Below are 72089 nucleotides of genomic sequence, written 5' to 3' on the forward strand. Positions count from 1 at the left end.
CCCCTCTCCCCGTGATGATGATTATACTCATCCTTCTAAAGTTGATGCTTACAATCTTGGTTGTGATCCTTCTCCCCTTGTTAACCCTCAATTTTCTTCATCCTGTGAGTGTCCGATTGATTATTTAGAATCCCTTATTAGGTGTGTTGAGCTTGATTCTACTTTTGGGCCAAGTAAGGAGTTGTTTTTAAATTCTATGAGAAGTCAATTGGAGATGATGAATAGGAGTGAAGAGCGTATTGAGGAGGTAATAAGGAGAAAGGAAGAGCTAGAAAGCCAATTGTCATCTTTGTTGCATGATCTTGAATCTTTCAAATCCCATGTGTGTATTGAAGATGATGATGATGATGTTTTTGTGCAATCAAAAGATTGTGAGGAAGACAACAATGAGCTTTTGAGTGAAGGAAAGAGAGTTGAGAGTGAATTAAATGATGATTTTATGAATCAAAACCCTCTTTCTTATTTTGACCAAGTGCATGTTTGTGATTCCTCTATTCATGAGTATTTGGACTCATTTGAGATTATGTCCCATTTATTTTGTGAGGTTCAAATGAAAAATAATGACATTTTGAGTGAGTTCATTGAGAATGCTTCATGGGAAAGAGATGAATTTGCATCCATTCATGCATGGTTTTGAGATCTTAGGCTTTCAGATTTCTAAGGGAAATGTTGTTTATCGTCGTGATAGGGAATTGGAAGATGAGGTTGTTTCTCTTGGAGATTGGTTGTTTGAGGGAGATGTAGATCACGAGTGTTCTTCTTTTGAGAATTCAATGATTAATTTTCATTCCCTTATTAGTGATGAGAGGTAAGGTGGTGAAAATGAGATCATTTGTGAGACCATTTCTCCTATCCCCCCACGTCATCATATTCCATTTTCAAGAAAATTTGATCATGTTCCCTCCTATCCCATGTCACTCCCTTCTTTTCCCAAAGAGCCTATTGGGGACCCTCTTTCTATTTGTGATCTTCAAGCTCCCCACTCATCGATTATTGAGGAAAAGGGTGATTTTGCCACCAAAAAACATTTTAAGGAGAGTTTGCCTTCCTTTTCTTTTTCTTCTTCTTCTTCTTCTTTTGTTGAATTTTCTTTTGATTCTTCTTCTTCTTTTTCTTGGCATCTCTCTCCTCATTTGCGTGCACTATCCTTGTTGCACGTTATCTTCCCGTCATTTTCCTACCTTCTTTCTTATGAAATGTGTAGTAGTGCATTTGATAAGCTCTTACGATCCTTGCAATATTATTTACTAGAGCGGTCAAGCTTGGACCTTAAGCAAGCCTTTCTCGGGAAGTAACTCGTGTTTATTGCTTTCATTTTTTTTTTTAGAATAGTTTTTGGCCTCATGGAAATGTTTGTGTGCTTGGTGCTAGGTACATAACTTAATATACTCTTATGCATTGGTTTGGATCAAGAATCAAGGAAGTTTGACTCCACTTTTGCTAGCACATGGAAAACAAGATTCAATTTTAGAGGTAGTCGGCTTCAAGAAGGTTTAATTGGGTCATTTGCGGGTACTATACCCACCTAATATCCGGTAATATCCTTCCTTGCTCTTCCTCTAATGATTTGTGACTTGTTGGACATATGTTGGTTGGTTGGATGACTTTCTTTCTTTTCTCCTCCCATGGATTCTTTGGTTTAAATTTTGAGCATGTTGCCTCATTCAAGCTTGGGGGAGGGTATTCTATCATGTTTGGTGGAATTTTGATTCATATATGCCATGCACATTTGTATATGCATTTCCATTTTCTTTATTTTGAAAATTCCAAAAAGATTTTGTTTCTATCAAGGCAAATTTGCAATGTGTTTTGTTTTGCTCTTACTTTTGACATAATACGCTTGGACTTGTATTCTTGAATGTCTTTATTCCTAAATTATAAAGGTATGCACGGTTTGAGAATGTGTTAGGTTGACTCTAGGATATGATATGCTAAGGTAGTTGTTAAGAACTTTGAGACCATGAAGCCCTAGTTCACTTGCTTGTGGTAAGATGGAGTTGCTCTCTATGGTGGATATGAAATCAAGAGTTAGTTATTACTATCCCTAGTGAGGTAAATTGTTCAAGCCTTCATCATACTTTGTTGAGCGGCATATTTGGATCCTTGGCTATTGCATTCTCGTATCTAGAACTTGACTTTTAGCTCCCAAGATCGCGACCGTGCCACTTTAGGGGATGACAAAGGAATTTCTCTTTTTATAGGATAGATTTTCTATTTTTGAGTTTAGTTTATATTTGCCCCTCTTGCTAGCCCTTTTGAGCCATATACCTTCTTTTCTCTAGCCACAATACAAGCCTTGAAGCCTTGGTTTCACTTTCTACCTTTAGTTTTGCGAAGCAATTTAGTTTTCGAGCTTGTTTTATTGTTTATGGTGCAAGTTTAGAATTATGAGTTTATTTGCAAAGCAAGTATGTGTTGTATATAAGTTTGTGCATAAAAGCAAATGCATTTTGAGAAAAAGTCGTCCAAAGTTAAAGAGGCAAGGACTTTTAAATGAAAAAAAAATGTCAAAAAAAAAAGGTAAAAGAAGAATGAAAAGCACAAAATGATTTTGTTATAGTTGTTTTTTTTTCCCTAGTTTTGTTAGTTTGTTTTAAATAAGCTTGGGGGAAATTTATTTTATGAGCATAGTTGGTACTTTTGTTTTGGATTCGTTTGGATCTTGTGGAAAAAGTTCCACCCGAGCTTCACATGTAGGTTTACCACCAATTTCAAAAGTTTTCCACACCTTTACTCTCCTAGCCTGTGTATTACAACCTTGAAAGTCCTTTTGATCCTAGAGGGTTAAGTCATTTAGTGGTGGCAGGAAATAGGAATCAAGCCTATAGAGCGAGTTTGCATAGCCAAGATGTTGGGTAACCTTCTCATGTTTTGAATTTCTTACTTATTTTCCGGTTCCTTCGTGGAATCATGAGAAGCTAACTTGAAAGTGGATTTGAAACTTGTAGAGAGGTTGTGGTTTGATTAGTTGGAACAAAAGGTGGAATATGTTTCCGTTAGTTCTCTATGCTTAGCATATGCTATGTTTCAATCAACCTTGGACATCTTAGAACGTGCATACCTTTATTTTTTTTAGAAAGATTGACATTCTTTAGTGCTTGTTCCATTGTAAAAATCCACTTAAGAACTCTTGTAACCTCTCTTTTACTTCAATTTATTTTATCTATTTGTTTATTGCTTTGCCTTGACTTTTGTCAAGAGTTATGGGTTAAACTCTTAGGATACCCTTACGAGAGCATACTCGTCCTCTAGAGCGATCTATGGGGTTTAAAGTGCTTGATGCATGCGCTAAATGCATTCGTGATTCCTACGAAAGTGAGTTAGTGTATATTCTTTCTCTTCTAGTTTTATTTTATTTTATTGTTTTTTTTTAAAAAAAAAATACATCGTTTTCCGTTGTGTTTGTTTTGTTTTGCTCGAGGATGAGCAAAAGTTAAGCTTGGGGGTGTTTGATGAGTGACATTTATGTTACCCTTAGGGGTAGTGTATTGGTCTCTTTTCTCCTGTTTTTCTTAGGTTTTTCTACCTCTTTTCTCCTCTTATGGCTTCCTTTTTTTTATGGATGAAAAGTATGCTTATTTGCGCTTGTTTTGATAATATTTATGCATAATTTTATCATCCCCATGCTCTCGTGATCTTTGCTATCTTTTGCAGGTTCCATGGCGGTCCTAAGCACGGTAGGAGGCCCCTTGGCCAAGTATGGAGGCATGGACAAAGACAAGAGGAGAAAATGGGAAGGAGAGGAAGCAAGAAGAGGAAGTTCAAGAGGAGGTGTGGCCGAACCTCTAAGAGGTTCGGTCGAACCAAGGTGTGGTCAAACTTTTGAAAAGTTCGACCGAACCTCCAAGGCAGTTTCAACCAAGTTTTCAGCATGTTTACAGGAGGGGTCGAACCAGGAAAGTTCGACCAAACAAGGATCAGGGAGGTTCGACCGAACCTACCCTGAGTTCGGCCGAACCTACCCTGAGTTCGGCCGAACCTACCCTGAGTCCGACCGAACCTACCCAGAGTTCGGTCGGACCTTTTCCCGTTTCAGTTAACTTTTTGCGGAGCTTCCTAAGCAATTTTGTAAGGGGTATAAATAGATTTTTTTTGCTCATTAAAGAAAAAGATTTTTTTTTCAGTTTAGAATAGATTTTAGGTAGTTTTAGGTTTTAGAGAGAGAAACTCTCAAAATTTTAGAGAGAGAAAGTGAGGAGCGCAATGGTTTTCATGGATTTTGGATAATCAAATGAGGAATTTGAAGATCTCCACCTTATATCAATGAGCATTTATTACTTTCTCTTCTCTTATTGCTTTATTTAGTTGCTTTCATTATGCTTGAGTAGTTTCCCTTCTACTAGGTGTTGAGTGAGGCTTTGTAATGATTATTTGAGTTATCTGAGATAAATTTGATGATAATTGTGTGATTAAATTGATTGAATTGATGTTGACATGTTGTTTGTTTTAGATTGGATTGATCTCCCATGATAGCACACTTAATTGCATATTGGTTTTAGTTTGACAAGGGATTGTGAATTAGAATTGATATATTTGATTGCATTTTGGGTAATTTTCTTCTATGCACCTAATCAATGAGGGATCTAGGCTAGGAATTTGAGAGATTACTTTTGAGTGTAGTTAATTCTCATTATAATTCTTTCTTTGCATGATTGATTATCACATGGATTCTCATTAGCTTATTAATTGTTCTAAGTGGATCTTTTCCCCTAGTAGACTTTATCATACCTTGTTCTTTATATGTGTTTTAGTGTAGTTGTAGTGTCCTTTATCCGTAAATCGAATTCGGCATAGCTTAGGCATTAGATTAAGAACAATCTAGCATTACCGTTCCTTGTGGTTCGACTCCGAACTTACCACTAGACTTGTTTAGGGGTTAGTTTTAGGATTTATAAATTTATTTGATTGAGTGTGGAATGTGCGACCGTTCTAACGCCCATCACTTAGCTTGACGTCAATGGTTTGAGGTCACTTTCAAAGTGGAACACTCAAGCAGTATCTAATACTTGTGAAGATAACGAATTGCTAAGTTAAACACAATAACATGAACTCATGGGTAGAAAAGGAATCTTATTCCTTTCCTTTGTTCCTTGTTTCCTATATTTCTTATCATACACCATCTCATAACTTTAAGAACTATTTCTTTAAGTGCCTTGATTTTTACACTTTGTAAGGCATAATTAAGCATATAATGCGCCGTGAAATAAAGTTCCATCTTTTCCTTCAATTCGTACTTGAATTACTACATCAATGAGTCCTCCTCATTAGTGTATGAAGCAAAAAGATATGTTGGTTGTCAACTATTGACAATTTGAGTTTTTCAACTCAATATTTCATGCTCATAAAAACAACCTAGTATTTTGAATACATGATATCCAACCGTCTTTTTGGACTTTAGTTATAAAAGTTAATTATGAGAAGTTGTATTTTAGAAATGCATTTTCTTTCCTTGAGAACCATTCTCAAAATATTTCCTTCACAAATCATTGAAAACAATATAATTTGATTTACAATTCTACAAATTTAAGTGCAAAGTATAACCATTTATCAAGTTCATAACATAATAAGTTTGAAATTCAAAGCATACATGCAAACTTTCAATCTTATTACGCGTCTTATCCACGCATTATAATTTGTCCCCTTTAGGCGAGAATAAAACGATTCCAAGATCCCAAAAATCAGAAAGTGATTAAGCATGTTTTGGCTTGTCTTAACACTTAATATTTTGAGGTAAGCAATCCAAATGCTAATATCTCTAAGCTACTCTTGGTTCGATAAAACGTCGCATCTAATGCTTCCATGACATTTTATCTCCATTGCCACTACATCTAAGGTCTCCTTACTAATATAGTTGAGCTTAACCACGACCAACTTACCTAGTATACCTTACGTTCCTAGGGAAGTAGTGATGCCTCGCTTTGGCGTAACCCATCACTACGCGCATTAGTTCGGTAAGTGTTGTTCTTGGAATGGCAAATTTGGCTCAATATTATAGGGACCTAGGGTTTCTATGTTGGTTGATTTAAATGAACTTAATTAATCATCGCAACATTTGAAATCCTAAACATGCATATATCATACCATTCAATCATATATAAACACAATTATATATATAGAACATAATTATAAGATGCATTTGGCAACTAGCATGACCCCTTGAGTCTTCAAATCTCCATGGGTCTATGATGTAACTTCTTAGCTTGTCTTCTTAGAAACGCCGTCTTCGAGACATCTCCACCAAATATGTAACTACTAGTTACTATAACTAGGATCAATCTAAATATTAAGGTACAAAAATACGCAACGGTACGCAGACCGTATTTAAATTTACAAAAATACATGATGGATCGCAGTTCGTATTTACTATCCTCGTCGGGCCCCACTAGTTGCCAATTTCACAAAACCTGTGATACAATATTCATTGCATTCATCCATTCACTATGTGTGAATGACCCATGCATTTTACAACGAAAAACAAGTAACAATGCATAGCACGCGCAAACTAGTAACTAATTTAGGTGGTTAATCCAATCAACACGCCTAATTAAAACTAGTCAAAGTTGTTTATCGATTATGTGATTAAAACACAATAAATTAGCTCGAGTAATTAACGAAGCTCCCACTAAATTCCGCATCCAACTTAATTAATCCAATTAATTAAGCCGGTTCACCCAAATTTTGCCAAAATATTTTTCAAATACCGGAAAAACCGAGGCCTAGCCTTGTTAAAATTATCGAGAGATTAAAGCGGCAAAATAACAAACACATAGCCCAACGATGCATTACGATCCCTAAGTGCATAGCACTAAGGCTTGAGGTGCCTTGTGTGGCCACATCCGCACAACCGCTTGTGGCCCAAGCACGAGTATTAAGAACTTAAAGGTTGTCTCACTTTCAAAGAGATGCCTTATTGAGTTCAACTCAAGTGCTTTTTCCCAAACCCAAAACTTGGGTAGTAATAGGGAAGGGAGCCTTGATTTCCCATCTCCCTTCAATGTGGGAGAATTGCATATTGTTCAATTTATTATTAATTCAAAAACAAATTAAATTGCAAATGAATTAACAAGCTCTAAATGGCACATGGTGAGCAAGAGTAGGTGACGACCACTAAAAGGGAGGACCAAAGCATCACTTGCTCCCCAAGCAAAAGCACCAAGACCGGTCCCCTCCATTGACCATTGCTGATCTCACGCATGGCTAGCTGGCAGCCTGCCTTGGCTGCCAAGGCTGCCTAGCTGGCGCTTAGCACCAAGGCTGGGTTGCCCAGCTAGCTCGCACACGCATGCGTGCAGCAAACAGGCCACGCACGCAATGCGAGATGCTACTGCGATGCGTACTGCTGTGTGAGAGTGTTGCGATGCGTGTGGCTGGTGCTGCCATGCTAGCAAGCACGCACAGCCACAACACATGTACGCATAGCACGCTGCTTGCGATGCTCGTGCTAGCGAGGCCCAGCAAGCACTTGCGTGCTGCCGACCTTGCGATGCTGAGGCTGATGCTGCTATGTGCGAGGCACTAGCATGCTAGCACGCCTAGCGCGCCAGCAATGCTGGTCATGCCGCACCAGCTAGCTAGCCAGCGCTGCTAGCAAGCTCGGCATGGGGCGTAGACCAGCACGCTAGCACGCTAGCATGGCCAGCAAGCCTAGCACGCACATGCATGCTTGGCTTGCGGCATGCCTTGCGATGCATGCGGTGGCCTAGGCTAGCGTAGCTCTTGCATGGCTAGGCCAATGCGAGGCTACGACTTAGCTCGTACTTGTCGCTTGCTTGATTTCTCGTCTCGTCGAATTCTAAATTCGACTCGACTTATGACGCTCAGTTTCGACGCTCTAAGCTCGATATCCGACGTCTATGTTCGTAATACTCTAATGACTTATCTAATCCTTCGGATTGATTCGTCGTCTCGGATTGGTTATTCGATTGGGGTGCGACCCGAAAGGGTTCAGTCAAGATTAAGCCGTAACATTAATTATACATTAATATTACTGATCGGAAGCGGCCTCCACCTAGGCGTTCCGATCACTTGACCTCACTGAAGAATTAGCTTTCTAATAATTCCGAACCCTCTATCGTTATAATACACTTGTTGGAAGGACACCATTCCTTTCACAAAAATGTAATTTCACGCAAAAGCTTTGACAATAATTACTACGCTGTAGAAATGTACTTATATTACTTTTTTTTTTTTTTATTTCTTATTTTTAATGATGGTAGGTTTGGATATACGAATTTTGCGTGAAAATTTCACCACCTTATGGTTTTTACCCCCACTTTTTTTTTTTTTCATTTTTAGTTTTTTTAAATATTCATTTCTCCTTTTCAAATTATCAAATGATAAACTTCCTCCATTTCTTTTTAGTTGACACGTTTCTTTAGTCACGTTTGCCAATGCACAAATTTAACCACTAATATATAGATGAAAAGTTGATATTTTCAAGAAAATATATATATCGTGACGAATCTAACAAGATCTCACGTGACTATATTTTTCATTACGTATAAAGCACAAAACACGGTCAAAGGGGAGTGTGTGAATAGTGTTAAAGTCAAAATGTGACAACTAAAAAAACGGATGTAGTATAATACTATTAGGATTTTTTGACTTTTACCACAAAAAAAAAATAAAAAATAAAAATTAAAAAATTATTTTTTACCACCAAAACTTCTAAAATTTTTATTTACCACCAAAAAAAATTCAAAAAGTTGTTTTTAACCACATACTGTCAAGAAAACCGTTAAATCTAACGGTATAAATAAATCATCGATTTTCGGGCACAAAACATGTTCTTCATAGGATTAGGGGACATTTTGGTTCTATGGAGTCAAGTTGAGGTCATCATTGACAAAAAATGAACGAAAATGCCTCGTTTTGCATGTTTCACGCAAATCAAGGTATTTTTAATCACGCAAAACGAGTTGTTTTCGAACACTTTTTGTCAATTATTTAAAAATTGGCCCCATAGAACCAAAATGCCCCCCAAAACCTTTAAAGACCATGTGTTTCATACAAAAATTGAAGAACTTAAAAAATTTTGTTAGAATTTTCTCGGCAGGGATAAAACAACAATTTTTAATTTTTTATTTGGTGGTAAAATAAAAGTGTTAGAAGTTTTAGTAGAAAAAAATAATTTTTTTTTTGGTATTGTCGCTCTCGGGTAGTGGGCGAACATTTCTCTTCTTTTCCCGGCTTTTCATCCGCTCCACATCTCTATTAGCTAATTCTCCATTACTTCACTCTCTCCTCACTCAACTTTCCTCCATCTTACACCCACAAGGCCGCAACCCTTTGAGCCTGTGATGAATTTAAATCGTTTAAAGTACAATCAATTTCAATTTGGTTTTGTGAGATTTTTTGAGAATTGGCCGAATTATTTTCAAATTGGCTTGGCAAGTTGGCAGCAACTTTACAGTTTAGTTTGCCGCCATTGGTAATTGCTTTTCTCTTTCTTGAATTCTCCTCCAAATTTTTTGATCACGTGTTGGATCTGAGCTTCCTCCATTAAAGCGTACCTCTGAGTGCTCCATTGAAGCGGATTCTGATATTTGTATCTTCCATTGAAACAGCTCCTGAGGTAAAGATGTTTTCTTTGATATTCTCAACTTAAATTTGCCTGACTTTCTGCAAAATCCTTCTTTTCTTTACATTAACTTTCTTTGACAAGTCTGCATTATGTCTTGAGCATGTCAATATTCTTTGATTGCTTCTTATTTTTATATTTGGGGTGGTTTCGTATAGCAAGCCATGTAGTGATGAAAGTGAATTTTCGAGATGGGATGGTACATTTCTCTTGCAGATCGAGGCTGCTTTTATTGGCAATACTTGTGAATAGACCTGTTCAATGGGCTAGATCCAGGCTGGATCGGGCCTAAGTTAAATGGGCCGAACTAGGTTGGGCTAGGACCATAGCTCCATAGGTAAACTTAAATGAGCTGGGCTGGGTTATAGACTTTAAAGTCCAGTCCTACCCGACCCATTTAAACTTTGTAAACAAAGTTATAGTTACCGCAAATTCTTTTAACAGCCCATATAGCAAATGAATTAATGGGCCCTTGAAAGGACCTTTTATAGAGGCAATAAAACTACGGAGTATTCAATAGGAGGAGAGAGAAATCTATCAAGATCTACCCAATTTTTCTTTTATCATGGCATAATTTCAACAAGCCAGCAGTATTATACCAAGCCAGCAGTAAGATTGCAGAGTATTGATCGGAAGGTAAGTCTCATAGGAGGAGAGAGAAAGTTCGTTAGTAAGAAAGAACAAAGGAAAAATATTTTTGTTTTTGGTTAAGTTTGTTTTTATTTGTAATTTGTATGATAATATAGGTGATTAGATGGAAACTTAATTGAAATCCACACAGAAGAATGAGAGAGAGGAGAGAGAAAGGAGGAGAATAAGGAATGTGGGAAAAGAATCGGAATTACAAAAATTTGAGGAATTATTTTTTAAGGTTTATAATTTGGGGGAAATTGGAGAAATTTGTAAGAGTATAATCAGATAATCTAAGTGAAGAGAGAGAGAGTTGCAACTTGCAAGAATTAAAATGAGATTGTTGGAGATAGAGGATATTATTAGGATAAAAAAGCCTCAAAGGGTAATTCTATTTCAGCCCTTTTACGGTGTGTTTGGATTGAAGGAAATGGAGGGAAAAAAAGGAGAGGGAAATGGAGAGAGTAAGTATCTTTCATTTGGATAACAAATGAGGGAGAAAAGAAATTGGAGGGGAGAGAAACAGAGGAATTAAAGCGTAGAAAATTAATCCCTTTAATAATGGAGAAATTTGAAAGGAAAACTTACCATTCTTCCCTCCCTTTTCTTTTCCTCCCTCCTCCCTCCCCTTCTTTTCCTTCCTCTTTCTCTATCTAAACACACTGTTAAAGCCCGACCCAACCTTTTAAAAGTCCATAATTTAGTAACCCTTTAAAAACCCAATCCATTATTTATATGTTGAATTGGCAAAACCCTTTTATAAACGGGCTGGATCAGGGCTTTTAATGGCCCCTAACACAGTAAACAGGTCTACTTGTGGACTAGGTGACCCTTCATGTCTTCTCCTCACTTCTGTTTCCAACAAATTCTACTTTTTTCACCCTTTAACAGAAGTTTGTATTATCATAACCTTTTAGAAGCCGGTCTTATAATATTTACTACGAAGTAAAAGTTTTGATAGTCTTATAGTATGACATTTACATACATTTTGCTCTCTGTTTTAAGGGACTCATAGTTCTATTTAAGGGTGTGGCCAAGCTCAGCTCACAAATTGTGGATCCAAATGGCAGTAGTACTCGTGTAATGAATAGGGGTGAGCAAAAATTCAGGGTACCCTGTCGGAACCTGTTTGAAACCACAGGTTCCATAATCGGAACCTGTAGATCAGGTTCCGGTTCTGGGTAATAAAATTGGGAACCTGTTGCAACAGGTTCCGATTTCACGTAATAAAATTTTGGACCTGAAACCTGTAGGGTACCCTGTTTATATAGGTTCCCTCTAGGGTACATGAAATCAGAACCTATCATTTAACCCCAAATATAAAAGCCTATATCAAAATTATATAATTAAGTCTAAAAAAAACCCCCAAGTTCATACATCATTTCTCATTTCTTACACAAGTCGTCACCTACCTCTCTCCCTCCTCTTATTCATTTTTCATCTTACTCTTACAGGTTTAATTAATGGTATTAATATAAGTATTTGTAATTTTGTATTAAATATACTAGACAATCAGTGTTGGTTTGTTATATTTGTATAAAGTTGTAAGCTTTTATTGTGAACAATTTATCAAGTAACTATTAAGCTTACTTTGAAAAACAGGATACCCTGTTCCTGAACCGGAACGTGCAGATTCCGGTTCCGATTCCCAATTTTTAGAAACCTGATGAATAGGTTTTGGTTCTGGTTCCTATATTTAGGAACCTGTGGTAACAAGTTCCGATTCCAGGTTCTGAGATTTTTACAGGGTACCTTGCTACGCTCACCCCTAATAATGATATTGGTAATCAACAAAAGCTCAATGCGCATGGAAGTGCATCTGTGATTACTGATGTTAATGCCTCTGCTTCTGACAAGAAGGAATCGAGCCTTGTTGAGGAGAGTACATGATACACTAACCTCATTGGACTTGATCAGTTTTCCATTTTCCGTATACATGGAAGTACTCGTGGTGCATGTTTGGTACTGTACTTGATACTTGATAGTATACTCATCTATTCACTTTCTTATTCTTACTTCCACTTGCTCCTATATTTAAAATTAAGCTCTTAATAGTGACAATCATATTAGCTAAATCAGACATCGATGGTCCTCTGGTAATTTGTTTGCAGTTTTGCATGAGTCATTCATTATAACTTCCCTTTTAACCACAAAGAGCAATAAGCAATAACATATTTAGTGACGGGAATGATCAACTTTTAAAAGGCTATTAAAAATTTGCAAAATGGTAGAAGATGAATGAGTAGTTATAGAAGAAAGCTCACTAAATTAGAATACTGTATTATACAAGTATACAACACCAACTATTTTGGGGTTTTCTATGTCCCTCGGGAGAGTTACGCCACTAAGTCTGGACTCCGAGCGTCTGTAAAATAACGGAGACTCCGGTTGGGTGGAGTTCCGCCTCCGACGATCAAGTTAGAACGTGTACGGGGAATGTAAAAAGGTGCGGAAAGTAAAGTGAGATTTTCTCGAATTTCGAGATCAGGTGTTTCTCTAAGGTGAGAGAATTTAGTGGTTTCAATAATTGAATCCCCCTCCTTCCAAAGTGGGTTAAATCTCCCAACTTATAGGGTCACTGGGATTTGTGCCTCTATTCTAGGTTACAGAAACCTAGGACTAATGGGCTGCGCCGTTTTTGGGCAGTCTAGGAAATTGGGCCTTGAAGGCCGCCAATTCCATAAGGCGTATGTGCCTGCCACGTGTCTAGCCCTGGTAGGTCCACTTTGGGCTCTCCCTTGGGTGACACGTGTCACGCTCTGGTTGGTTTATATGGCGGTGTAAAAATACCCAAATCATTTGCCCCTCACAGGGGTGACGTGGCGCGCCACGTGACTCCTGTGACAAGTGTCATACATGCATGGTTGAACAAAAATTTTAGTGTTTACCTTCTAGAGTAAATGTCAGGGTTGCCCCTGAGATTTTTACCGCTCTATATATATGTTTTTATCCCCTCATTTTCGCATATTCACGAGAAATTTTCAGATAGAGAATCTTTGACTTTTGAGAGAATTTGTTTATTGCCGCTTGAGTTCGATCCGCCTGCATTACAGACGTCCTAAGAGGTTCCTTCAGTATGCTTCATCTCTTTCTTGTTCTTTAATTTTCCGTTTGTGTTTGTTATATCTTGTTTTTCAAAATGGTTTCACAAACACACATGGCACGACCTAGGGTAGCTATCAGCCGGTCACCAGGGACGGCTGAATCTAGGACTAGGAGTGTCGCCTGCCCCCATTTGGACTCCCTTCTGCAAACATTCTCGAATCCGATATGGTCAGAACTAAAAAGACGGCTCAGGGCCCCATAGATGAGGAAGATGGCGGTGCTATTAGGGTGCCAAGAGATGAGGTTTTTGACCACCCACCCGGCACCCCAAGCACGCTGGATGACTCCATCCTGAACAAGTCGGATGATGGGGATGATGATAGTGCATCCGGCTCCGAACAAGGGTCATCTTAGTCGAATGCTCTGTCAGGCGGTTCCGAAGATAAAACTGAGCCGCCTGTGTCACAAGAAGAGCTAGAAAGCTCTGAGTCGTCCTCTGACTCTGAGGAGGAGGACGTCTCTCCAGGAAGAGGACAAGGGGAAGATTCTTCCTCTACTAAAAAAGAATTCACCTCCTACTTCACCCATGTCTCTGCTAGGACTCAGAGAAATATGCTAAACAAGCTTGAGGAATTCCGGGACACCTATGTCATGGGGGCCAAATATGAGATTCATGTCCCTGACTTGGACGATACAGTCGTCTGGCCATTCAATCAAAGTTATGGGGATAAATGCTTCGGCTGTTACGAAGCTGCGATACAGGCAGGCTTGAGATTTCCCCTTGATAAAGACGTTGAGTAAATCCTAGACGGATACCGCATGGGTGTTTGGGAGCTCACCCCCAACTCTTGGGTGAACGTTATGGGGTACGTCGCCGCCTGTAAGATGTAGGGGGTGAAACCGGGTTTTGAGGCCTTTGCTTCGATGCATTATTTGAGCAAGACTCCTAAGGCAGCCGGTCCTGGGTGGTACACCCTAACTTGTCACAAGGGGTTCATGATGACCTTGGGAAGGAATAAAAATGAAGGATTGACAGAGCCGTTTTTACATCATCTCTTCGCCACACAATTCAGTTAAACTTTTTCTTGGTACAATAGAACATATGGTTGTTATTTAATTTTGGTTATACACCACTAACAAAGTAGTTCCTACGACTAACATACCTCACTCTACCAGTCAATCCTTTGTTATTGTAGGTAGACCCTAATGTCATATGTTACACTACGAATAAGTACCATTTGATACTAATGTAATAATAAACAGTATTACTAACCTAATGAAAAGTATCACTACAATACCTAAAGGTTAAACTAGCAAATGAAAAGTACCACTACAATACCTGAAGGTTAAACTAGCAAATGTTAATGTTGTTAAGGGGGTTAATTAGTATGGAGTAGGGTTATTGTTACATGTTAGATGCGCAACATCCTACAATGCAACACTATACAACTAAGTGTGAGTGTTGTTACGTTGTTTTCTCATATGGGGGTTAAATCATGCACGTGTCATTAATAATCCGATTAGGGTCTTCACAACAACAAGTTAACGAGTCCTTTCTCAGAACAATATTTTTCCTTATTCCACGTCCCTTTTGATTATCTTCGACTTCATTTGGCTTCAATTGGTGAAAATTGTATTATTAATAACGATATATTAAGAAGGGAATACCTGGGTCAAGTGTTGTCACCTAATGACATTTAAATTATTATTTTATATTACATAAGGATATATTAACATCAACTAACTACAGATCATAAAGGTGTCACTGTATATATGAAAAGGGTTGCATTCATTCTTCCTAGGATACAACTAATATGGGGAGGGTTTCTGATTTAAGGTTATTCGACTTCATTTGGCTATCAAAAGCTCCCACTTGATGCATAAATACTTTCATTGGCAATTAAAAATCTTGCACTTAACTAAGAAGATTAAAGGTATCACTATATATAAAAAGGGTTACATTCATTCTTCGGAGGGTACTACTAATATGTGAAGGGTTTCTAATTTAGGGTGACTTCATTCGGGAATTAAAAACTCCCATTTGATGCATAAAATTTCCACTGGCAATTAAAAATCATGCACTAACTAAGAAAATTAAAGGTATCACTATGTATTAAATGGGTTATATTCATACTTCCTAGGGTACTACTACTATGTGGAGGGTTTCCGATTTAGGGTTATTTACATGTTTTCACAAGTTGTTAAGGTACTTTAGATACATATGTACAAGTTTCCACATCTTGTTAAGGTACTTTAAAAACTCATAGAAGTGTACACAATGAGTAAGACTAAACTTTGCATTTGGTGTATAGTGTTGTAGTAATTTGGTACTTTACATGTTCAAGTCGAAATGTAAGAATGAACGGAGGTGTGATGCTTATGTAGTAACCACTTGATGGTATTACAGATTTCCATTAAGTCAACACAATATGGTATTAATTGGTGGTTGACCAACAATTTTGGTCGCACAATGTTGGTTTCAAACAATAGCTCCCTCCATTACCCTCTCATATGTTTTCACTATTTCATAAGGTGCCAATAGTATCACTGTTAATGAATATGGTACCGCGCAAATAAATTTTGTATTATTAACCAACCTAAGGGTACAGCATGACTATGCGATAATATATTTAAGGTTCGCTTTAACTCTTCAACTTGATATTAAGTTATACATAAAGGTATCAATTAAACGCACTCACCACATAATGATATCATCATTTCCTCCTTTCGCCATGAACTATGCTACGTATCGGTAACCAAATGTTGTTAGGACCTGTCGTATCTTTACCCAAACTGTGATAAGGGCAAGCACATTGTGCTTTTGCTTGGGTGTTGTTGTTTTTGGTTAATCGAATTGAGTTTAGAGTACTTACAAATTCCGAACAAGTACATTTAATTACAAATTCCGGATAAGTACATTAAATTAGAGTAAGCAATTTGAGCTTCGGGTAAGTACATTAAATTAGGGTAACACCATGGGCACTGGTTGTACTATACCTTTGATATTAATCACTGAAGATCAAATTATAGTCATTGATAATCATAAAATGTCACTAAGATAAAATGTAACTATAGTGGCATATTGTACACAACACAGAAAAACTTTTACCAGTCCTTTTAATTATTGTTTTAGTACGATTGTGACGACAAAATGTGTAGCTGGTGCTATTTCCTTGCATGACTGTATATGAAACTTGGAGGTTTAACATTTCATTTTTGGGCGGGAATTATTCCCGTTTTTTTTCGTTAGTCATCTATATAAGGAACCGTATATCCCTTAATTATATTAAAGCAAACTCATCGCTCCTATCATTGCTATCAACATGTCTTCAAACTCAATATCATCAGCTAGGCCAAGGTATTTTGAACAACCTAATTCTAACATTTTGAGGGTTGCTGCAAAGAATTGCAACTGCAGAGGACAATCGCTAGCGGAGTTCCGAATTTCTCTGTTTGAAGCCAATCTACATCGGCCATGCGACAAGTGTCGATCTTGCAATTTCTAGTAGTGGACGACAGAGGTTGATTTCATTCGAGGCCAAAACGAGAGTGCCATGGGTCTGCTTTTCCAAAGGATTGACAATCTGGAACGTTTTGCTTTCAAACTACTAAAGGTTTTTGTCATCGTTTCAATTATTGCGATGGTGTTCCAATTCAAGGGATAGATTATATTAGTTTTATGTTGGTCTGTCTGCTGTACTAAGTCTGGATGGCCATAGATTACTAGGTAGTAATGTAATTAGGATTTCCCCTTCCATAAATTCTATGTACTCGGATTGCAGTTGATAATTGGCTCTTTAATTTGGCCTAAATTTTCTTTCCCAAAGTATTTTGCTTTGATTAAATAAAAAAGCAATGAGAGTATCACAAAACAAACACAACAGCATAATAATATTATATAACATACGCCATCAAACCAAGGGGCAATTACCACATAAAGTTTAAACATACACAAAATCAATTAAAGTACTTGAAGCAAACGCTTAACATAAACTAACAGGATGAGTAGCATAATAACATAAGATCTAATTGGGAACAACAATAACATGATCTAAGTACTTAATAGCTGATACATCAAAAGAGGACCATAAACATAACATGATCTAAGTACTCAATAGCCTATACATCAAAAGAGGATCATAAACTTCGTCGCAGCACATCATGGAGTAAGGTGGTCATTTTAGTCATTGACGGTTGGGTCATCCCCTCCACCATTGTGATCATCAGAAGGGGCTGGTTGTGGAGAGGGTGTTAGGTGATCATTCCAGTCATGAATAGTCGGATCATCCCGATCGCCTCCAAGATGATAAAAACTCGGCGGGGAATACGGCGAGCCTGCCCTAGTTTGTGACTACATTTCCATAACAAATTAATCTTCATTTCATTACAACACATCTAACTAAATTCACATACAAGAATACCATAATTGTTTTGAACATATTTATAGGGAATGACCTTTTTAAATTTATAATGCTTTTGCTTATAGGGTAATTTAAAATATGGATATGTATTAGTAACTAAAATAAGTTTAGGGGTAACACCAAATTATACTGATACTTTTGCTTATATGCTAATTAAAAATATGGATATATTTTTGTAACTAAAGTAAGAGTTTAGGGGTAAAACCAAATTATAATAAGCTAATAACGTTGTCCCAAAGAAACTTTGACAAATTACCTCAATTTCAACACCAAGTTGATGCCCAAAATACGAATTTCCCCTCTTAGTCACCCATGGGTACAATTCCTTCAAGTCCTAGATTAGCAACACTTGACTATACCCATTCTGGACACCAAAACCTTTGATATTATACACACCCCTTAGCTCAAACTTCACAAAGTTGAGTGTTGAATGGTGAAATCGAGCCTCAGTGACCGCAACAAGAACTGGTGCATAGTAATAGAATAGCTCGTAGAATTTTTCCATAAATGAGGGTATGTGAACGTTCCGAGCATTCCACACGATCACATTAGAACCAGAAGGTAAGAAGCGAGGACATAGCTGAGAAAAATCAGTCTCAGAACCATAAATGGAAACCCGATGGTACTTCACCTTCGGCTTCTCTGTAACACAGGAGTGCACATTCACATGAAGTAATTTCACTATCTTGTGGACCTCCATAACATGGATGGCTGCGGTAGATGCACCAATGAAGACGTGTCTTTCTTATAAAGGGAGGGTGTAGATGGGGAGCTGTTCGGGGTCGACTAGTGGCTTCAAATCAAACAATGGAAAAATCTCTTTAGGGATGAACTCCCGGTCACCACAACTTGAATTTTCACACAACCACTTAGAAAAAGTCTCAACACCCTTGTGGAGATAGCCATCCAAATCTGACAGATCGGGGTAATATGTTGGCCTAATGTTACCTTTAGAGACTTCCATCAAACTTTTTGGAATGTAAGTGGTGGTCATGATGTCAAGAGAATTCGAAAGTTGGTCTCGGAGGAAGCTCGGCGGAATGCATACCCCTTTCGGGAAATGAAAATCGTTGGCAAAATAAGGAGTGGAGTTGAAATCAAGTTCGGAGGTGTTTGTGGTGGGGATTGGCTTGAAGTACATCACTGGGGAGCTTGGGTGGTCAATCGAGTACCTTCCCCAAGCACCCAGTATGTTACCTCATCCATTTCCAGAACTGGTCATTTTGTTTTAGGTTGTTGTAGTAGGTTATTTTTTTTATGATGATAGGTGTAAAGATGAAGAACTTACAAGACTAGTTGATAGAGGAAGATAAATTTATTGTGACGGACTTTAAGTTCACCATTTAATGTAAAGAAAGAAAAGAAAACTTTAAAATCCCATAAAATCCGAATATTTCATAATAAGGTCAGAGGGTTAGGAGTAGTTTTGTGTTGGAGGCTTATGGACAACTGTAAAGTGCAACTGAACAAGCAAAATCAGTCACTGATATTAGCAACTGGATAAGACAATATATCTGCAAAATTAGTACAATGTGTTGTTGGGCTCTAGGCACGCTCATCTGACATTAAAAGGGTACAACTCAGTGTAGAGTAAGGAAAAGCACATTTCCAATGTATCAAAATAATTTTACTTACTCTTGTTATTAATTACAACCAGGAGGTAGGTGAATTGATGACTAATATGTACATAAGAACCCATTACAATCCAGAACAACCTTGTATACCCTTCAAGCACTTTGGTTTTGCACTTGGAAGAATTAAGCATGGGAAACAAAGGTAAGATTATTACATTGTTCTTTTCAAGTAGTTTAATAGAAATACGATCTTATGAATTGCATTAATCTGTGTCCTTATGTATGCAAATTTGATAGAAAAATTACATGTAGGAAATTTGGTCTCGGGTTTTATGCAAATGTATACTTGTATTAAACTAGGACAGGTGTAGTACCACTAGACTTGTTTTTATGTAACTAATAGTCATCGTAGTACATTTACATATGATTTACTTGTTCATTAGAATTAGTTTGGCACAGTAAAATCATATGTCACTGAAAATTGTGTTGGTGATTATATGGATGTTTTAGATTAGTTTGTCCCTTTAACCACATAATCATAACTTTGCTTTGAATATGTACTAATAAAATCAAAGTTCGATTACTTGTAATGAAATGCGTAATTCCTTAATGTTTTTTGAACCAGCTAAGAGTTGGACAAAAAGAAAACGGAAAAGGCTGTTGAGAAAAATCCGGAAATTGAAGAATGTTGGCTAGCACGACCCTAATGGAGTCATTAGGGATTTGTACATGCTTAAGCATAGCAAGATGATGATGTTCGGTCATCAACTAGCAACTATTACACGAGGTGGATTACATGAACCAATTACTGGTATTGATTTCCACCCCGACTATCTATACTTGACAATGTTTAAAATTGGTCGGGCAAGGTACTTCCGTAAGGAAGCCTATTGTTTCATGTTTTATTTGCTAGATGTAGCAAAGATTGCAGTTAGCTTCAACTTGCGCACTTTAAGGAGATCGTTGTTGACTTCTCATGCATACCCAGCCTACCATGAGCACCTCAAACGCTTCTTTGAGCTTTTTGATCATCTTGAGGATTGGTGGTTGACCGTTGATGAAGCTATTGGTAAAGGAAATGAATGAGGCCTCTTGCTACTTGGTTTGAAGTTTACTACACCAAATGAGGGGAAAATCCAAACAACATTTACTTGGATGAAATTCTCTGAAGATAATCCACTGGAGACAATCGAGAATGGTAGCGAGCAACGGATGGTGTTTAGAAGCAAAATGCTTGCGGAAAATGGTTTCAATGAAATGGGCAACTTGTCTCTCGTTGTAGATGAGCCTTTTGAGTACAGCGACTACCCTACCAACTATATGACTCTTTTGCAGCATGCTATTCATTTATATGAGAACAACACAAACAGTGACTTAGCAAAAGGTTACAACTAGACCTCAGAATCAAGTTTCGAATTTTAGCTTTTGCAGTTGTAGTTAGAGTAGTAAGAATAAATTTTAATGCTGTGTTTAGTGCTATTTCAAACCTTCAGGTGCACTTTTATGCACATGAATTATGTAATTGCAACTCTGTTTCAAATGAATCTGTATTTTTAATTAACTAAGGAAGCACTTCATTATAATTGGCAAAATACCGTTGATTAGAAATATGATTAGCATACACTAGTCTGCAACAAAATATTTAGGATATACTGGTTCGAAACAAAATAAGTTACTGGTTTGCAGCAAAATAAGCAATACCCTTACGACTTTTTCAACAACAGGTATTTTTGCACATCAGACACATTTTCCTACAACTAGCAACTGATTTGAGATTGACAAGGGTTAAATCGGTCGCTACAATCTAACTCTCAATCAAACAATACTTATACGAACACCCTATAACCAAGTACAATGGCAAATAAAAGGTTCGGTCCACGAGGAACGAGAGTAATTGCAAATCAATCTTAAACCTAAGCTAGTTCGAAATCAATGGAAAATGGTGTTCTAAAATACTACTAAAAAGATGGAATAAATCAATAAACGAAGACACTAGGGAGAACGGGAATTCACCAAACCATCGGTAACTACGCAACAAGGAATCATAGAGACAAACGGGATATGCAAAGACTATATGTCTGATCAATATCGTGCGATAGGAAGACAACGGGCAATACTAACCTTGGATTTCTCATGCACTCAACATTACTCGATACATAATCAAACCACATTCAATAATGAAATACTCAATTCACAATCTCTTGTTCAAACCAAGAATAACATGCAATCAAATTCAAGATTCTAGGTTAGCTACTCCTATTATAGTGAATTAACATGCAATCGCATATAATCAATTTAATCACAATCCGTTTAACAAAATCAAACCTTAATTACGTAGATTACCTAGGCCGGGTTTCATCCCGAAACCCTAGCTAGGAAACTACTCACACATATTCATAATCACAACAATAATAGATTCCATAAACATCATAGATCTAAACATAAATTCTGATTAAGGAATAATAAAGCTAGATTAATAAACAAGAATGAATAATACCAATTGTATTGATGCGAATCAATGGAAAAGTTTAGAATTTTAATATCCGTCGTCAATGGATAATACAAAGAATCTTCACAAATCTTGCTTCAAATCAATCCAAGAAAACTAAAATCACTAGAATAATCTTTAAGAAAACTAATGAATCTCTAATACTAAGAACGTTCTCCAATAGCTCTCTCCAAAGGCTCTCAAAAACTATCTCTAAAACTCTCTTAACCCTTACAATCGGGCTATATATATGTGTTTTAAATCGGAAAGTAAATCGCAGGCTGCCCTTCGTAAATCAGCACGGCCGTGCTAGAAGTGGCACGGCCGTGCAAGCATGGCAGAAGCTAATCCGCAATATCTTCAATTTTGACACGGTCGTGCTAAATTTGGCACGGTCGTGCTAATGCCTGGCACGGCCGTGCTGAATCTGGCACTGGCACGGGCATGGAAATTGGCTCGGCACGGCTGTGCTAATGCCTGGCACGGCCGTGCAGCATAGGTAGGAAGGTTGCAGGCACTTTGGTCTTCTTAAAACAGTCACAACTTCTTATCCAGAGCTCCGTTTGAGGCATGCAATATATCTTGGGAAAGCTCTTCAAGTCTACTTTCCAATGCAATTAAAATCACTCCATTATCATTTGTATATAGAAAGTTATGAGAAAAATAGTGAACAGGTGTCATATTTGTGAACTGTTCTGCCTTGCCTGCTACTTAACTTGCCTTTCAAGGCCTTGAAAACCGCAGCAAAGCCTTAGCTTAGTGGACTAGGATCGATAATAGCCTGATTACGCACCAATGGTTTGGGACTCGACATAACTTGGTCAACTATACCTGTTAACACACCAAAAACAGACCGAAACCCGTGAAGCACGTAATATGAAGGAAACGAGTGTAACAAGGCAATAAACGACCAAAACGGGCCTAAATACATCCAAAATCACCCATTTATATGCCTTAAAGCGCGCCCTAGTGTGCGCTTGTCAGAGATCCAGTCCTTTTGGTGCCTCGACGTTCTTTTAGCAAGATATCAGTCTCCAAGGTTGCCTTCACCTCATTGAAATCGTTGTTAACATCTTGGAGAAACAAATTTGTCCTCAACGTGGATATCTTGTCCTGCCAAAAATCATAACATGAATGGGTAACTATGTTTGAGAAAAAAAAAGTTCAAATCAAACACACCAATTCCAGTTCAGCAAACCAAGCAAAAATTGAAGACTCACCATGTGAAAGGCTGCCTCAAAGCTGCGGGCGCAATGTTTCACACTTGCTAGCATAATGGCACCGCAAGAACACCTAATAAGAATTACCATCAGCATTAACAAAGTCAGTCCCTTCTTTTCACCTAAATTTAAACAGTGACTATAATTCCATATATAGTAGAATTTATTACTCACGTGTCGGACTGTTTTGTTTGGTTTCGCGGTGTCCAACACCGCGCGGAAGGAAACCCGCCCAATGATCCATGCATAAATTAAAGCAACTAAACATGCATGCAAATAATTAAACACATAATTAATAACAAGAAGAGAGAGAAAATGCTCACCCTAGAAGCGTGCTTTGCTCAATTGTTGAGCTCTTACTTGAAAGCTTCAAGTTCCGCAGTGCGAGAACCTCCGACGGCTCACACCCTCGCTACCGAACCGTGACCGCCCCCTACCCCAAAACTTAGTCGGGCTAGACCAAAATAACTTAGAGTTCACAAACAAAGATTTTCTCGCTTTTGGAGATCCCTTAGAGTTCACCAACTCAAGTGAATTTCCCAATATCCAATGATTGGTATTTATAGGGAAATGTTCCCAAGAATTTCCATCATCTTTCAATGTGGGATAGTTGGTAAAAAGGAAAAAAAAAAAGGATTTAATTTAATTCTAAATTAAATTAAAAGCCATGAAACAATAATTAAATGACAAGTGTCATCACACAAAGAGGGAGTAGGTGGGAGGACCACCTTGACCTTGAAGAACAAGGCAAGGGCTGCCCCCACCCACTTTGGTTAACTCGGGCAGCTACCCGACCTTGTGGTGCTAGGCTGGCCTGCTGGACTTTGCCGGAAGCCCACGCACATGGTAGCAGGCTCATGCGCCTACCGCAAGCAAGCAGCAGCAACAGCACAGGCCCAGCAGCAGCGTTGCAAGCTCCGACTGCTTGCTGGCCTTGTTGGGCAAGCTCGACTAAGGTTGCCATAGTGCGCAAGCCCATCAGGCCACCCCAGCCAGCCCGCACGCAACGGTCAGCCTAGATGAGCCTTGCGATGGGTGTGGTGGCTTGGTGCTTTGGTGCTTGCGGCCCCTAGTCACTTGCCCTCAACTCGAGGCGTGGCTAGGGCTCGTGCTATCCTTGTAATTTTAGCACGATACGTCATTTGATTAGTTTTCTCGTCTTCGTCGATTTCTAAAATGGACTCGATGCATGACGCTCGGTTTCGACGCTCTAAGCTCGGAATCCGACGTCTTTGTTCGTAAAATCTCTATCGACATATTTAATCTTTTGGATTAATCCGTCGCTTCGGTTCGGTTACACGATTGGGTGTGACTCGAAGTGTTCAGTCAAGATTAAGCTGTAATATTAATTATAAATAAATATTATTGATCAGAAGTGGCCTCCGACAAGGCATTCCGATCACTTGACCTCACTGAATGATTAGTTTTCTAATTAATTTCGAACCCTCTATTGAAATAATACACTTGTTCGAAGGACACAAATCCTTTCATGTTTCACCTGAAACACCCTCCTTAACCAATTGTTAATTGTTCCCACCACCCAGTTAGGATCACTTACCTGTAGCAACTCCTCCAACACCTTCAACTACATCACCATGCACATTACCAATTTTCATAAATAAATAAATCTAGGAACACCAACTTTAATAAAGAATATATAAAGAGGTCCCTGAACAAAACAGAGAGATTACCAGCTTATCAACAATGGACTCATGTTTCGAGAACGGATCATTGTACATAGAGTCAATCATCCAAATCATATGAGATTTTAAATCCAAAGCAAGGCAAACCCAGTGTTCTGCATTTTTCTCAGGAAGTAGTATAGGGACAAAACGTATGCCATGAAATGCATAAATAATTACCCCACTATTTTCATATTAAACAGTAATTGACAACAAATAAACCAGTACTGCACACATACACTTTGAATTTGATCGAGAGGATGGCTAAGCAAAGTCTTGCAGTATTTGTTCCCCAGCACTTTGTACTCGTCTTTCCCAACCATTACGAAATGATAACAAAAAAAATAACTGAGATTGCAAAAGCTTACAACATTTACAAACAAATAAAAGTCAATGGCGACCGTATAAGACGGATCAAAAAGAATCCTTTTCCTAGAATGTTGTGATGACCAAATTTTGGTATACAATACCGAAGCCATCCTAACATATTGATCTCCAACACAAGCCCTCGGGGAAACAAGAAGATAACAATCTCGTTGTGATGCATCAATCCCATCACATTCAATAAGGGATGGGCCAAGCCTGCGCAGTTAACTGGGATATCAACTTTTTAAATAAAAAAAGGAATTAATTTCTCAATCGGTGTCCCAACTTCAGTATAGGCTTACTCATTGTCGTTTTTCAATTCCTTCCACCCTTTAGCAAATGTGACAAGCCTCTTCTCATAAGCACCGAGCTTAAAAGTCCTAGGTTCTTCCTCCCTTATGGGTGACTTCACATTATCCCCCGAACATTCTTCATCCATTTTTTTGGAAGGTTTGGATTCCACCTTCGCATTGTGTGGTTTCTCCCTCGCTCCGGTACTCCCAGTGTTCAGTCGATGGCTTCCAGTTGTAAAAAAAAAAATCATCATCAGGTTGGTCATGGCCTATGCCAGTCATCTTTGCAACAAAACCACTGAATGCTTTTCCAACTATACCCTCGATAACGGTCTCCAGCTTTGGGGTCAGCTGTGCAATCACCTACAATGTTCAGAATTTTTTATCGAATTCAGTACCCTTTCACACAGTATAAAAGTTAGATTCAGACAACAAACAAACAATATTTGACGTTGTCCATCACATATGTCACCATAACATTCATTTTCTGGGTATCAGTCACTAGAGATACATTCCTTCCCACACAATCGGCATCCTTTGTTACAAGGGGATGCTCCTCACTGTACGCTATATCCAATGCCTACAAACAAATATTTCAAGTGAGCATGGAAACATATGAAAACACACCTATAGGGATTAGCAAATTAAAAACAACAACTGCACTTACCAATAACTTCCCATACTCGTCACGGGTCAGCTTGTCTTCCATAAGAGTCGCCCTTATTTCCAGTGAATTCCATATCTTCACCCTTGGGAACACTCCCCATTTCACAGGTTTCCGGTGCAGGTGATCTAGATAAAATATCTGGGACACCAATGTACAGATCATTTATTACAGAAGAATAAGTTAAAGCTATAAATGACAATTTTCAAAAAACAACGGCATAAACTTCTCATCACTGCCCAATGGACACAATACTATAGAAATAAATTTCAAAGATATTGTCTCATTCTTCTATCCCCTTCCATATGCACCGTACAGGATTTCACCAACATAATCTTTTGTTCATCATCTCCAACATCCATCGGAACTGGTTTCGAACCCATTGCAATGCCTAACACACACCTCACCTGGTTAGCACACATCAACAGATCGAATTTCACCTTCTCCAAAAACCATAGTCGCATCTTCACGTACCCTGGCCATTAGCCAATAACAAAACTGCCTAGGGATTTTATTCATATCCAACTCCAGCAAACCGCCAAAACCCATCCTCCTTACTAATCTTTCCTCTTTGGATCAAACGCGGAAACTGAAACACAAAATGACTCCACACGGCACATAATATTCGGACACTGCCATAATGTAAACAAAAAAATTAATCACTGCTCTTTTTAATATCACCTAACAACAACAACACAATTCAAATTCAAACCATTCCAACAAATACAACAACATTTAACAAAATAATTCAAACTAAGCCTAATAATGCAATTCAGCTGAGACACCTTACCTTGCCTACATTCTCATGGTGGGTCTTCAAAACCTCCCCTTTACTGAAAACCTTGTTCCCTTTAAGTTTGGGAACCTACATCATCATCGACATAAACACAATACACGCATTAAAACCAACAACAAAATTAGTTTCATGTACTGAGAACCAAATTATAAAAAAGTACCTTCTGGTTCCTGTAATGACTTCCTTCCCCTGTCACTTTCCTCTTCTGGGACTTCCTCTTTATGTACTCCATCATCATGTTCTCCACAAAACAAGAACTAGTCACTGACTAGCCTTCGTCATCGGATTTATTACTTTTCGCATCATCACCTTCGTCCTCAAACTCATCTACCTCTTCAAGATCCTCATCAATCATTTTCTGCTTAGCTTTGCCCTTCACTACCCTTCGACCGAACCTTTAAACCCCCATCCTTTTGGCCATGGGCCTTCACACCATTACCACACTTTGAAGGACCCTAGTACAAATAATAACCAACAATTACATACCAATGAATAATACTCCACTCCTTACATGACCAAATAACATAAATTGTTTGACAAATAAACTAACACTACTAAAAAAAATAACTCACCAATCCCTTCTTCCAGCTCATGGAACGCACCACTGTCTTCCTCATCTTCCCTTTGCAATTAAATAAACAAGTCAAACAACTAACCCTATTTCAGAATTTGATAAACACACGGACACCTATGCCTAATTCAATTTATATTCCCAACATAACATCAAACACAATATAAAACTGACCTGCAAACCTGAATTTGATAAACACTCAGACACCTATGCCTAAGTCAATATATACTCCCAACAAAACATCAAACACAATAAAAAAAAAATCACAATCACACGCTCCAATCGAAAACGCAGAGATAAACACACACAAACTCGATTAACAAAGCCTTTCAATCTCACCCTCAAATAATTTAATACATTTTACCAAAACATGAATTAAGCATGCTCCATCAAACATTAGGTAACCAAACCCTAATTCGTAGATTCACAAAGTGAGTACATTAATTCAACAAATTCAATAACCCAATTTATGCCAAAATAAAGTTTCAATTACAAAAATTCAATTACTACCAACAATTTTTTTCAACTACAACAATCATTTTACATTACCAAAAATCCTACATTCCATATCAATCTATTACCACATACCATTTTCGGTAACCAAATTCCAAACACAAAATTCAAACAAACAAGAATACACAAATAGTAGCATGATTTGCAAAAAAATATAACCTTTTTAAGCAAAATTTAAGCTTCACCTACTTTGGGTTGACCATAAATCGCGAATTCCTATTCCGACCTCTACAAGGTATAGCCCACGCAGACGCACCACCGCTAAAGGACGCGAAATTTACTTACTCTGAACAAGTAACAAGACTCCAAAATTCGAATGGAGAACGAGAAAAGACGACGACAGGAGAAGAGAGAGAACGATGAAGAACAAGAATGGAGGGAGGAGAGAGAAACTACAATAATAAAAAACAAATTTAGAGGGCACTTTTACCAAGCGAATAGACAATAAAAAAAACATTATATTTGTTTCAAATACAGAAACGGGATGTCATCTAGCAAAACGGGAGTGCTATTTTAGGGATTTTCAAAATTCTTGTTAAAAGACCAGCATACCCCTCGGCCCTCAGTTATGTATTTACCCATTCATCATCACAAACCTCCCTTTGAAAGGCCTCCTCAATTTGTGTTAGTTCGTCTAAGACTTCAACCTGTAAAAGGAGGTTAAGAAAATCAATCGCCCTGTAGTTTGCTGCTATAGTCAATTCCATCCGTCTTGATTCTTGAAGGATGCCGGTGAGAGTTTCCGAGAATTCTGTACCCTCGCAAATTCCAGGTATTCCCACATTTTCTACAATTCAATCTGCCTCAATTTCATTGTTCTCTAAATTTGTTTTGAACTTGTAATTTCGGCTCAATTATATTAATATTTATGTAATTTTGGGTTAATTATATTAATATTTATGTAATTTCGGCTCAATTATATTAATATTTATGTAATTTTGGGTCAATTTCTGTAGGTTCATGTTCTGAGCACACCTCTCCTCCACCTTGTACCTTACTTAGAGTTGGGCAGGTATTTTGATTGAACACTACTTTCATAATTTGTAATTAATTTTACGATTAATTATCTTGTTTTGATTGAACACTACTTTCATAATTTGTTAAATTGAATTTTGTGTTCAATTATGAATTCTGGGGTTTGGTTACATGAGCAATGAATTTCTACAAGATATATTCTGCAATGTTATCATATTAAGATCCTACTAGCATTACTGGACATATGGAGAACCTAAAGCTAGTGTGTATGTTTGTGTTTGAACAGAATCATGATATATTTCGTAGCGCTTATTATTGTTTTTGTTCTGTTATGATATTTTGTTGCTGTCTGGCTAGTGATTTATGTTTTCGTGCAATCGATATCTATTCTAAATCAGGGATTTGCCCCCCTTCAACTACCCATTTTTTACCTTGATTATGTTTGCATCATCTCTTGTTGCCTTCTATTCACTGAAATCTGACTATTTGGTTTAACAAAGTAATTCCTTCCTGAGTATGCTTCATCACGTTGAAGACTTAGTGCTCAAACAGCTGTTCCAGCTTCTTAAAAAAAGCTTTTCTGAAGCTTTGTTACCGAAATCTTCTGTAAATTGTTTGTTTTTTCAATGTTTTCCTATATGAGTAATTAGTAATTGTAGCTATGTGATATAAATGTGCAAATGACAATAAGAGGAAGGAAAAGTAGAATATAAGCAGTTAATTGACTTTAGATAAGCATTTCAATAAGATTTAACAGTTAAGTCATTTTAAAATGTTTGTATATGTAATTTTACGATATCATACGAAACACCTTGTTCCATTTGTGTTCTGTCCCCGCACCCGTGTCCAAATTAAGAGTGAAGGTCGTGTTAGATAATGATTATGTACCTGCACTTGACACTCGTCCCATGTTTCAATAATATAGGTTGGTTACATTTTCCTAGGCATACTCCTTAAGGCACTTAGCGTCTTGGTTAGGGATTAAGCAAAGTGAGTGGAGACCAGCCTCCACAACCCACATTCCTAATCCATATATTTTCTTAGCTGGCCTTCTTAGAAACTTGTACTATACAATTGCTTAGTTTTAAAAAGCGCGCCTAAGGCCCGCCTAGACGCAAGGCATAATGAAGCTTAAGAGTTGGCACCTTAGCTTTGTAAGGCTCAAAGACCTACAAAAGGTGCGCACCTTTGCACTTTTTTTCTAGGCTGCTTCTTGCGCCTTATGTTGTAAAACATCAATAGCTATTGTGTAAGTTAGTTTTTTCTATAAAACACCATGGGACTTTGTGATGGGCTGGTTAATTCATTTCTCGAGGAGAGAGAAATCCCATATCCCCCAATTCTATTTGAAGAACCCCTAACTATTGGTCACATGGCCCTTTCACCTTTTCACATAATTCCTATTTTACACTTATTAAATAGAAATTATTATTTCTTTTCTCTATAAATAAAATGTGCCTCACCTAGAGGTGACAATTCGGGTAAACAGGTCGGGTTAGTGTCGGGTCTGGTTAACTTGGGTCGGGTCAATACAGGTTAATGTCGTAACCTATGCGGGTCGGGCTCGGGTTGGGTCATGCTTAAATCAAGTCACGTCGAGTCATACATCTTATCGACTTTGGGTCGGGTTTAGGTCGGGTCAATATAAGGTCAGGTTACATTCGGGTCGGGTGAATAATAGGTCGAGTTTAATTCAGGTTTTCACGAGTTAAAGCGAATTAGGGTCATTTTCGGGCTCGAGTGAGATTTGGTTCAAGTCAATAATTTGCGGGTTATAATTAGGTCAGGTCATTCTCGGGTTCGAGTCGGGTTCGGTTCAAGTCAATAATTTCCGGGCTATAATCAGGTTGGGTCATTCTCAGGTTCGAGTCGGGTTCGGTTCAAGTCAATAATTTGCGAGTTATCATCTGGTCGAGTCATTTCCAATTCGGGTCATTTCCAATTCGGGTCATTCTCGGGTTCAAGTCGGGTTCAATTCAAGTCAATAATATGCGGGTTATAATGAGGTCGAGTAATTTCCAAGCTAATTATATCCTTTGACTATATAACAATATATATGGCAACATATTAGGGAACTATAGCCTATACTTTAGAAAGCTAATTATCTCCTTTGACTATACAACATATATATACTATATTTAAAATTTAAATTTGGGGATGATGCTTCTTTCTTTTGCTGGACCGACTTGGTCTCCCTACATCCAAGACAAAATACTTTGGTCAATATTAACATAGAGTAGTTTTAGCCTTACGAAGTTACGACTTTACGAGTAGCTTAGAGTATATTTAGCATATATTCTCTAATTATTGTATACATCTTTATTTAGCTAGTCACTATCTACAATAATTAAGATGTATACAATAATTAGAGTATATGCTAAATATATTCTAACAATTAGAAATGAGCAAATCGCTATAATTAGTCTAAGGAGTCGTATGTATTGAACTATTGACTATTGAAGTTATCATAGTAACTCGTTTGCACAAGCACACAAGTACACAACTACACAAGTGACAACATAACTATATAACTATATATTAATTAGGTTGTCTAAATTGAATTTAAGGTGACTTGAAATCGGCTCAGGTCAATAACAGGTTAGGTTGAGTTCGAAATGGGCTAGGAACAATTCGGGTTGAATTTGGGTCGGGTCAATAACAAGTCGTGTTGATTTCGGGTCGGAATAGTAACAGATCGGGTTGAATTTCGGGTCGGGTTAGTATAGGTCGAGTTAAATTTGGGTCGGGTTAGTAACAGGTCGGGTTAAATTTGGGTCGAGTTAGTAATAGGTTGGGTTAAATTCGAGTTTTGACGGGTAAAACGGGTTTAGGTCAATCTCGGTTCAAGTCGGGTTCGGCTAAGGTCAATAATTTACGAGGTATATTCACCGGGTCGGTTTATGTTCGGGTTCGGGTTTCAAATACTCGGGTTAACTTGGGTCTAGGGTTGGTTTCAAGTCGGATCATATCGTGTTCGGGTCACTATTTTTTCAGGTTCAAACAGGTCGGTTAATTATCGGGTTTGGGTAAATTTTTCGTGTCGGGTCAGCTTTTGACAGCTCTAGCCTCACCTACAAAAGGTGAGCGCCTTTGCCTTACGCTTAGGCTCAAAGGACTTTTTTGCCTTGGTGCGCCTTGCGCCTTTTAAAACTAAGTAAATCGCTAAAATTGTTGGTCTAGTAGGCTTAGTGGTAATTGGGCTTTTGAAAGCTTTTCAAGAATATGTGTTTGAATCAAACTCCTTTTTATTGTGTTTTAGGGGCCGTTTGGTTCATTGTATTGGAATAGATTGGTATGGAATCTCATATTAAGGAGGTGTGGATACAAATTCCGATATTAGATTAAAGTTGTTTGGTTTATTGTTGGAATGATTTATGTATCTCATTAAACAAATGGATTGTTATTCTTAAGGGGTGAGGTGAGCATGAATTTCTAGGGGGATGGGGTAGAGTTAGAACCCTGTTGCCCTCTTAGTATGAGGTTACATAGTTAAAAAGGCTAACTAAACAATAAAATCGATGGAATGAACACTAATTTCATTCAACCCATTCCAAAAGGTCCAACCAAACGGGCCCTTAGATGCTTCCTAGTACTTTTTATTAAGTTTTTTAGGATATAGATGCTATTATTATGTTATCGTCAATCCACTTGAAAACAATGTAATAACAAAATAAGGAGTAATGATTAACGAATGAGAATTAAAGCTTCCTACCCATTGCCTTGCTTTAATGCTTATATTTTGTTGCTGCCACTTGTTTTAAAGCTTCATTTTTTACAAGATAAAATCTTGTCTTTTTCTCGCTTGTTTTCCTTGGCAAAATTTGCATTTACAAGCTCAATCAACCCTTCCCCCTCTTGTTTCCAATCGGCAAGAGCACCTATCTCCCAAATGCTGTGCTCACAAGCCCCTTTCTGCACCTGGTTTGCTTCCTTGCCGCTAAGTAAGCAGGAGTGCGTCGCATAGTGTGACCATGACTATATGGCTAGGCCCCGAATTATCCATTTGCATGTTTTCTAGTTGCACAAATCTTTTCTTTGCTTGTTTCTTTTGTTATTTTCGTTATCTCCTTAATATAATGAGTTATCCCTTAACTCACCTAATGAATGAATCCCCTCTCACTAGCAAGTCAGATCTTCTCCACTCCTTCCTCTTAATGCCTTCATATAATCCGTTCATACACTCCTTTTGTCTTAATGACTTCATATCTCCCCTTCATTCTCTCTCTCTCTCTCTCCACTTTTCAAACAAGCAAGATATAAATCTATTGTGAAAGATTTTGGTTATGAAATATGTAGTTCAATGAGGATGATAAAGTCGCATTTGGTTGGCAGCAATAGTGATCTCTATTTTGCAACCAGTTCATAAAGTAGTAGTTGACTACTTGACTATCTCCCTAAACAGGGTAACATTCTTCTTAGATTACAAATTTGGATGGCCAAGATGAGTTATCTATTTGAAGATGTCTCATCATGAATTTTCATTCAATTGGCTGTCAAAATTCCTATTTATAAAGTATAACTAACTGTTACAAGAAAGTATAGTTTATAAAGTACAACTAACTGTTACAAGAAAGTATAGTTTATGCGTTTTCCAAATCGCTGCAAATTTACCCATCTTTAATTGTTTTGGCTATTGTGAGCAAAAAGGAGTCACAAGAGTGGAGGTCTTAAATTGAAACATCTTTATGAATCTTAGTTACTTAAGTATGAATGTCCAAAATTGAGTTTGTCCAAATGTAATTTTGTTTAACTTCATGTACCAAAACTAGACTTATGTTTATATCTGAGGTCTAGTTTTTCTATTTATTAAATAACAGTAACAGATTTTATAATTCAGCTTTGTTCTAGTATGACAAATAAAAGTGCAAACTAGGAATAATGTTTCTTTTCTTCAAAATGCAAGTGCTCTATTTGTTGGGACCTGAACTTTTGATTGTAGAAAGAATTAAAAAGAAGAGAGAATATGGAGCAGAGAAAGAGGAGGAGAGAAAATGAACGATGGGGAAGTGGGGAGAGAGAGAGAGAAGGAAAAAATAGCTAAACTAGACAAATAAGGTTACAATATTAATGCATGACAATGAGAAAATTATGGGATGCTGTAATACTAGATAATAAGAGAACATATAGGATACAGTAACATTATATAACTGCATTTTGTATTTGATGTTTGTAGTATTTACATTGAGAAAATTCTAAAGAATTATGAGAATTATTTTAAGTGCATATACTTTGGAATGTGCAAGAAAAAAAGACCAAAATGCACTTACGATCATCCATTAAGGTTTGGATGATGATATGTTTAAGGAATTTGCTAATGTAACTAGTTTTAAACAAGCATGGGACAATCTTTAAAATTCAATTGAAGGAGTAAGTAGATTAAACAAGGTTTGCCTTTAAACTCTAAGAGGTGAGTTTGAAAAACTTGAGATGATGTGCTACCTCCGTTAATTTTTATGTGCAACTTTGGGAATGTTTGCGGTTTACGAAACAAAACTTGAGGGGCAAAGATTAGAGAAAGTTAAGGAATTTAATTAAAGGGATATGAGAGAGAAAGTAGGCCTACCCACTTGCATTTTTGGTGGGGAAATCCGGTCCTTTTAGGAGGGACTTGATTCCCCCCCCCCCAAATTTTCACCAAAAATTGAATTTGGTTGAGTTTTTGGTGAAAATTTGTTTTCCTTCCTACTTTAAAAAAAAAAACCACCACAATTTCAAATTTTGAGGCATTTAAAAGGCATATAAATACCAGCCTCCATAATTCCAAGGACATTCAATGTGTCACCAATATTTACAAACATCAAGTTTTCTCAAAAGATGAATTCTTACATCCAAAAGTTAGCACTAAATACCCATGATTAGCCCAATAAAACCCAAAAAAACTCCCCTAAACCGAAATTAGTGCTGCACATCATCAATCTTAATAATCTGCATCTCCTAGCATCCTTGATTATCTACAAATCCACATAGGGGAGCCTTCATCTCTTCCAAAAAAAAAAAAAAACATCAGCCACCCCTACATCATCAAGCTGAATCTGAAGAAAAACAAATCAGACACAGCGCATGGCAGAATTTGTTGATCCTCTGTTTTTCGATGTTGAGCAAATACTAACAGAAGACTGGCATAATTGTACTATGATCATGGAGGACTATGAATCTGAAGATGAGAACATGCAAGACAACCAAGAAGAACAACATGGCCAGCAAAGCTGAGGTTGATTCCCCAAAAATGCAACAACCAATTGAACAAGGGACTCAAGTTTCACAAAGAAAGCAGCTTAGCATGCAAAAGAAAAGAGAAATTGTTGATGCAATGTTGGTTAAAATGCATGAGGGGAACTTACCAAGGGGGCACATGAAACATTTATCAGTTCAATTCAATGTTCACAAATCCACTATCACAAGAATATTCACAGACATAAAAAAACAACAGATGGCACAAGGGAATTTGATTGATGTCAGAACTAAGAAGTATGGCACACAAGTTTAAAGCAACTGCAATTTTTGGGGATATTCAGTCCCTTTGCATTTAAGGCAGACAGAAGTAGCATTGAAGATCTCTCATGTCATTATTCACAATTTGAAGAAAAGGGGAAGCCTAAGAACACACACAAACAGCAACAAGCCAACACTGTCATTAGACCACAAGGTAACCAGACTCAAATGGATTCTGTCACATTAATCCAATTACAGGTAATGAGGATTCCACATTTGTTGATATGAACCATGTCATACACATAGATGAGAAATGGTTCTATTTGAACCCTTATAAGAGGAGGTTTTATCTCCTACCAAGTGAAGAAGATCCATACAGGGCAATACAGTCAAGAAGATTCAAGCTCCAGGCAATGTTTATGGCCTTAATACGGAAGCCATTGTATGACACAAATGGGGAACTACTCTATGATGGGAAGTATGGCATATTCCCATTCACTGTCAAAGAACAAGCAAAGAAATCCAGCAAAAATACAGCAGGAACTTGGGAACAAAGGCAATCCAGAATGTAAACAGAGAAGTGATTAGAGATATGTTGCTGACAAAGGTCATATCAACAATTATGTCTAATTGGCCAGAAAGTCTGGCAAAAAATGTTGTCATTCAATGGGACAATGCAAGGCCTTACTAAGTTCCTAAGGATGAAGAGTTTATGGCAGCAACAACAGTAAATGGGTTGCATTCAATTTGTTTTTTAGCCAGCACAGTCACTTGATTTAAATGTGCTTGATTTAGGGTTATTTAGGTCCATTCAATCTTTACAATATCAGTTTTTTCCTAGCAACCTAGATGAGCTAGTTGAAAAAGTGATAGACTCTTATGACACATTCAATCCTCAAGTTAACAAGTACTTGTACAAAGGTGGAAACAAGTACAAAATACCCCACATGAACAAAAAAAAAAAACTTGAAAATCTCGGCATTCTACCACATCAAGCAAAAGTGCAGAAGGAAGTAGTGATGGAAGTTGTGGAGTACCTAAACACTATGTTTAGGCCAGCAAAACAAGCAACAGAAGATATGGAGGTAGATGCAAACTAGGGGACTCATCACAACAATGAAGAAACACATGGACTGCAATACATAACCACTTAGCTGTGTTAATCTTTTTTTTTTTCATTCACTTATTAGGTGGTTAGGTGTATTTTGTTGATTACAATGATGCAAACATGTAAGACAGTCTTATGTAAGATCTTTTGATGAAGGTATGGTCCTTTTGTACCCACATTTTGAATGGAATAGAAATGAAAAAGAATGGCTGTTATGTGGGCACTCAATCCATCAGAAGCTTAGTATGTCATTGTTGAATACAACACTAAGTCACAAAGTTACCTCAATAACAACAGCATAAACCAAATTGTTGGAGCAAAACACTTGTGTTTAGTGAAATTCAATGGAGTCCCTTCATCATTTGGATTTGACAAAGTAAACAACACAGTTAAATGGGGGACTCAATACAAATCAGGCTAAAAAAGATCATCAATGGGGACTCCTTTAAGAAATGTTTAAAAACAGTAAGGGACTGACATGTGTTCTCTACCCAAATGATCATTGAGAACACTGTAATGTATAACCATGCCAACATTAAAAAAGAAAGCACACAGAAGCCTCATCATTCATCAATCAAACCCCCATAGGCACCATATGTCATTTTGGCAACACCAAACCAATCATACAAGCCAATGAAACCAAGACATGCAACATGAAGCAACAACAAGCCTACATAATCCAACCAGGAAACATAATCCTTCAAAACAAGGCTATGTCAAGTCCAACAAGCCAGCATATTCCAACAAGCCAACAAATCAGACAAAAACACCAACACATACATGAAGCAAACATAATAAAAAACAGCAAACAGAGCCAATAGGTACAACAACCCAACACAACCTCAAAGCCAACAAACCAAGAGATCATACAAATGAACTCTAACACAACCAACAGGTACAACAACCCAACACAATAAAAAATAAGCAACATAGCCAACAAGCCATCGGATCAAATCAACATACTATCAAAATAATCAATGAAAAGGGACTCAAATCAAAATTAAATTATTTAAGGTTAGGAATCGTTACGCAAGCAGTCACTTGGAGGGTTGAACCTTTGGGTTCATCCGCCTCGCACAGTGCTTCAAAGGAGGGCCCTGCACTTCACCATCTTTCACTGGAGGGGCAACCTTCTTTGAAGGAGGTGATGAACCCTCCTCCTTTTCAAGCTCATCATCAGAGGACCGAACGATCAACGCCTGATCACCCACGCATCCGCCTTATAGCCACCAACGCTGCCTTCCTTCTAGCCCTAAGCTTCGTGGGTGGCCTAGCCCTCTTAGAGAACTCCCCTCACCACTGTGACTGGATCTACAGATACAGCACTGAAATCAAGCGATTTCTTTCCACGGGACTCCCCCTCACCCTCCTTCAGACGCTCCTCCTCCTCAACGCTTTCAAGCACCTTACCCAAAGCCTTGTAGGTGGTCGACGTACAGTAAGGACCAGCCTCACCAGACTCATACAATTGGCGAGGAAAAGGAGATTCGGTCTCAATAGATTGAATCAGAGATACAATCAAATTATCCTCACCGACGTCGTCGGTGGCCATGAAAGCCTCGTGAAGTGGATCAAGGTTTATCATGTTCTTGGGGGACTCGTTTTTTCAAGATTTGATGTCTCAAGGTAAGATCTAGAGAGTAAGAATGGAGAAAACTACGGACGAACAGGAGAGAGAAAGACAAAGAGGATGAACTAGGGTTCATCTTAGGAAGCCCAGCCATCAGAAATTAATTTTTGGTGGTTAGGAATGTGAGTAATGAGAGTAGTTGCGGGGAAATGGGATAATAAATGAAGGGAGTAATTAGATTAGGGTAATCAATTTAAGGAAAATCTCACTTTTGCTACCACCAAAATACATGCATTTCACTTTTGGTACCCCTTTAAAATTTTATTTTATTTTGCTACCACACAAAAACAACTTTGTTAAAATTTGATACCTTTTAACAGAATTGGTTAGGGTTCTGTTAAGTTTATTCAAAAAAAAAAAAAAAAAAAAAAAAAATTAAAATGTTTTTTAGAAAAAAAAGAAAACCCAGCTAGCCACCCTCCCCCCTCCCTTTCCTCCACCTACGCAGCCCACCACCTTCAATTGCCCAACCAGCCCCCTCCCGTCAGCTAGTCCGGCGATTGGCGCACAAAGCTTTGGCCGGCGCCGACGACCCTACCCCACTCCCTTTCCCCTCAACGCAGTCCACCCCCCCCCCTCCTTTTTCCCCTTCTTCCGACCCCCACTCCGAACCGAAAACCACCCCTTTCCCCATTCGCCCCACCAGAATCGGCCCCCCTCCCCATTCCGCCACCAGAATCGTCCCCTCCCCCCCTTCCCAAGCTTTGGGCGCCGGCCGCCGGCAGGGGGGAAGGGGGGAGGCTGCCAGTTGAGGGTGGCTGGGTTTTTTTATTTTTATTTTTTAATTTTTTTTTAATTTTTTGAATAAACTTAACGGAACCCTAACGGATTCCGTTAAGTGGTAGTGAAATTTAAATTAGGTGATTTTAGGTGGTAGCAAAATAAAATAAAATTTTAAAGGGGTAGCAAAAGTGAAATGCATGTGTTTTGGTGGTAGCAAAAGTGAAATTTTCCTCAATTTAATTTAAGACTAATGTGATTAAAATAAGATAAGGGTAAAATTAAGAAAATCTGATTTTTTAAGTAGTGGGTAAATATTTAATTTCCAGGGTTTTTGTTTACTAAAAAATAGAAAGAAAATAGAAAGTTGTACATAATGTTTAGCGGACAAAAATAGTAAAAGTTGCACATAAAAATTAACGGAGGTAGTATAAAGAATCCATCTTAGATTATGGGATGCTAAAATGCTAAAAAAAAAAAACGATGATGTAATATTATTAATACATGACAATGAATAAATTATGGTATGCTAGAATACTAATGAATAAGAGAAAATGTAGGATAAGAATTCATAATTTAGTCTACAATAATACTAGGTTAAACCCTGTATAGATGCACTGTTGTTCAATAATTTTAAGGAAAAATTTAAAATAATTATCCGACCTTTGCTCGACCTGCTGAAAACAAGCTAACCTTTGCGTATTCCGGAAACAAGCCAACCTTTGCCCCCTATTTTCTCAAAATAAGCCTTTTTACCTTTCTCATGCCACCTTACCACTCTCTCTTCCACCAAAACCACCACAACACAACCCCCTTCCCTTCTAGGAAGCAATAACCAAAATCGACAGCAAATTCGTTCTCTCTTTTTTTTTTTCAAAAAAAATAAATTTCCTTTAGTCTCGCTTCGCCAATGTATGAACATATGATTGCAGCTGTTGTTTCCCTCGTTTTGGCTCCTTCGCCGGCTTCTGGACTGAATGGGCGTTTCTTTGATAGGCTGCTGTGATTGTTGAGGTTATTAGAAACATTTCAAAGCTTGCCGGTTACTGACTTCGAAAGCCCTGTAATATCGTAGCTGACGTAAAGGGCGAGTGACGCATCATTTGACTTCTGATGATGATTTAACGACGTCGTATCGTCATTTACAAGAGGATTCAAAAATTCATCCCCATTTTGATGGTTTAATCGCTTCCTGGGAAAATGGTTGTTTTTTTGATGGTCTTTGTTGTGGCTGCTAACCTGCTAGGTGCGGTGGATGGACATCAGTGTGGGGCTGCTGGTTATGGTTGAGGAGTGATTGTTGCGGTCGTTGTGCAGCTTTGTTGATTGCTGGTGGTGGGTGGTGGCATGCTGCTGTTCAAGGAAGGAGGGTGCGTGGTGATGGGCGGCTGCTACGTGCAGTGGTCGATGTGGGGCTGCTGGTAGTGGTCAAAGATTGGTGGTTGTGTGGCTTTGTTGATTGCTGGTGGTGGAAGTACTGTGAGAGGAAGGGAAGGTGCGTGGTGATGGGTTGGCCGGCGGGAAAGGGGTAGCTAATGGGGGTGACCCAGGGGTGGTGGGGGTGAGTCAGGTGAGCTGGTTCCTTTTTTTCTTTTGTTGCCTTTTGTTTTTTGTTTTTTGTTTTTTTTTTTTTAAAATTGTTTTTTGAAAAAAGACCAATTAAGGTTACACGTGGAAAGTCATCTTCTAACATCGGTTACTAAAAATCGGTTACCAAAAATCGGTTAAAAGCTTGTTTCGAGAAAATAGGAGGCAAAGGTTGGCTCATTCCCATAATATGCAAAGGTTGGCTAGTTTTGAGAGCAAAGGGGGGATTATTTGTTTCAATTTTCCTAATTTTATTGACAACAAATTCATAAAAATAGGGATAAAATTATAAGGCCTTGACACACTAATTATTATAGAGTATTAGTTGTTATTTGTATTAGAGGGTCTCACTACCTAGTTGTATTAGTTGTCGATGCAAAAGTGTTTGGTAAGTAATAGCTACTATATTATGTAAAATGACCAATAATCATACATGCCTAGTTTATCATTATGTATATTCTTAAGCAAACTTTGTAATAGGTAATAAATTTGACCAACTTTTAATAAAAGAGTCATTTTTAACTTTCATAAACCTCTTGCATCAAAAAACTGCTAATAGTAGCTTTATGGGCACAAAGCTCTTTCTCTCCTCATTTAAACACTCCTATTAGAGGTTTGAGTTAGTTAAACTTCTCTTTTGCCTCAAACCTCTCCCAACCAAACATCCTATCAAATGTGAAACTAATACAATCTTTCCTTGATATATTAGCCATGAGTAATGATCTTTTATTGGCAATTATTGATTGCAATATTGCACATAATGGGAAGACTCTTATTCCTTATATACTGTAAATTTCACTTTATTCTTTTGTGATTTCTTTTCTTATCTTATAAAATCATTAACTGCCATTAATACTTTGCTATTTACTTGCAAGATTGAAGTATGAGTACCGCAATATTATAGTGTTCTGCATGATGTTATGGTTTAGTTTTATGTACGATGTATGATTGTGATTCTCTTCTGTTTTAGGCATTTTCTGGAACTCAAAATGTTTCCAGTGTACAAAAGGACGAAGCTTGGAGAGTCAATGTACGTATACAAGGTTGTGACCTAGAGCATGGATATCTGTGTGGCACAATGGAAGCTCTTAATGTTCCAATGGCAGATACACCGGTAAGCCATTCTTCTGAATGATGATGATAATGTGATTTCTTATACAAGCTCTCTAACAGAATTGTTATTTTTTACTTTTGTAGATAGATACTAGACAGGAATTGATAAAGAATTTTGGTAAATAACAATCTCATGTAATTGGAGAATTTTGCCACTTTTGAACATTGTAGAAATTTCATGTCCACCTGTTCAAAGATAAACAAGTTCTTTTTTGTTGACTTCAGGTTATCACCAGATTAGTGTTCCCTTTACTTATGAGACTGATACATTATAAAAGGTATTTTTCAGGAGAAACAGAGAAATGTTTGTAGAAAATTCGATGATTTCAGATACCATCTCTAAAATTCCATCATACTTTTAACACCATGTTTCCTCTCATCTAGGCATCATTCATTAGCAAACATCATGCACAAGGTACAACATAATTGAATTTGTTTATTTGTCTATGACTAGCTAAAAGAAAATGGCTAAGTTTAAAACCTTATGTACTATAATTGTATTAGGGAGCTCTTATATCTTCCCAGATTTGCACTCTCGTGTTAACTCAATATATGCCCTTAATGATATCAATACATTTTTTTCAAATATACCTTCAATCATTAAAACCCACCAAAGTATCTCTGGGCCTTGTCATAGGACTTTTCCAAATCGATGAAAACCATATGTTAGTCCTTATCCCAATAGTTCTCCATTGGCTATCTCATGAAATAAATTACCTCCATGATTGTTCGTCCAAGCATAAAGCCAAAGCTAAATTGGCTCTCTATGTTTCACTCTTCTCATTAACATTTGTTCAATCACTTGCTTTCAAAGTTTTATAGTATAACTGTATAATTCATTAGATTTATCTCTCAATAGTTGGCACAATCCTGATATTATATTTTTTGGTACAAAGGGACTAGAGTGCTTTTCCTCCACTTCAATGGCATCTTATTACATTTGTATATCTTGTTGAAAAATGTTGTCGACCTTCAATTCCTTTCTCCCTCAAACATCTTTAAACCTTAATAGGAATGCTTTCTTTAATTTTTTTTTATTGAATGCTATATTGACTTCTCCCCTTTTGAATAATCCTAATAACTGATTTCCATTGAATAAATTATTAAGACCTTTATCTCCTTATCTCCAACCAAAACTCTGTATTTGATATTCTTCACACATTTGACCTTCCTATATCCCTCGTTTATGAGCAAGTCAATGCCCTTTTCCCTTCTTTCATATCCAACCTTGCATCAGCTCTAAATTCACCTTTGGTTTTGCTTTTCGTAAAACTTTCTTTAATTCCCTTTCTAGTTTCTTTATACTTATAAATCTTACCTTTCCCATACATTGTATACTATTCTTGTTTGCGCTTTAATTGCTTGTCACTTTTTAATTACACCAAGATGTGTTGTTACTTGGCAACATGCTTCCTTTTAGATTCTTGTAGGACCTTTTCCACCACTTCCTTTTATGCTCCATTTTAATTTACGCTTAATCCTTATCGAAATCCATGTTATAAGATAAAAAAAATCCCTTGATAGTTTGCACAAATTTTTGTTGATTCTTCCCCTTGAAAATTCCACCACTTAAGCTTAGGATCTAGGTGTATCTCTTACAACAAAAATCAACCACAACCAGTCTATGTTAGGTTGTACTCTCACCGAGATTCAACTTACAATCAATATGACCCTTTCTCCTACCATTCCTTGATAAAAATAATTTATTTTGTTTTGCCAACATAAATATTGGTCAAAGTTTTAAGTTGGCATATGTGTTAATAATCCTCGCATTTAATGTCCATAAGATGTGACTAAGGTTTTATGCCGGCCACCATAGAGTTACCACAAGAGACCTGGCAGTGAATGCCATGCAGAGCTATAAAATTGAGTTTTCAATATCCGGAAAAAAAAAAAAAAAAAAAAAAAAAAAAAAAAAAAGGAATGTCAAGTGTGTGTCATAACGACTGGTAAAACATTGATTGGAACTTGGGGAACTGAGTACTGGGCTGCTAAGGCTAGTTAGTGTCGAAATGTATGAAGCAAATGGAAGCTTGTCTTTGTAACACTGGGTTTTTTCAAATTGGGGACGAGCAGAGTGAGAAAGAGAAGGGTAAAAGTCAATTAGTAGAAGAGAAACAACAATGTAAAGAGAATATATATGATGGAGAACCAGCACAAAGGATGATAGGGGGAGACAGGCCTATCACTGACTTCAAGAATTTTTAATTATCTGAATAAATTGTTTTTTCTGCTTCCATAGTCGATTAGAATATATGTATGATGCATTGCTGATCAAGCTTCTCTGTTTACAACATACAGGTGGTGACTTTTTGGGAAGGGGAAATTGTTGATACCAAGAATTATACCTTCTTCACTGGAAAATGGGAGGCAACGTGAGGTTTCTATCCCTTTACTTGAAAGAATATGGGAGGTTTCTTTTTATATTTAGGCTCCTTAGCTTTCATAGTGAGGATCATCTAGGCTATAATATGAGGTCGGTTTAACATTTTCTAAATTAAATTTATCTCTTGGCTTGAAATACTGTAGGCCTGAGGATGATATTAGGCACTGGACAAAATTTCAGTCCTTTGCACCCCTTTTGGTAAGTAATTCCAAAATATATATTTTGTGCCTGAGCAGAATATATGATCTTTGTAGTCTGATATGATGTCTTATAGAGTCAAGTAGAGGTTGATGGTGGGAAGTCACTGGACTTGAGTAACTATCCATTCATTTTCATGGTAAGTTGGTGTGATTTCCTGTTATATCAGAAATGGAGGGATAACTTAGGATATCGCTTATAATATAAACCCTTTTTTTGTGGATCTAACGCAGAGATGGAAGGAACAGTATTTTGTAAGTGTTGGTACTGACTGCGGCTTAACAATAGCGGGCTTTTATTATGTATGCTTCTCCTGTAGTGATGGCTCCATTCATGGCTTCTACTACGATCCTAATAGCAGGTATTGACATTGCTTTTCACAGTAATACAGGTCCTCATTTTATTTTCTTGAAGATGAAAATGAAAACTGGGGCAAGGTTGGGGAGAGGGGTTTTGTAAACTTCGTGCTGTTTGTGGATCTTGTAGTGTTGATTTTATCATAAATATGGTTTTGCAGTCCTTTCCAGAAGCTGGAGTTAAAATCTAGTAATGAAGGGAGGTATGGCTTCAGTTTTTCAACATACGATTGCAATGAAGATTGTATAATCACAATAGTGAATGCTGTTGAAACTGCCCTGACTAAAGATCCCAAATGCAAATTCAGATTTATTAGAAGTGGACTTTTTAAAATTAGGGGTGCGTGGTTGTAAATCAAAGTTGTAAGATTCTCGATTTCAGTTGTACACATTTACATTCAATTATTCATAGAATGGGTACCAAAATCAAGAAATGTTGTTCCAACAACTTGAGTGTCCTTTGATGCTTTGTTTTTGGTAGGGAGCCATGAGTAATTGATAGAACTTATTTCCATGTCTTGGTGCATCACTCAAAAACTAACCATTTCAGCTAGTTGACATATATTACCTCTAGTTGACACGTTTTGACTTTAGCACACTATTCACACACTTCCCTTTAACCATGTTTTGTGTTTTATACCTAATGAAAAATATAGTCATGTGGAATCTTGTTAGATTTGTCACGAAATATATTTTCAAAGTATCAAATTTTCATTATTCTTGATTATCGGTAGTTATAGATATGAATGGTTGAAGTTGTGCATTGGCAAACGTGACTAAAGAAACTTGACAACTAAAAAGAAATTGAGAAGTAGTATTCAAGTCTAATAAATCTTCGTCAGTATTCCCTTGATTTTTACCACCTACTATAGTTGACGTTTTAGTAATTACCACCAATAATTTTTTTAATTTTTATTTCACCACAACAATTCTTCAAAATCATTTTACCACCACTTAACCAAGCTCCTCAATTGTGACATCATGTTGGGGTCCATTAACTACCTCCTATTTTCCTCCTTTTCCCTCTTCTCTCTATTCTCACTCTTTGTTCTTATGCCTTTTTCAAACTCTGAATTATGGCTTGTATATTAAGCAGTCTCATGCATATTTCTGTTGTTAAATAAGATTGTTTTTTATTCCTACTTCGTATAAGCCACAGTACTTGTACTGCTTGCAAAATATGGAGGATTTATAAAAAAAGTGTTCAAACCTGCACAAAGGTGTTACAATGCCAACAAGTTCAGCGCAATGGCAAATAAACAACATACTAACCATGGCCAGCACTACCCCGCGCACCGCAATTTCCGTGCTAATACACTGTGCAAGTCTCCGGGACTGAAAAGTAATTCTTTTTGTTTGTCAAATGAAAGGTAGTACACAGTAGTTTTATAGATGGTTTCGAGTTATATAAACTTTCTGACTAGCTGCAGATGGGGATAAGCGTCTCTTCAGGCATCATGTAATGAGCACCCCTAAATGTAAAGTACAACCAATCAAACCATAATCCAAATTTATACTGCATTAGCTTATCCCCTAAATGCTTTAATTTAACCGAGTGTCCGAGTACTTCATTAAAATTGCAAACATGTTAAACAGAAGTCTTGCTAGGTCCTTTGTATCTATCTACATTCAAACTTGAAACGACAAAATACTTGTCACAAATGAAAACCAGAGTTGCATTATCAAACCATAATCCAAATTTGTACTGCATTAGCTTCACCATTAACATTGCAAATTATATATCATTTAGTGAACTACAACTGGAAATCCAAAATAAGACCTTGTAATAATTTTGAACCAAGAAAAGCTTCAAAGAAACGCAGCCTAGGAAGAAGCATTTGTAGGGCCCTCGGTATTGTCAGCACTTCCATTGGAGCTACTTTGAATGCAAGCAGAATCCGAAGAAAAACTAGGACCTAAGAGCAAAGGAGTCTTTTTCTTTGCAGGCTCAGAAGGCTTCTCAGGTTCGCGTTTTGCTGCCCAAGCCCGAAGAGGAGGTTCAAAGTGTTTGCTGGCAACATCTGGTGGAGGTGAATTTTGGTCTTCACCAGGAAGAACAAGAAGACCCTTCTCCCGAAGGGCAGATGGCTCATTGTAGAAAGCATTCCACAGTGAGTCAATCAGCTGCCTCTCTTCCTTCACAGCCCCAAGCTCTTCCTGTGACATAGTGCTGATGCTTTGAATTCGTTCTTCAAGCAGCTGCTTCAATTTATCATCTTCAATTGATTGACCAGTGGTCTCGTCAAGTTTACCACGTGCAAGCTCCAGCAAACCCTGTAGGGCAGCTTCTCTAACAGATGTATCCTCACTAGAAGCAAGGTGAATCATGATACGGGGGAATCCTAGTTCAGTTACTACACAGCCATCAGATCGGTTTTCCCGTAGAAGATAATGAAGCAAGTGCAATGCTTTCCTGCAAAACATATACATCCACAAGGATCGGCAGGTGGCAGAAAAGCAAGCGAAGAACAAAATATATTGAGAAACTCCCTTCCTAAACCATCGTAAAAACATGAATACCTTTGAAATCTAACACTCTCAGAGCTTAAAGCATCTTTCAATGCCGCATAACCATTTGCAAGGCGAAATGCTGCAACTCCAGGCTTGTTGTGACGGATTAAAGCTGCAACCAACACCAGGAATACACATCAATGTTTCAAAGCAGCAACAAGGGAAAGAACAATCACTCTCATAAATGAAAGGTAAATAGGGTCAAAAAAAAAAAAAAAAAAAGAGGCGCTGGACACTCACATGATAAAGCACCCAGTGCCTGTGTACGCACTTTCACATCAGGATCTGAAGTGAAGTTTGTAAGAAGTGGTTCAAAGCCATTTGCTTCCATTACTAGTTGTTGACTCCTAGGATTATTCTGAACAACAGTTGTCACAACATCCGCAGCCTTTGCACGTATATTTGCATGCCGATTTTTTAGGTAACCAAGCAGAGGAGACAACCCCCCAATCGAATGAAGATCTGTCAGAAGTAATCAAGCAAGAAAAATAAATATGCCACCTTGATAATGGGAATGCCAAGAAGATATTACACATTGGGCAACTTTAAAGGCAGTGTGGAACTCGTATGATTTCTTTATTTTCACCTTTTTGTAATGTTGCACACAGATTAGATTTAATTCCTTATAAAGTAATTATTACTCATTCTAACCATAGATTGCAGACCCATCAGTTTCAAGCTTTCAGTTTTTGCAACTTCAATAATATCTTCAACTACGCATCATACAAAATTATAAAAGGTTGATATATAGAAAAGAGACAGTGAGCTGAATATAACAAGATGCTTCAAGACAAGTCATAGTAAAAACATAAAATAATTTTGCTGTTACAAGTAAAAAAATCTTGCACAAAATCACCATGCATCTTGAGGAGAAAACTCAAGGATACTGGACATCATTCATTAAAAAAATTAAAAATTAAAAAAATAATTAAAATAAAAAATTCATCTATTTTAAGTAGGAGTATGACAATGAATTACATGCAGTTGAGCAACAAATCTCATCTAAATATCGTGTTTCAAATTATGGAAAGGCTTCAGTGGATTCTTTCTATAACTGGTTAAGATACAGGGTATGGGTCTTTCCCAGATTTCTTAGACAGTCACCTAGCTCCTTGACTGACCTAAGTGTATAGCAATGTGTCCCACTCCTGACACTTGACAGGCAGGTAAAAAATCAAAGATGGATTCTGTCAAAATTGATAAGAGTAGTCTGGCCTAATGTATTGTGCACTACAGTAATGCCTCGTGGGTCATAGAGCCGATAACCTTGAGTCGCTTAGGTTCTTAACTCATGTTCTAATTGTGATTGAGATTTTATCCTAGTTTACGTTTAAAAGTTAAAACACAACTCAGTACAGAGAATTCATATTATTGGAATTTGTTCTGGGCTTTTCCTTCGCTAAAATGTCAGCTAGGACTGGTAGTATGGTCTTCTCTTAGAGTTTATTTTTAATTCTGAACGGGAGCTGCAAGTTAGCACAAGATCAATTTCTTTTCTTTTCTCGGTCCTGGGCCCTATCAAAATCGGTGTTTTGTTCGCTTGCTTGTTGGACAACTCCATACCAACCATGGCTATTTGAAGCAATCTTAGAAGAATATAGTCTCACTAGCTATGCCAAAAGAAGAGAATATTGCCTGGCTTGAGGCAAGCAAGAAGCACCTACTTGAGAGAAATCCATCGCAAACCTGGCTTAATACATAAATGAGGCCATCTGGCAATAGCAGCATTTACAGCAATCATCACTATTTTTTTCAGGACTGCCAAAACTGTTATTTGAGAACAAGACAACAGTATTTCATAAGATGTAGATTTTGAATCCCAAGAGGAACTGCAGATTAACTTTCTAAGCCAAAGCAAGCAAATATCACAGAATAATTCTGAAGCTTTGATTCTAATCCTATTGTTAAATCATAGGCTTATAATAATCTACTTGCCTTTTCTCCACTTAAGGGAGCTGTGTCAAATTCCGAGCACTATCTAGTATGCACTTTGGTTTTCAATAAGGAGTTAATAGGCATCACCCATGCTGGCAGGGAGAATAAACTATCTAAGAAGGAAGCTGATCTTATAAAATAATGACACCAGCCTGGCTCATTCTTGGATGAAGAGCCCTAAGCCTCTTTTATTTATCTTTCCTTGTCCTTGATCAAACTGACAAAGTTGTTGTTCATTGACTTTCAATTATGAACGAAACGCTTTACCTGCTCTAAGCCCCTTTTAGTCGTCTTTCTTTGTCCTAAACCAAACTGACGAAGTTGTGTTCTTTGTCCATTACAAAAGAAACGCTTCACCTGCTTCTTCCCCATGTCCACCAGCACTCAAGGAAAACCTAAAAGCTCATCTTTTCATTAACACCAGTTGCTAGAGGCTATGACAAGAGGTCTCAAATCAAACAATAGAATCTAACTGTAACCTTGCTCATCATCCAGCTTTCAATGCAGAAATGATATACTTAGTATGCTAAAGGATGAGCGATTCACAATTGCCATATGAGGCATCAAAACCTTGCATGCTATACAGCAATTACATCCAATTTCAGTAACTGAAGTAGACAGAAGGAAACTGTAAACTTTTGATTAGTCCATTTCTACCTTATGAGCATCAAATTTGCCTTGATATGAGTCATTAACAAGATTGTCTATACTGATGCAGAAGGCACAAAAGATTTAAAAGGGTGTTAAATGTTAGTGCAAATCCATAGTCCAGCTATAATATTTTTTTTAGAATCCTATACATATCACATGTAAAGAAGGATACTTTTGATCCCAAATTAACAGGCTAACTTTGTTAATATCCGCTCCATTGCTTCACACCAAAGACAAGAATCCCAAGTACTACTAGCCTTAAGTAACATCACATCTAAATTTTTACCATAAAGAGTACCATCCATTGCTTAAGGAAAAAATTTTATGATTACCATCCATATACTGATGCTCTCTACAAAGTTAGGAGCAAAATTAACTGACTAGGTGAACAACTTTGTGGGACAATTTTCATCAATCACTATGGGAAAATAGGGAGCTAATCAGCTAAGCTCCTCTTTTCTCAGCATCAATGACATACAAACCACCACAATCATACATGTAACAAGATTTGTTCAGCTCAGCAAACCAACAGAAGACTTGCAAAACATAGGCTTAATTACAAGACAAACACTCTCCAAAACAATTCAAACAATACTAGAAGCAATCCAACTTCATTCAAGAAAATCAACAAAGCAACTCATGCAACTGAAGGAATGCAACACCCTAAGCTAAAAGCTAAATGAATGATGGAAAAACCAACATTTATAATTTAAGTGAAATTCATAGGATTTGCAATGCAACCCAGATTTAAGGAAATAATTTTCTGGTTCAACAAATCTCTATAGGTATCTGTCCATTTCTTTCATCTCTCTCACTATCTTACTGATTCAAAATTATCAACATTATCAAAAGGAAACAACAGAATATAACCAAACAATAATGACCACATTTACTAAAATCACGTCAGCAAAACCACAATACAAGTTTTTATCTAATTTAATACTGGTTACAAGAAAATCATTATCAATTTGTCACAAGAATTAAAATACACCAATGCCATAGGGGGCATTTCAACACTGCCCATATTGGAACTTATTCCAAGCAATATAAGATTGTTAAAAGCATGACATTGACAAACAAATAAACAGAAAAGAAAACAAATCTTTAAGCTCACCATTTGCCATATCAATTGACTCTACATGCTCTTGCAGCTCATCCAACATATCTGTAGATTAACAGAACCAAAAATCATTAAAGTTTGCAGAGGCTCCGAAAAGAAGATATGTATATAATCACATATCATATTGCTAAGGCAGGGCAAACATCGGCATTACCTTCAATATCACCAGGACTAACTCCTTGAGAGTCTAAGACTTCCTCTGGAGTTTGCATAACTTGAGTTATCTCTTTCATTCGTTTGACTACATCAATGGTTTGTGACTGCATCGCTTCCATAAACCATTTTCGGTCTTCCTCGCTGGTCATCCCAAAATCACATGCATGAGGCCAGAATAAAGCATGAACATTTGTGCTGGTAAATACTATGAGGGTTTGGTTTACCCATTAATTCAACACATGCCAGATTGGCTAAATAAATATAGAAGCAAAACTCCAAACAGTAACATAAATGATGCCAAGAAAGATTAACGGCAGGTTTAACACCACCCCCACCCCCCCCCCCTCTCTCTCTCTCTCTCTCTCTCTCTCTCTCTCTCTCTCTCTCTCTCTCTCTCTCTATTACCCCCAAAAAATGATCATAATCAATTCAAGATACAAAAGGTGGCAAATTAAAAAAAAATGGAATTAACTATGAATCATCCGTCATCAGAATACATTTCAGTAATCGTTTTAGTATCTCTTTGTAATGAGCCTAATTAAAAAAAGTTAATTGCACCATTTCCTCTAATGGTATGGATTTAACTACAGTCGCCCTCTATAAGTACTTCCACTCTCCTCTTACCCTCTCCAATCATCATAAACCTTGCATTTATGCAATTGCCATGGCTGCCAAAATTCATGATCAGCACTTGCTCCTACTGCTTTAACCCAACAACCAGACTCGATCAACTTCACCACCAGGAACCAGCCTGACAACAACCGCAACCACCCCCCAACTGCCACCCTCCTTCATTAAGACTTCCACCACCACCACCACCAAAACTACCATCCTCCAATAATCGACCTTCAAAAACAATCTCCTTAAAACCAGAGTCCCACAACCTTAATTACCAACCCAAAAAATTGGAAAAAAGCAACAGGATTCCTAAAAAAAATTATGAAGCAACCATGGAGTACCTTGAGCAAAAATCAATCTACACCTAAGCTTTTGGTGGTACACGCATGTCTTGTATTGTCAATCCAACCACACATCTTTTTTCTTTTTTTTGGCAGTGGTATGATGGCGGCAGTGATTTGCAACTATGAGTGTGGTGGGTTGGTGGAATAGCAAAGGTCAATGGCGGTGGCAGTGGCGGTGGTTAGGTTGCAACGGTTATGGGGAGTGAAGAAGGGTAGAGTATTCATTTTGACATCCGCTTTCCTTTTTCTTAAATAATGTGACATTTAGAAATTGTGCTACTATTTTGTAATGGAGGAAGTATTATTGTCCTACTCATTATCATACATAGAGTGTACAAGAAAACTACACTGTTTCTGTTTTTTAATTTATCCAGCAGGTACAAAAACGCACTACTAATATGAAAACTGAGAACACTTACAAAATCAAAGATTTCCTCAGCACTAGTTTAAATAAGGAAAATCCTCCAACAAATTCTTCATTGGCCACATAGTTTGTGCTTAATTTTAATTTTACTTTCAGCTTTTTTAATTTTGGCTGATGGGTTAAATTCCTCAAGGGCAGTTTTGGGCCGGAGCTAGGTGGTCGACGGAACAGGGCCCCCAAATTTAAGGGGCCCCAAAATCTAGATATATAAACTTAAGTTTGGTATAATATCATGAAATTGTAGTTGGAGTAGTGGTTAGAGCAAGTATGCTGTGTATACGAGATCTCAAGTTCCGAGCCCTTTGGGCATACAATTTTTTAATTTTTTTGGAAAATGAAGTGCACAGCTGTGTAATGTATTTGCATCCAAATACATTGAATGTACCATTCCTCTAGAAACCTCCATCCAAACCCAATAAGCAGATATTCAGAATTTCAGATCTTTCCTCCCAAAAATTTTCAATCTACCATTCTAATTCCCAAAACAAACTCTATATCTTCCAAAACTCTATATTTTTTTTATTTACTTTCTATTATTATCTTCATTTTCTTCAATTATTCAATTCATTTTCAAATTTTTTCATCTCCCAAAATTATGTTTCCCATTTTAATTTAATTTTGACGAATTTTCTGATGTAATGAATTTTTTTTATCAAATAAAAATTGGGTATTAAATTTATCGAGTAGAAGGCCCCATTTTGAAAAGTTGAACAGGGCCCCATAAATAATTAGCAATTTTAGCCCCGGCACTGAAATTCCTTAAAATCTTGCAACTTCGTAAAACCATCCTTTCCTAACAGTTATCATTTACGAGTACTTAGTATGCAGTACTTTCCTATAAATAGTCTATCAGTGGACTAAACCATCCTTTCCTAACTCTTATCATTTACGACTACTTAGTATGAAATACTTCGTATAAATAGTCTATCAGTGTACTAGAACAATTCAATGCAAAACAATACTGATATAACTTCACAAACACCAGAACAACTTCATATTTAAAAGGCTACAACAGTACTACTAGAGATAAAGCAAAAGCTGCAATCAATCCATCATCTGCCGCATAGTAACTGCGTAATCTTAAATTCAGTATACGTAGGTTGATAGTTCTAATAAGTAGAAATCTTTCATTTTCAAAACAGCTAAACAACTTCTTTATCACCCTTTATACAAAAATTCATAAGAACACTCTATAGCAGAACAACTGATTTCAATTCAAAACCCGGCACTCAATAAACACGAAAAGGTTTGCAAAACCAGCAATCAATACATTATTATAGGAAAACCCAAATTCACATTCGGAACAACGGTTGAATACATTAATATCAAATTCAAAGACTGGTGAAAATAAATTGAAGAAAACAAAGAGGGAAAGATGAGATACCTTAATTGGCGTGGAGGTTGAGTACCATCGGAGTGAGATAAACTCCATTTCAGGAGTCCTTCCCAATTGGGGTTGTCTTTACTCATGATTTCAGAGGAAAACTTTGTGAGGTTTTGCAGAGATGGGGAATTCCAGAAACCCTGAGAAGAGTGAGAAACGAGAATGTTCTAGCCAATTGTAGAGGACCGAATTTCATATGTATATATATATATATATATATTTGTGAGAATTCATCTTATATGTGAGAACAAATCTCAGCCATCAAATTGTATTCAATCCAACGCCTAATCACATAAAATTCCTAAAAATCACGCCTAACTGTCATCTCTCTCCACCCAATTAACTGACTTCTCTCTCCACCACGAAGCTTCATCAATGGCGTCTAATCAGTAACGCTGTTTCTCATTGCTTCAAATTGGATCCTCCAAGTAATCATAAGCAAGTTCACACCGACCTCGCTCGCCTTGCTCGATATTAGTAATCGCAATTGCAATCGCTGCTACAAAATCAAATTCGTCGGGTTATTGAATTGCATGTTAATTGCATGATAATTTTCGATTTTTGAGGTTTGTTCTGTTCTCATTGAATTGCATGTTTAATTGCAATCGCCAGGTTATTGAATTGCATGTTAATTGCATGATAATTTTCGATTTTTGAGGTTTGTTCTGTTCTCATTGAATTGCATGTTTAATTGCATCAATTATTGATTTGATTGAATTTACCACTTTGAAGTTTTTTTAATTGAATCAATAATTTAGGTTTGATTAATTTGATAGACATTGAAAATTTGCTATCAAATTTAAAATGAGCAAATAAATTTAAAAGAGCAAACCTAATTAAAATGAGCAAAACCAAAAAAAAAAAATGAGCAAATGAGCAAAATAAGTTGGTGATGGTGGTGGTGGTAGGGTGCAGGGGACAGGGGTGGTGGCAGGGGAGTGAGAGTGAGACAGGTTGTGGTGGTGATAGTGGTGGTGGTAGAGTGCAGGGGCAGGGACAGGGGCAAGGACAGGGACGGAGGAAGAAGAGAGAGTTTGGTGGTGGTGGTGATTGTACTGTGTAAGGAAGAGGGTGAGAAATGGCATTCAGCTCATTATCATAAGTTACAGAAGCAGTGAAAGAGGTAGCTGTAGCTAATGCTAATGGTAATACTAGGATTAGAAGAGAGAGAGTGCCCATATTATTGTGAAGAAAAAAGAGTAGAGAGAAAGAAAGTGGAGGGAAGTGATGGGAAGGCTTATGTAGCTGCTTCGTGGCAGGTGAAAGACTGCTAAGAGCGTTGCATTAGTGAAGCGAAGGCAGTCCTTTGGGGACTTCAGCTTGCTGCAGATTTCGGCTACTGACAGGTCACAGTAGAAAGTGATTTCAGTTAAGGAGCATTCATGATTGATTGCAGATACAACCGTATCCAAAATCAATTTCTCCTGCATCTACCTGGTCTATAATTGACTGTTTATATAAAATTGATCATTCAATGTAAATTTGGTTCTATAGACATGCTTTATGCTTTATGCTTGATGTTGCTGCGTTGTACTGTGTTATTTTGACAAGTAATGTATCATATATAGGCTCATTTAGCAAATGAGCAAATAGTTAGTTGCTCGTTTGTCAAATGAGCAAACACTTAGTTGCTAATTTCACAAATGAGCATTCAATTATTTGCTCATTTGACAAAAGATCAAAGAATTGTTTGCTTATTTCACAAATGAGCATTGAGTTCCTTGGTCTTTTTGCCTGTGCACAAGCCCCACCCCCTTCTTCTTGGTCTGTTTCCTGCACACCAACCACACTCCCTTCTTCCACTTCCCTACACAAACCTATCCCCCCCTGCCCCTTCATCTTTCTGCTTGCAGTTCTGATTTCAGAAATTGTTGTTGTTGTTGTTGTTGTTGGTGTGTGTGTGTGTGTCTGTGTGTGTGTGTGTGTGTGGGTGTGTATGAGAGAGAAAGAGAGTGAATGTAAGAGTGTATGTATAAGTGTGTATGTTTGCTTCTGGCCATGTACATTCTTATTTAAGAATCTGATTTCAGTTCTAATTATTGAGAGTTTGTGTGTAAGTGTGTTTAAGGGGGTGCATATTTACTTGTTACTATTTTGTGGGAATGTTAATGACTTGTTATTTCTATTATGTTTAATGACAGAAATGATGAGGAACAACGAACAACTTGACAATCATTCTAGTACCATCACAAATGTGCCTACTACTCCTACAATAGTAGTTTCTCCTAAAGTAGCACCTTTGCTCACTCCTGGAGGAACAAAAGAATGGCTTCCAATATGCCCCAATGAGTTGAAACCAGCTATAGGGATGAAGTTTAATAATCTTGAAGAGGGCCTTGAATTTTATAAAAGTTATGCATTTGCTGCTGGATTCAACACAAGAAAGTCTACAACTAAAAGACAAAGAAGAAGCAAAGAATTGAAATCACAGTATATCTTATGAAATAAGGAAGGATACAAAGAGAAAAGAAAGGCTACTGTTGAAAAAGATTTAAATAACAAGGAAGGAGAAAGCAATGAAGAAAAAGTTTCAATCAAAAGGAAGAGACTTGTTACTCGTGTTGGGTGTAAGGCACATATTGTCATAAAGCATTGTGATGATAACAAATTCATAGTGTCACAATTTCATGTGGGACATACTCATCCACTTTATACACCTAGTTGCAATCTCTTCCAAAAAGAAGGAAGGAAAATGAACATATTGCACAAAAAAATAATTGTGAATAATTCTAAGGTAACACTTTCAAAGTCTCTTATGTTTCATGAATTCTCTATATGTTCTAATAAAAGCTATTTGCTCATTTGACAAATGAGCATTGAATTGTTTGTTCATTTGAAAAATGAGCATTAAATTGTTTGCTCATTTGAAAAATGAGCGTTAGATTGTTCAAATGAGCAAGCAAATAATTAGATGAGCATTGAATTGTTTGCTCATTTTAAAAATGAGCATTGAATTATTTGCTCATTTGACAAATTGTTTTGTTCTTTAAATAGGTGAATATTGGTCTCGTTACAACTTTTCGAATGATGAAGGAAATTGTTGGAGGATATGATAACATTGGTGCATCTAAGCAAGATTTCAAAAAATTTCATAGAGATTTAAAAGCATACATTCAAGGAAGCGATGCTCAAATGTTCGTGGATAATTTTACCAACAAAAAGCTAATGTGGAGTGTTTTTTTCTTTGATTTTGAGATGGATGAAGATTATTGCCTTTGTAGAGCATTGTGGGAAGACCCCCTTTGTAAAAAGAGTTATGCTCTATTTAATGATATGGTATCCTTTGATACCACATACCAAACCAATAGGTAATACATAATAATCACAATTCATTTCTATGTTATAACTATGGCTTAACTTAATGACTTTGTTTTAAATGAACTTACTATAATTGTTTGCTTACTTCAATGTGAAAAGTGAATATTCCCAGAAGTCTAATTTTCATTTATAAGAGTATGTATATGGGCATTGAATTGCATGTTCATTTGACAAATGAGCATTGAATTATTTTCTCATTTGACAAATGAGCAAAGAATTGTATGCTTATTTCACAAATGAGCATTGAGTTATTTGCTCATTTGACAAATGAGCATTCAATTATTTTCTCATTTGACAAAAGAGCAAAGAATTGTTTGTTTATTTGACAAATGAACATTGAGTTATTTGCTCATTTGACAAATTAGCATTGAGTTATTTGCTCATTTGACAAATGAGCATTGAGTTATTTGCTCATTTGACAAATGAGCATTCAATTATTTGCTCATTTGACAAAAGAGCAAAGAATTGTTTGTTTATTTCACAAATGAGCATTGAGTTATTTGCTCATTTGACAAATGAGAATTCAATTATTTTCTCATTTGACAAAAGAGCAAAGAATTGTTTGTTTATTTCACAAATGAGCATTGAATTATTTACTCATTTAAAATTTAATATGTATGTATAAATAGGTACAACATGGTGTCTACTCCCTTTATAGGGGTTGACCATCATAAGAGCTGCATTATTTTTGCTGCTGGTTTCATAGAAAAGGAAGATATTGTGTCATTTGAGTGGCTGTTCAGATCATTTCTCAAGGCAATGGATGGGAATGAACCTAATTGTATGATCACGGATCAGGATCCAGCAATGAAAATTGCTATTAAAAGTGTGTTTAAGAAGACTGAACATCGGTTCTGTTTCGGGGTTTTCTGATGTCCTGCGGGAGAGTTATAATTCCGAGACTGGAACCGTGCGCCTGTACCTACAAAACAACGGAAACTCCGGGTGGTAGGAGCTCCGCCTCCGACGGTCAAGTTAGTACTTGTTTAAGGAGTAATTAATGCGGAAAAGAGTAAAGGTTTTCTCTAGGTGAGAGTAATTAATTTGCTTAATCCCCTTTAATGAGGATTAATGAAGGTACTTATATGCCTTGGGATGCATGCCAGTCTTAGGTTTAGGTCAACCTAGGGTTGGTTGGGCTTCCACAAGACTTTGGGCCTAAGTGGCCGGTATTTCCATTTGGCATGGGGGAGGACACATGTCGTGTCGTAACTGGTCCATGGTGGACAGATCAACACCTAACACGTGGCAGGCTCCTATTGGCCCATGTGGCGGACACATGGCAGAACCTGATTGGTCCACTTGTCAGACGATGATTGGAAGGGAAAAATCCCCTAATCATTTTCCCCTCACAGGTGGCACGTGACTGATCACATGTCACCTGTGACAGGTGTCGGCCTGTAACAGGCGATGACCTGCTATAGGTTTCGCCCTATGACGGGCCGAGTATTTTTCCCGCTCATTTTTTGAATTTGGAGGCGACTCTTCGCATTCTCTTTTGCCCTATATAAAGGCATGTTGACCAAGTCTTTTGTTCACATTTGCGAACTTTTTCAAGAGAACTCTCGGACCCCTGAACTTGAGCTCTGACACTTTGCAACTTCTGACCTGCCAGGACAACTGTTTTACTAGGCGCCTACTCGATCAAGCTTTTCAGAACTTAAGTTTCAGGTAACCGTGTGTTCCTTTATCCTTTTTTTATACTTTTTCTTTCTTTTTTGAAAATGAGACCTCAAAAGCATCCGGCACGGCCTAGGTTAGCAATCAGCCGGTCACCGGGGACGGCTGAGTCTAGGACTAGGGGTGCCGACTGCCCTGCGGTACTTCAAACTTTGCGCAAGTCCCGGAATCCAACTGTCTTTGTATCTATGCAGGATAGTATGGCAAGAACAAAAAAGACCAAGAGAATAGAAAACTCTGATGGCTCCTCTTTCCGGGTTCCGATTAGTGAAACATCGGACCAGCCGCCTGATACCGCAGGGACCCAAGGCGGCCCTTTAGCCGAGAGCTCTGAGGAGGGAGCTAAGGTAGCTCCTTCTCACTTTACTGTTGACCTAGCCAGTCAGCAGACGGCCCCCGAAGAGGAAGAGGGGTCGGCCCCCTTAGGGAGTGGGGAAAGTCGGACTCTTCTGATAGCGAGTCTGACTCTAGCTCGTCAAGTCGCCTATCCATAAGCTCAGAGGAGAGGCATGCTCGCTTGCATGAGGCGAGAGCTTCTTATGCGGCTGAGAAGGGAGAAGGCTGGTCGGAACCATCCGCCTCTCATAGGAAGTTGAATACTCCTTATTACTGTCATGTACCCAAGGGCCGAATCAAGGCCATGAAAGAGCGTATAGACACTTTTCTTTCGGACCATACGATGGGTCCGGATTATCAAGTATTTGTGCCGGATGGTGAGGATACAATCGTCTGGCCCGAGGGCTTCAGCTATGGGGATGCCTGTTTTGGCTGTTACGAAGCGGCCATCAAAGCTGGATTGCGATTTCCCTTGCATCCGGCCGTTCAGCAAATCCTCGATGGGTACGAGGTGGGTCTTTGGAAATTAGCCCCGAACTCCTGGTTCAACATCCTTGGCTATGTAGTTGGATGTGAAATGCATGGGGAGGAGCCGAATTTCGAGGAGTTCGCCCATATGAACTACCTCAGCCGGACCCCCAAGGCAAGCGGTACCGGCTGGTACCAAATAACGAGCCATAAGGGCTACCTTATGACCAAGGGCAAAGAAAATAAATGGAAGGATTGGAGAAACACCTTCCTCATCATTTCCAGCCCTAACCGCCTACTGAACAAACGCTACAACAGGTGGAACAGGGAAGAGATCCTGGATCGAGGGCTTTTTAAAGTAGAGATTAGGGCAAACTCTACTACTGGGGTACGAGAGCAGGTGCCCCTAAACTGCGTCCCAGAGTTCCAATGGCTCTATGATGAGTTTTTCCCGGCCGCTTGCGGCCTTAACAGTCGGTCTTCCAGAGGTAGCCGGCCACTTGAATACATGCACCCCTCTTTTAATTTGTTTGAAAATTTTTCTAACTCTTGTGGTTCTTATTTGTAGCTGAAGCTATGGACCAAATCTCTGCTTCCAAGAAGGCGGCTGCTATGCTGCGAGCCTCCATTATGCAACAGAAGCGGACCTCTTCTGATTCTCCTGCCAAGGAGACGCCCACAGTGAGTCTCGATCCTTAAAACTTGTCTTTTAAAAAAGTTGCTTATACCAGTATTGACCACTCATCTTTTTTGCAGGCGGGCACTTCCAAACCCTCATCCTCCCACCAACCGGACTCGAAGGTTCGGAAAATGACTGGTGGGAGTACGCCTGGATCTGCCAGGAAACAGTCGACTGACAAGCAGCCGGTCACCCCACAAAGTGTGGGGAACCCACCACTTGTTCTCAATCGGCCGCCGAGAAGTATAGCCTGCTTTGCTAGACTTAGCTTATTTCTTCATCACTCTCTTCATGTTTCTGATGTTTCTCTTTGTTTTTGATGCAGGAGGCCCTTCAGAATCGGACTTGGTCCATATGGCCAAGTCCATGATTAAGGTCGTCCCTCAAGAGGAGAGGGATGCGGTCAAGGGAGTCGGCACCCTTGACTTAGACGACATCATGGGTCTCCTTTCTGAGGTAGACTTGGAATATTTTTCAATTTGGTTACTTTGCATGACGCCTGCTTTTTTCAAATCTGACGCCTGCTTTTCCTTTTTTCAGACCATGTTGAGAGTACACGGCCTTTGAAGGCCGATCAGCGCCAAGAACAAAGAGGTAAAGGCTGCTAAAGCTATGGTCGCCTCTGACGTTGATAAGGCAATGTTTCAAATTGCCCAAAATGAATTTTTGACAACTGATATTCTTTATTATCAAGCGCAGGCCACTTCCACTATTCGTACTGAGTTGGAGGCGGCCAAAAAGAAGAATAATGAGCTGGAGGCGACGGTCAAGAGTCTCCGAGATGAGCTGAGGCCGCTTAGGCAGAAGATGACCCAGTTCGAGACCTTGGAGAAATCCTTGGCTTCTGTCAAAGAGCGCCTAGTACAGCAGGAGAAAAGCCTCAGTGATGAGCTCTCGGCCAAGGCCGAAAAAGAGAAAATGGAGCTAGCCCAAGCCATGATGGAGGACTCAGCTCAAATCATGAGGATGACTTGGACGACTCTCTTCCGAAAGCTCAGTATGCCGCCTGGGAGAAGAAGTTCACTGCTTGTACTGAAAAGTACAACCAGCAAATCACGAGGCAGGCGGCTGAGGATGACAAGGCAGCCGAGTCCAGCTTAGAAGAGGAGGTGGAGGATGTGGCCCTACGGCCAATTGTGGTGGATGCTTCTGAAGCTGCCCCTGATGCCGAGACAAGTAAGAAGGACGCCTCCCAGAACCAGGCATCCCTTACTGATCAGGCGGCAGTCAATACTGAAACCCTGCCTCAATCTTGAAGCTTCTATGTCTTTAACTTTTCTTCGGCCTGCGTGCCATTTATTTTTGTATCTCTTTACCCGGCCGGGGGGCCGGGGTCTTGAATATTTTGCCGGTCTTTATGGGCGGCTGTTTATATGAATTCGGCGACCATCTTTTGGTCATCTTTGCTTATTGAATTTGTTTCGTACTTTATTTTCGAATTTTTTGCTAAGTGTCGAGGATCCTTGATATCCGCTTGCATGCTATGCCGACTGTTCTATAAGCTAAAAAGTTGCAAACAGGTACAAAGTAGTGACTGCCTATGCCCTTGGACGACTGGTCGTCTTGGTTTCGGGTTAGGCGATCAGTCGACCATTTATCCAGTTGGACCCCAACATTTTTTAGGCAATACGTTAGGTTTTGTTTTAACTTTTTCAAGTTAGGAAGGAACATGCCACTTATAGCTAGCCCGCCTGTTAATTAAGACATAAATAGTTCTTGAGTCCTTTCTTGTCAAAAAGCAGTCGACCTGTGAACCAGCTTTTCAAACATGTTTGGTTTGAAAAGAAATCATCTTAGCAGGGTCGGGATACGAGAGCTCTGGTTCGCCTTTAGGCAGGCGGACTTGTCATACCTTTTGAATCCTGGCTAAGCATGAGAGAGTGATTATGGGTAATCTTTGAGGTTACCCACTCGTCATTTTTATGCTTGAGTAGTAGAGGCACCAGGCGGCGGAGGCTGGCTGGTCCCCTTAATTTACCAATTTTGTAGGTTATTTACTCAAGGAGCGATAACCTAGTAGGAATAGGGGTTTGAATGCCCCTGTTTAAAAAATAGACGGTCTACTCAAAACCTTTCAGGTTCCATTCCAAGTTTGAGGGAGTGACTATAAGTTAACGTTGGTGTTACTTAGTCGCCGTCAATCCTGCTTGAGTAGTAGAAGTACCAGGCGGCGGAGACCGGCTGGACCCCTTGATTCGCCAATGTTTGTTGGCTATTAACTCTAGAGGTACCGGCTGTACTTATCCCAAGTAATACAGTCGGTTATCCGACGCGGATGTTAACTGCTAACACTCGTTGGATCAGTGATAGAGTTATCCTTGTCTCAAAAACGGCTACGTGGTTGCCCTTGGGGGCAGTCGTATAGGTGTCGTGTAATTAGTTTATAGAACAATGTTCCACCCAAAAGGGAGCTGCTCTCTGCGACGAATTTCATCCAAATAGATGCCGCCGGACGCCTGCTTTGATGCTGGGACAGGTCGTATTAGTTTTTTAAAGTTGGATCAGCTGGCTGGGCGCCTGGTTTGATCATTTCGGCCATAGGCCTTAGGTAGTTCATGGTGAACTAAGTATGGGAGAGTAGCCGACTGTATAGGTACAGGCGGCGTGCCCCTCTTAATTGAATGCGTATTTGAAAAGTATGGAGAGTAGCCGACTGTTTTACCAGTTGGCATGCCCCTCTTAGTACAAAATAGATGAAGTGAATTAGCAAACTTTTATTAGCAGCTCTTGGCTATTTACATCATTCAAAAATAATACTTTTTGAGATTATCTACATTCTAGGTTCGAGGAAAGGGTTGGCCGTCTGGTGTTTCCAGGCGATAGGTACCGTCCCGAACCTCTTCATAAATTCGGTAGGGTCCTTCCCAGTTGGGAGTTAACTTTCCTGACTCATTAGCCCTACCGAATGCTTCTATTTTTCTTAGTACAAAGTCACCCACTTTGAGTGGACGCCTATGCACTCTTTTATTGTATGACCTTGTCATTATTAGGCGGTAGATTTCATGGCGCAGGGCTGCATTGCCCCTTCGTTCTGGAAGTGAGTCCAATGCCAGGCGCATGGACTCCCAGTTTGCCTCTTCGTCATACAACATTACTCGAAGAGTCAGCTCATAGTGTTCAATTGGAAGAACAGCTTCTGCACCATAAGTTAGGAGGAAAGGAGTTTCTCTAGTCGACCCTTTTTCAGTCGTCCTAATGGCCCAGAGAACATGTGGTAGTTCGTCTGCCCATAGGCCGCCTACTCGTTCAATCTTCTTCTTAAGTCCATCTGAGATGATCTTATTGAAAGCTTCTACTTGGCCGTTTGCTTGAGGACGGCCGACTGATGCAAAGCAATGTGAGATGCCTTGGTCTCCCAACCAACTTTTGAGAACAGGTGTCTCAAATTGGGGACCATTATAAAAAACCATAGACATGGGTACCCCAAACTGAGTGATGACATTTTTCCAGATGAATGAAATCACATCCTTCGTTTTTAATTCCCTTAACAGCCTCTGCCTCTACCCATTTGGTGAAGTAGTCGACTACAACAAGTATGTACTTCCTACCGCCTGTAGCAGGTGTATAGGGACCCAGGATATCCATGCCCCACTTAGCAAACGGTAGTGGGCTATGTATGGCGGTGAGATCAGTAGCCGGACGGTGAATTAATTTGCCAAACCTTTGACACTTGTCACATTTCTTCACCATATCCATGGCGTCTGCTTCTAAGGTAGGCCAGAAATAACCTTGCCACCTTGCTCGTTGAGCAAGTGACCTGCCGCCTACATGAGAGGCGCAGTATCCAGAGTGCAGATCTTCTAAGACCTCTCACCCTTTCTCTGGGGTAACACATTTCAAGAAGGGTTGAAGGTACCCTTTCTTGAAGAGTTCCTCTTTTCGCATCTCAAAACTGGACGCTCGCTTTTTCCGTAGAGCCGCCTAGTAATGATCATCCGGCAAGGTGCCGTCTGTTAAATATGCCCTTATTGGGTCCATCCAAGTTGAACTTCGATCCAGAATTCCAATAGGATCCTCTTCAATACTTCTTTTCTTCATAACCTCCCAGAAGACAGTTCTTGGAGTATCAGAGGAGGCCGAAGATGCCAGCTTTGAAAGAGCATCTGCCTGGTTATTTTCGGATCTGGGCACCTGAGTCAGGTGAAACTCTTCAAGGGTTCCGACTTCTTGTCGTACCGCCTGCAAATATTTAATCATGGCCGGATGGGTTGCTTCGTATTCGCCATTATACTGACTCACTATCAATTGTGAGTTAGAGCAGGCGTCTATTTTTCTTGCCCCAGCCGCCTTGCACATGCGGATACCGGCCAGTAAAGCTTCATATTCTGCCTTGTTGTTCGAAGCTTGGAAGTTGAAACGTAGAGCATACTCATACATGTCGCCTTCTGGCGACTGACATATGACGCCTGCTCCACAACCATTTGAGGTGGAGCTCCCGTCCACATAGACCTTCAAGAATTGATCTAAAACTTGAGAATCAGAGGGCCGAGTCATCTCTACAATAAAATCAGCAAAGGCTTGCCCCTTTACTGCTTTCCTGGGCTCAAATGTGATTTCAAGGCTCTGAATCTCTATCGCCCATTTGATCATCCGACCTGACGACTCCATGGTTGTCAGTGGCCGCTTGATTGGTTGGTCTGTGTATATGACGAATGAATGTGCCAAGAAGTAAGGCTTCAATTTTCTCACGGCCATGAAGAGGGCAAGACCGAATTTTTCCACTAAGGGGTACCTTAACTCGACATTCTTCAGCACATGGCTGACAAAGTAGATCGGGAGCTGGCAGCCATCTCTTTCAGCAAGAAGGACGACACTTAGTGCATGGTCAGATACTGCCAGATACATGTAAAGCACTTCTTTGGGCAAGGGACTGACCAGCCTTGGCAAGAAATGTAAGTGAACTTTCAGTTTTTGGAAGGCCGCCTCAGCATCTGGCCCCCATTCAAACCTTGCCTTCTTTTTTATTGTCTGGAAAAAGTAAAGGCACTTGTCGCCTGACCGGCTGAGAAATCTTCCCAAGGCCGCCAGACAACCTATTTCCTGGAAAAAGTAAAGGCACTTATCGCCTGATCGGCTGAGAAATCTTCCCAAGGCAGCCAGACAACCTGTTAACTTTTGAACCTCTCGGACGGTGCGGGGCGACTGCATGTCAATGACCGCATGTACTTTCTCAGGGTTCGCCTCTATATCTCTCTGATTAATGGGGAATCCGAGAAACTTTCTAGACTCAACCCCAAAAACACATTTCTTGGGATTAAGCATGACGTGGTGCTTCCTGAGGGTGGTGAATGTTTCTCGGAGGTCCGCCAGATGGTCTGTCTGAAGCTTGGACTTCACAATCATATCATCTATGTATGCCTCGACATTCCTTCCAATTTGGTCAAAGAAGACCGTATTTATCATTCTTTGGAAGGTGGCCGGGGCGTTCTTCAAACCAAATGGCATGACCGTATAACAATATAACCCTTGATCAGTGACGAAGGCCGTCTTCTCCTGATCTTTCTTCCACAAAGGAATCTGATGGAAGCCAGAGTAGGCGTCCATGAAGCTCATTAAAGCATGGCCGGCTGTTCAGTCGACCAGACTGTCAATTTTTGGCAGAGGATAGCTATCTTTGGGGCACGCCTTGTTCAAATCAGTGTAGTCCACACACATTCGCCAGGTACCATTCGGCTTCTTTACAAGTACAACATTTGCAACCCAGTCAGGGAAGTAACATTGCCGAATGAACCCTGCATCAAGTAGCTTTTTAACCTCGGCAGCAGCCGACTGACTTCTTTCTTCACCATGGTTCCGCTTCTTTTGCTTGACCGGCTTCTTTTTCGGATCCACAACCAATTTATGCACCGCCAGGTCAGGACTGATGCCTGGCATTTCATGAACTTCGAATGCAAAGATATCTTTGAATTCCTTCAAAAGTAGGTGAAAATCTTCACCCAAAACCTCAGGAGCAGTCGTCCCAACATCCGTGTGCTCGCCAGCCGGCTGAGGGCGGAATTCGTCCGACTGCTCCTTTGCCAGTGATTGCTATCTTTTTTCTTTTCTCTCAGCCCCCAATTGGGTAGCCTTTATTTTCTTGCCGCCTGCCTTTTGAGCAGGCGCATCCTCCTTGACAAGTTTAAGGTCAGTTCGTTCACCACTTGGGCCAGCAGTCGCCACAGTGGGTTTGATATCCGAGAGGTAACACTCTCGTGCCATCTTTTGGTCTCCCCTTAGGGAGCCGACTGTTCCATCATCCTTCTCAAATTTGAGCAGCATAAGAGAGGGGATAATGACAGCTTTAGAGTTGTTTAGGGTGGGTCGTCCCAAGATCATGTTATAGGTCGAGAGTTCCTCAACCACTAAGAACCGAACCACCATGTGACGCCCCCCCCCCCTTTCTCACCCATGCGGATGGGTAGATCCACTCGTCCTACTGGGTGTACGACACCTCCTCCAAACCCTACTAAAGGGTGAGATACCGGATGTATGCAGTCAGTTTTGTACTTGAGCTTTGCCAATCACTTGCTAGTGATTAGATTAGAGGAACTACCAGTATCTATGAGGATCCGGCCAACTCTTTGGTTGGCCACCTTGCACTCAATGACAATGGGGTCATCATGCGGCCCCTTAACACCTCCCAGATCCTCTTCTGTGATAACAATCTCTGGGAATGAACTCTTGGCGGTCCGTTCTTGGTGAACGGAATTAACATCTAGCCGCCTGATATTATCTTTGTTGCCCCTGATAGTGGGGCCGCCTCCTGAGAAGCCGCCTGCTATTGTGTAGACGACTGCATCGTCAGTATCAGAACTGTCGGCCGGTTGATGATTCTTTTTGGCCGACTGCTTGTTCTTGGAGGAAGCGTTCCCCTTGGACTTCTTGACATAGGAGTCAAGGTCGCCTTTTTCAGCCAGGCGGTCCAGGTAGCGCATGAGGCTGATACATTCGTTGGTTTCATGACCAACATCTTCATGATAATGACAGAATTTATCCTGGTTCCGATTGCTTGCAGAACCCTTCATGGGGGCCGGCTTCTCGATTGAGATCCGACTCTTTATTTCTTTGAGGATAGCTTGGCTATCCTTGTTGAACGCATACCTGGGAGAGTATGGTTTAAATTCTTTCTTCTTTTTCTAGGCCGGCTGTTGAGAGGAGTCGGAAGCCCAGACTTCTTTCCTCTTTTTATCATCTTTATTTTCCGACTGCTTTGGTCGGCTTTCTTTTTTGTCAGACCTCCGTCCATCTGACTGTTTTCCAGTATTGTAGAGATCAGTTGCCTGTATATAGGCTTCAGCTTCAATCAGCGCTTCTTGGAGAGTTGCAACCCTCTTTCGGACCAAGTCAAACTTGAAGGTCGACCCATCCTTAAGACCTCTGAAAAAATCAGTGTAGGCTACCTCATCCGGCAGCCCTTGTATTTGGATCCTCATCAGGTTAAACCGCCTGATGTAGGAACGGAGCCCCTCCTTCTCATCCCGCTGAATGGTCCCTAAGTCAAGGGTCGTCTTCTTTGCAGGAATGTTCATAGCAAAATTAGAAGTGAAGAGGTAAGCAAGCGTCTTGAAATTATTCACACAATCAGTCGGCAGGTTGCCGAACCATTGTTGTGCGATTCCTTTGAGTGTTGCGGGGAAACACTTACACCAAGTGGGATCATCCAACCCTTGGAGGTACATTAGGTTGGTGAATGCCATTAAGTGATCTTCAGGGTTAGTAGTGCCATCGTAGGCGCCTACCAACACATTCTTAACTTTGGTCGGCTGGGCGGCCTCTGTAATTTCCTTGGAGAAGGCGGACGACTGTTCTCCAAGTCTGAGCAACCGTAGTTGCCAGTCCAAAGGTTGGACGTTTTTTGCCGCTTGCCCTCCAAACAAAGGAGGCTGCAAAAAATATTGTTATTGCGGTACGTATGGCATGTTTGGTACCGCCTGCTCTTTATGAAATCCAGACCAACGGGAAGTACCGCCTGTCTGACTCTCATAATTTGACTGAGTATACCTCATAGAGGTATTGTGCAGACTATCTTGGAAATCTGAAGTGGAGGCCGACTCTAACAGTCGGTCATTCTTCTTCTGCTCTAGCAATAGCCGAGCATCTGAGTATGTTTTCTTTGACCCATCCGCTTGTACATGACGAATGGGCTTTCTCTTCCCTGGTGAGAGAAAACGATATTTTGTTAAGTCGATCACAGGCGGCTCCCACTTCCTAGAGTTAGGGTGGGGGGTCGGCTCTCGACCCTGTACAGGCTTCTTTCCTCCAGACTGAGAAGGTTTCCTAGCCGACTGCTCCTTGGAGGGAGCAGGCGTCTTCTTATTAATTAATTCTTGGATCTCTCCTTTGAACCCCCTCATGAAAGTCATGAGTTTGTTTCTTGTTATAGGAGCGGATCCTTCAGCCGCCTGTTGCTGATCAGGCGGTAAGCCGGCTGGATTGCTGGGTCCAGCTTGGTAATCTACCCGTTCTTTCCTTTCGGTGTGACAGGTGCGTCGGGCCCTTAGGGTCCCGTCTGAGGCCGTGTGTGCTTCAACCTCAACCTCATTCTTAGTATCTTGGTCTGAGTAGACTTGAGGTTCGTCCACTGGACGCCTCTCTTCTGGATTCGGTACAGACTTTGATGCCATCTCGAAAGTACCCTCCCCACAGACGGCGCCAAAATGTTTCGGGGTTTTCTGATGTCCTGCGGGAGAGTTACAATTCCGAGACTGGAACCGTGCGCCTGTACCTACAAAACAATGGAGACTCCGGGTGGTAGGAGCTCCGCCTCCGATGGTCAAGTTAGTACTTGTTTAAGGAGTAATTAATGCGGAAAAGAGTAAAGGTTTTCTCTAGGTGAGAGTAATTAATTTGCTTAATCCCCTTTAATGAGGATTAATGAAGGTACTTATATGCCTTGGGATGCGTGCCAGTCTTAGGTTTAGGTCAACCTAGGGCTGGTTGGGCTTCCACAGGACTTTCGGCCTAAGTGGCCGGTATTTCCATTTGGCATGGGGGAGGACACGTGTCGTGTCGTAACTGGTCCATGGTGGACAGATCAGCACCTAACAACGTGGCAGGCTCCTATTGGCCCATGTGGCGGACACATGGCAGAACCTGATTGGTCCACTTGTTAGACGATGATTGGAAGGGAAAAATCCCCTAATCAGGTTCTGTGTGTGGCACATAATGAAAAAGTTACCAGATAAGGTGGAGAAATCAATCATGAAAGAAGAAACTGGTTTCCTAAAAAAAATATGTGCTTGCGTTTGGCATCTTGAAATTGAACCCGCTGAGTTTGAAGAAAGGTGGAACCAGGTGATGGTTAAATACCACTTGGAAGAACATGAGTGGTAAGGTTATATGTACAAGATAAGGGACAAGTGGATTTCGGCGTATTTCAGAGATGTGTTCCTTGGAGGAATAATGCGTACAACATCAAGATCTGAAAGTGAAAACAACTTTTTTTTGCTCCTTTATCAATCCTCATGTGTCACTTGTTGAGTTTTACTTGAGATATGAAGCTGCAATTGATGCCCAAAGACAGACTCAAGGTCAGAATGATAATGATTCAAAGCACAAATATTGTAACACCCCAATAATTCTCTCTTTAAAACCTGTATTAACCTGTAATAACCTGTAGTAACTTGTAAGTACTTTTAATAACCTGTGAGAGAATTACTGGCGTGCTACCGCCACGTGTTCAAACGTAGAAGCTAGTTTCAAATATCAGCAGCGGAAAACTAATTTAGTTTTAAAAGAAAATGTACGTTTCAAAACTAATAATCAAAACCAAATTTAGACTTACAAGTTGGAACCATAACGACCCTTATTCAAAACCCAGTAAAATAGGAAGTGAGTAGAGTTAGAGTCAAAATAACATCAATTTATGGAATTAAATAAGCTAAGCGATAACCAACGCTCCACTCAAATCCCATCACCCTGATGCAAGTTCAGTTTATGCAAAACCTGTGATTAGTCTGCTCCCCAATATTACAAGTGTAAGGATTGGATCATTACAGGGTCATTGAAGGGCGAAGGCCATGACCAAGAGAAAACACACAAAAGCACGCAATCAGCAACGCTGAGTACATACAAGCTACGAAATATAGCAAAGAGCCCTACCATGTTACTAAAAATAAATTTGCGCACACACAATATAATCATTGACTCGAACACATGACTCAATGGTTAACATTACTAAGACTTCACTAATTAATAATAAATAATCCATTTCATTCATTGATTGGATTAAGCAATAGACCAGGTTGTCCCCCCTATGCTCCATTTCGGAACATTAATAAAAGAAAACCCTATGCCTCCTTTCGGAAACATTAATAAACATCCAATGGCGGACGGGCGCGACTCCGTGGCCATAGATAGTATGAGATCTCATCTAACTCATTATAATTTTAAAAGTATTTGAAAACAAGAGACTCGTAGATCAGACGACCTCTGAAAAGCACACGGCTAATACCCCGTGTACCCCAACCCCTGTTTGTCAATACTCTAGATGTGCACAAATCCAGAGTTTTATTGCTCATACTTCTTGCACTTTACATGATTTACCAGTTTAAACTTGGTGATGACTCAAATGCAAAACAATACAACCAATCATACATCCATCATTCAGATAATTCAAATTTCCAATTCAATTCATGATGTATTAGTGACAAACAATATTTAGTATTGAATCCTTTAACTACCTCGGTGTATAAACACCTTAAGTGCATAGGGCACCTCAATCCTCAACCTCGTCTTATAAGACTTTAAATCTCCCTTTACTCATTCCATTTCATTAATCATGAACGAGTAATACAATAATTCATTCCACATATTTACGTACCTTTGCCTCTAAGCTCATCTTGCATGTTAATGCATAAATAATACTTACAAGATAAATTAATACGCATTTCTCATTCATGAAACAAAACCAATCATCACATTATTCACCAATCAAACTTACTACCATACAATTCCAACCAATCTACAAGTTTCCTAACATGATTATAAGGTTTTCCAAGTCCTTAAACATGCTTCTAAAGTCAAGGTTTTCGTATCCTTGTACGTACCTTGAGTAAACGAATTGGTTGGCCACTTTAGGAACTAAAAATCGCCTTCTACAAAGTCCTCCCCTTTTTGTGTGGGGGAAAATTTGGGGATTCATGGGGTATTTATAGGAGAGAATTGTAGGGTAGAATTGGGCCTCATGAAAATAATGGGCTAATTAAATAAACAAATGGGTTAGGCTTTGTTTTTATAGTAATGGATTGTAGGATATAGGTACATAAAATAATTTAGCCTAAAATAATTTTTGACCCAAATTAATAATTTAAAAATTAAATTATGGAAAAATACAAATAAATATTATAAATAAAATAAAATAAAATTTCATTTATAAAATATTTAAAAATACGGGGGATTACAAATATCCTGAGTGCAAAACACCACTAGGGATAGAAAAGCATGCCTCACATTTATATACTAACTCTGTCTTTTATGAATTTCAATATGAGGTTGAAATTGCTTGTTTTTCTTGTGGCGTTGATGAATTGAAGAAAGAAAATGGTTTGGAAGTTGCAAAAGTAAGTGAAAAAAATCGGATTAGAACATTTGATGTTGTGTTAATCCAACTAACTATGACACCACATGTTCTTGCAAGCTATTTTATAGACAAGGAATTCCATGTAGACATATGATTTGGGTTTGGAAAGAAAAAAGGTTTGAAACCAATCCTGAGCAGTATATGCTACACAGATGGACTACTATGGCACTGAAGAAACCAAATTTTGACTTGGGTGGAAACCTGTTGGAGTAATGTTCTAATTTAATTGACAAGAAAAAATTGTTAAATGATTTATGGTCAGAGATACACACTTGTGTAAGTTTGGCATAAGGCAAAGATGAAGATATTCAAGACCTTGTAATAAATCTTCAAGGAATAAGAAAGGATTTGGAGGCTAAGAGGATTGCAAGAAATAATGAAACAACAGTTGGAAGTGTAAACAACAAAGGACAAGACATTGAGCTATTGATTGGAGCTAGTGTGCCAACTGAAATAATTGTCAAACCTCCAAAAATTTCAAAGAATAAAGGGACTGGTGTTCATGTATCAAATGAAGAGACTTTAAAAAATAAAGGGGCTGAGATCGATGTGCCAAA

At 38.8% G+C, this 72089-nt stretch overlaps 3 protein-coding genes across 10 annotated transcripts; 1 reads left to right on the forward strand and 2 right to left on the reverse strand.

Moving 5' to 3' along the window:
- Positions 1-24805: 24805 nt before the first annotated feature.
- Positions 24806-28294, reverse strand: LOC110710084. 8 transcript variants are annotated; one of them, XR_002509114.1, is made up of 8 exons: positions 28033-28293; positions 27332-27381; positions 26920-27214; positions 26754-26828; positions 25967-26104; positions 25772-25879; positions 25309-25662; positions 24806-25222 (listed from the first exon to the last, which is right to left on the reverse strand). XR_002509114.1 is itself a non-coding variant. In XM_021888345.1 (7 exons), exons 3-7 carry the CDS (start codon positions 26995-26997, stop codon positions 25438-25440), a joined length of 624 nt encoding a protein of 207 aa, XP_021744037.1. In that variant the 5' UTR covers positions 26998-27214; positions 27332-27376; positions 28033-28294; the 3' UTR covers positions 24806-25437. The 8 variants fall into 8 exon arrangements, 6 of the variants coding, with proteins under 6 accessions (XP_021744037.1, XP_021744036.1, XP_021744042.1 ...); XM_021888345.1 differs by having other exon boundaries at positions 24806-25662; positions 27332-27376; positions 28033-28294; XM_021888344.1 differs by having other exon boundaries at positions 24806-25662; positions 28033-28294.
- Positions 28295-28406: 112 nt separating this feature from the next.
- On the forward strand, positions 28407-44862 carry LOC110710082 (glucose-induced degradation protein 4 homolog). The gene is made up of 8 exons (XM_021888343.1): positions 28407-28615; positions 28800-28855; positions 41266-41409; positions 43710-43783; positions 43938-43992; positions 44069-44131; positions 44226-44353; positions 44510-44862. Exons 1-8 carry the CDS (start codon positions 28570-28572, stop codon positions 44700-44702), a joined length of 759 nt encoding a protein of 252 aa, XP_021744035.1. The 5' UTR covers positions 28407-28569; the 3' UTR covers positions 44703-44862.
- A 1053-nt stretch (positions 44863-45915) lies between these two features.
- Positions 45916-53686, reverse strand: LOC110710079 (hsp70-binding protein 1-like). The gene is made up of 6 exons (XM_021888339.1): positions 53492-53686; positions 50720-50862; positions 50560-50610; positions 47100-47321; positions 46869-46971; positions 45916-46761 (listed from the first exon to the last, which is right to left on the reverse strand). Exons 1-6 carry the CDS (start codon positions 53575-53577, stop codon positions 46173-46175), a joined length of 1194 nt encoding a protein of 397 aa, XP_021744031.1. The 5' UTR covers positions 53578-53686; the 3' UTR covers positions 45916-46172.
- Positions 53687-72089: the final 18403 nt, after the last annotated feature.

Source organism: Chenopodium quinoa, unplaced genomic scaffold, assembly GCF_001683475.1.
Source record: "Chenopodium quinoa cultivar QQ74 unplaced genomic scaffold, ASM168347v1, whole genome shotgun sequence".
Classification (NCBI taxonomy): Eukaryota; Viridiplantae; Streptophyta; class Magnoliopsida; order Caryophyllales; family Amaranthaceae; genus Chenopodium; species Chenopodium quinoa.

What these genes read in the sequence shown, in the direction of transcription:
- LOC110710079 (XM_021888339.1), bottom strand. Translation starts at nt 53,577, where the DNA reads ATGAGTAAAGACAACCCCAATTGGGAAGGACTCCTGAAATGGAGTTTA. An exon ending in TAGTCCTGGTGATATTGAAG is followed by an intron (nt 50,611 to 50,719) that starts GTAATGCCGATG and finishes GTTAATCTACAG; the next exon opens with ATATGTTGGATGAGCTGCAA. An exon ending in GTCAATTGATATGGCAAATG is followed by an intron (nt 47,322 to 50,559) that starts GTGAGCTTAAAG and finishes TACTTCTGACAG; the next exon opens with ATCTTCATTCGATTGGGGGG.
- LOC110710082 (XM_021888343.1), top strand. Translation starts at nt 28,570, where the DNA reads ATGCCGGTGAGAGTTTCCGAGAATTCTGTACCCTCGCAAATTCCAG. An exon ending in TTCCAATGGCAGATACACCG is followed by an intron (nt 41,410 to 43,709) that starts GTAAGCCATTCT and finishes TACAACATACAG; the next exon opens with GTGGTGACTTTTTGGGAAGG. An exon ending in TACTACGATCCTAATAGCAG is followed by an intron (nt 44,354 to 44,509) that starts GTATTGACATTG and finishes ATGGTTTTGCAG; the next exon opens with TCCTTTCCAGAAGCTGGAGT.
- LOC110710084 (XM_021888345.1), bottom strand. Translation starts at nt 26,997, where the DNA reads ATGATGATGGAGTACATAAAGAGGAAGTCCCAGAAGAGGAAAGTGACA. An exon ending in GTCATTACAGGAACCAGAAG is followed by an intron (nt 26,829 to 26,919) that starts GTACTTTTTTAT and finishes ATGATGATGTAG; the next exon opens with GTTCCCAAACTTAAAGGGAA. An exon ending in ACCATGAGAATGTAGGCAAG is followed by an intron (nt 26,105 to 26,753) that starts GTAAGGTGTCTC and finishes TTGGTGTCCCAG; the next exon opens with ATATTTTATCTAGATCACCT.